Raw genomic sequence first — 72,089 nt, forward strand, 5'->3', positions numbered from 1 at the left:
AAACATGGTGTAGAAAAATAATATAAAACCAAATGTTTATAACTCCTCCACATATCCAGAGGTAACAATTTTCAGTTTTGGCATTTAACATTACAGATGGCGAGTGAGTGTGTGTGTAGACATTTTACATATATATATAATATATATGATATTTATATATTTTAAATCTGATTTATTTTACTTAGCATTATATAGTAATTACTTCTAATTATATTTTCTTGCCAAAAATATTCTTATATAATTTTTTAAATAGTTACATAGAATTCTATCATAAAATATATCAAAATTCTGTCTGTAAACATCAGATTTTGGCTATTAATATTTGCATCATGATGACAATTTTATGGAATGCTCTTAATTGTATACTTGTTGCCTATGCCTGCAAAAATATCTAGCAAATGCTGCAGCTCTGTCTAACCAAAACTGTTTAATCCAGACTCATGGATTAAAACTCACTGTAAAACTCTCTGTGAATCAAAACATGTTTTTTCTAGTACAATCACGTGATCGTATGTGAGCTTTTAAATTCTTTGCTCAAGTAAGATCTCTATCCACACAGAGCCATGGCAACTCGGGAGTAACAGTGTCATATATTCACCAGTCAATAAGCGTTCAGTACATTTCTGCTTACTTGCTCTGTCACAACCCGGATATCATGTGTCTTTGGGAAAATATTTCCCACTTAAATTTCTTCTAAAACTCCCGTTAAAGGACAGATAAAGGTACACATTACCATAAGGCTAGGGATTTTTGACGATGGGTCATGGCAGGGACTTGTCAGACACAACTCATTTAGCAATACTTCTGGCACGTGGTGTTTATTCAGCCAGATGATTTTATACTCAGGAGGAATGAGAATTTTTCTGTACTTATAATTTGATTTTTTTTTCTTTATCTCATTTAACTCTTGGTAAAATCCTTTTATTTCTCTACAAACAAAACGTTATTTATTTATAGCAAATTTCTTCCAACACAAAACAATATTCCCACCCTCACACCTTCTTTGATACCCACCAAAGAGACAGGGATCCTCTGTTATCCGGCCCAGTCTCACTATAACAGAACAAACGTCTGCTGATCCTTGTCCATCAGAACCTGGAACTGCCTTGAGAACCAACCTGAGAGCATCAGGCTTCATCTGCCACCTCGATTCCCATCTGGGGTCTGTGAAAAACACACCTTGAACAGAGCCTGGTATATAGTAGATGCACAAGCAATATTTGTTAAATGAATGAATTCTTTAACACTAGTAAAATTTAACAGAAGTTTTACATTTTACCAGAAATTAACTTCATATCATTTCTAAAAATGTATAACCTATTAGTAACTAGATTTAAAAGGTGCTTGCAATCCTGTCATAGGCCTGTTATTCCCAAAATACCTCTGTTTTCTAAACTTACCACTAATGAACCATATGAACAAACATTTCATCTGTGTTTATCTTAATGACCCCCTCCCTCATATTGATACATTACATTGGAAGGTTCTTGCAAAACTCCTCTAGCCACTGAGAGTCTCTCTAGGATCTATCTTCTACCTTCTATACAGAAATCTTTCCAACTTTTCTTGACTCTCCAGTTTGTGTCTTAATATCACACACCTGGGTGCTATTTTTTATGGCCATGTCTGTTAGACTGATGCCTTCATTGGGATGTTGGCCTAGTTCTGGGTTTCAAGTCCATCCTGAATGTTGTGTGTCATTATCCACGTCAGCCCCCACTCTGAAGGTGATGAGCCATTTTTTGCCCAAAGAATTTTAGTCTGTGTCTTTCACCCCAGGCTCTCACCCACCTCAGACAGGACAACCTTAACTTTCAATTAACATTAGGTCTGCTTGATTTTCCTGGGATTGTTTATTTATATAGATAATTTCCTTCCAAAAGGAATTTGAGGTATTATATATAAAATACCTATATAAATCCATTAAACAGTAAAGGCATAATGGTGGACCAAAAAGTATGTTATATTCCTCTTAAATTAATCTAATATTAAAAATAAACTTAATTTCTGTCTTCCACATGCAAAATCCATAATGAATGGTAGATGTTGGTAGTTAGAAAAGAGACTTTTAGACTTTTAGTTGGAAAAGTTGTCTTTAAATAAAAAACATCTTCTAGTGATAATTATAACACACTTGAAATGTAAGTCACTGTGTACTTATGTTTAATATTTTATTAGCATTTATAGAATTAAAATTGTGAACAATTTAGACATATTGATATTTGTGGGTTTAAAATATTAATAATCCTTCTATCATAAAATATGTACTGTTCTTGGCATGGGGCATAAAAATATTGCCTAGTTACATGAAGTTATACCATTTTGAAAGAGTCATATTCATTTCAGCATGCCAATCTTAAATGCAGGGATTAAGATGTTTTTCATTTTCAGAATAATAAATTTATAATTCAGTTGGCTTGCATCCATATTTTTCCCCCAATAAATGAAAAAGAGTTCAAATATCGACTCTGAAAAAAACCTGACTTCCTATTTAAATTTTGGTGAGTTAATAATGGCAGGAGATTAAGAAGGAGCAAATACATTGGCCAAATGCCTCTGGTCTACTGGATCTTTGTTTTAATGGAAGTTTGTTTTTTTCTGTGGGAAGACTATGTGAGATTTAGAGTTTAAATCTGAGACCTGCAATTTATGAGTTACCTCGTGAAGAAATTTGCATTAATTTTGAGTCTCAGTTGTATATTTCTAAATGCACAGAAAACATTTGCCTACTTACTGGAATGTTGTGAAGATTAAATGAAATGTTACATAAAACGATTTTTCTAAATGTAGAAAATATTAGTTATAATAGCATTTTTTCAAAAGTTTATTTTATTATCTGGTCTGATATTTTCAAAGATGGAAATGGTACTATTTCTAAAAATATTTACAAATAAGCAGAGAGAAAATTAATGCTAAAATCTTGAAGAGGCAGAACAGCACGGAATTTTTGAGGAGCACGTATCAATTGGTGAAGATAGAGAAGAGACCATGAGAGAAAGTAGCCTGAAACACAGCTAAAAGTTAGATACCTTCCCCTCACACCCGTTGCTGAGTAACTGTTTCCCACACAGACACTGCATTTACTGACCCCAGAAACTGCCTATTTTCCCCCTCCACTGCAACTGGGCCATCTCTCTGCCTCTGAACCTAGCATTGGCTGAGCCCAAATCCATTCATTACCTACCTTTTCACTGAATCTCCACAGACAGAATTAGTGTCTCTTTTATCTGTGTAGCTGCTACATTTTAGTTATAACTTCATATCGTTTAACACATTCTATATGTTTTACTTTTAGAGCTTCATCTCTATGAACACCTCTTAAATGTAAATTTTTCTGGTACAAAACTTAACTCCTAATCATCTTAATATTCTCAAAGCATGGAACAGATCACCTTGCATGTAGTAGGTACAAGAGATGTTTCTTAAACTGACTTCTAATATTTACAAAGTACATTACTGTTTTTATTATATTTATTTAGCAAATGTTATTATTGCCATGTCATCCAGAGGCATGCACAATTACTACTTATACTTAGAATCAGTGGAAGTGTAGGGGGATTTTGCAAGGCATTTTTGCTAATGTTTAGTATATATAGAATTTTCACAAACTAAGTTAGATATATGTAAATTATGAATATTCACATTAGTTATAAAGCATGAGATTTAACTTGTGGAGAGGGACTACAATATTGTGAGAGGAACATTAGCAAGCTTGCAGAAAAATATCACATCACTAACCTAACTTTTATCAGGAATAAAGCTGACATTTAGTCTTAATGTTTTTGACTTTATCTTTCAATGGGTTTTGACGTCATCAAGGGTTTAGTACGTGCTGTGTGTTGACTCCTTTATACTACAACAAGGATAACGTAGGTCAATGTAATGGCAAAAACCCCATCCAATTTCTAATTAGTGACTTGGACTCTAAGTCCACAACAGAGAATAGAGAAAACAATACTCATAATTGGATATTTTGAGAAATATGGGGATCCTTCATATATGTCATGTGATGGTATATTTATTAGTGGAACTAAGGGTTTCTTATAGGGTTTATTCATACTGATACCCAGCAAGGGCTCTTTCCACCCACGTGCACAGAAGCTGATACTGTGTACGGGTCTTTGAGGGAAGAAAGTTTGTTACGCAATCAATTGGCAAGAAGCCAGGAAAAGGCTCTCAAAATTGTCTCCTTGATCCAGGGTATGGGGTAAGGTATAAGGGATCAGGGAGGGCAAGCTGGTATGTGGAAGTGCTAGCAAGATGTGTTTCTATTGGCAGATCACAATTTTCTCTTCTGTGCATACTCCTGGCTGGCTCACCGCCCATAATAAATAGCCTTAACATTCTGTTGTTAAGATGAGGTCAGCACGGTAAACAAGGGTGAAGTTGTTATGTAGATTTAAGGCATTCCCTTCTCTACTGATAAGAGTTTCTAGAGATTTAGTCGTCCTCTCCTTCCTGGCTCAGAGGGGGAGGCACCCTTACAAATGGAGATTTCTCTTATAAATTTCCCTTACAAGTGGAGAACTTCTACAAGGTTTTCAGAGCTTTTCCTGTGTCTGCCATTTCTTGAAAATAATCAGCCTAAAATAATTCTTATGCCAAAGATGCATATTTTGGGGTGACAAATTCTGTTCCTGGTTCTGTGGTTACAATACTCCTAGAGAGATGTTAGACAAAACAGTACGTTTATTAGCTCCTAATAATATTTTGTTATTGACGAGAGAGATATATGATTTTTTAATGAGCATATTTTCTGTGAGCATAGTGAATCCATTCTCTGACTTACATTTTAATACTGGGAGAAAAATTAGATATTTATAATTATGTGGAGTCTACTCTGAGTCCCAACAGATCTAGGTTCAAAATCCATTTTAGGCACTGACTGTCTAATAATGGGCAAATTAAGTCAATCTCTTAGTTTTCTTGTATGTAAATTATGGACAAAGGACTATTCATTATGTCTAACTCAGAATAAATAAAATAAGTAATTTATGGAAGGCATATAAAGGCACTGTCTGGCACATAATTGCTTCATAAAATATTGTTGTTATGCTTGGAATTGTGGAAATTACAAAAAATATGAATGTTAGAATAATACAGGTAAGTAGAAAAAAGAAATAACTACCAGAAGATTACATATGGCGTGTTACCTTCCCCTGTAATATCCAAAACAAATAATGCTAAAAACCTATTGTGTAGAAAATAAAGAATCTGATTCAACTACAAAAATTAAAGCAAGTGAATAAAGAATAGAATCAATTTGAAATTGTGTTTGTACATGGAGAGATGAGGGACAGAATAAAAAAAAAGCACATAGAATACGTAAATCATTGCCAATGTATTAGTCCTCGGAGGAGAAGGCTAGTCTGTTGTCAGTAATTGTGGTTCATCCTGTTCTGTTTACCTGAAATCTATGAAAACTACAAAAGAAATATGATTAAATTGCTATGAGAGGAAAGGATATGGAAAGTGATTGGAAGGGAAATGCATAAACATATTTTTTTAAGTCTAATGTTTCATAAAGGGATAATTCAATATTATATCTAAGTTATAGGTCCTGACAAACTCTTTTCAAATGTCCATAACAAGAGAATTGCAGGTGATTGTGCATGAATGAGAAAATTGTAGATCAGTTACCTAGATGTTCAGGATCTGACCTGCTGCAGGTTAATGATATTTTTGGAATTTAGATGCCTAAGTCTAAAAAGCTTCAAAAGAGCACATGTTCAACTGAAGATACCTTAGGATGAAATGAATATATTTGAGCAACTGTAATTCATTGCTTTAAAATAGTTCATATCTAACAAATTATATGAATGACTCTGAACCAAAATAGGATTCCTTCTAAGAACAACATGATTTTACCAAACTTCTCTATTACAATCTGTTCTATTCTTTCCAATAGTCAAAAATATTTGACTTAGAAGACTGTAGCATTATGGATAGATAATTTTTAGCTCAATGAATTTTTCATTAATTATTAAATGGCATATATTTTAAAAATGAATGATCATTAAAATTATTTTTGAAGGTTTCCATTTTTTAGATGCTTTATTGTACGGAGTTTTTCAACCTTGGCACTACTGACATTTGGGCCACAAATTCTTTGTTGTGGAAGGCCATCTCATGTACTGAAAGATGTCTAGCAGCATCCCTGACCTCAACTCACTAAATGACAAGGGCACATACCAGATGTGAAACCAAAAATGTCTCCAGATATTGCCAAATGTCCCCTTCGGAGCAAAATTGTTTCTGTCCCTGTTGAGAACTGCTGCTATAGTGCTTAGAGTCTCAGGTAAACATTTTCAGCTCTGTGGGAGAAGAAGAGCCAAATGTAGATAGAATTTCAAATTGCAGAAAAACAGGTAGCATTGAGTGAAGAAATGATGTTATAGATACTTTCTTAACTTTGGTAACGTAAACTTCTTATATAAACTATTTTAAGCCATAAATGGCCCAAAAATGAGGTATGATGGTATAGGGGAAGAAAAACTATTCCTCGGTCCTTCTGGCTGGTCTAAGCATCAAAATGACATGGGACAGAATAACAAGAGAAAATAAAACAAATTTAATAACATGTATACCTAGGAGAAACTCAGGAAAAAAAATTGAGTAACTTGCTAAAATGGCCGAAACCCTCACCTTAAATACTATCTTTAGCTAAAGACAAAGGAGGATATTGGCGGTAGTGGTTTGGGACTTTGAAGAGGAAGAAGGTTGGGGCCGGCCCCGTGGCGTAGCAGTTAAGTGCGTGCGCTCCGCTGCTGGTGGCCCGGTTTTGGATCCCGGGCGCACACTGATGCGCCGCTTGTCAGGCCATGCTGTGGTGACGTCCCACATAAAGTGGAGGAAGATGGGCATGGATGTTAGTTCAGGGCCAGTCTTCCTCAGCAAAAAGAGGTGGATTGGCATAGATGTTAGCTCAGGGCTGATCTTCCTCACAAAAAAAAAAAAAAAGAAGAAGAAGAAAGCAATTTACATGGAGATGGAAAAGCACGTGTTTGGCAAACAAATATTTGCCATATCTCGGGAAGGCAATGAGACACGGAGAGGACTTTGAGCAAATGGGCCTTGCTAGGTTCCTCTCTATCTATCACATCTAGTTTATATTATACTATAGTTATCTTATGGTATTAACTCCTTCCTGGAACAGGCCTTCTATCTTAAATTCTTTTAGGTAGTTAGTGGGAAGGTCCAAGTTTCTATCTGAGTCTTTTGTTCTTACAAATAATCAAGCCAAATAGAAAAATTTGGGGGTGGCAAATTTTGATTCCCCACATTATAGGAAGGAGTTGAATTGGCAACTGATTGTAGAATTTGAACCATTCAAAACTCATTCTGGGGGCTGGCCCTGTGGCTTAGTGGTTGAGTGTGCACGCTCTGTGGCTGGTGGCCTGGGTTCGGATCCCGGGCGTGCAATGATGCACCGCTTATCAGGCCATGCTGTGGCGGCATCCCATATAAAGTGGAGGAAGACGGACATGGATGTTAGCCTGGGGCCAGTCTTCCTCAGCAAAAAGAAAAAAAAAAGAGGGGGGTGGATTGGCTTGGATGTTAGCTCAGGGCTGATCTTCCTCACTAAAAAAAAAAACAACAAAAAAAACCTCATTCTGCTTGGTCTACTCACCTGAAAGGAGTAATTGCTGAAAACTGAGATGAGATGCGTCCCCTGGGAAGACAGCAACGTTCATTCACTCCCACTGCTGGCTGTTTGGTCACACCTCCTCTGCCCCACCCAGGGTATATTCAACATTTAATAACTATTCATGAATAGTTATGGAAAAGTTTTTAAAAGTAATAAGCAAAACTCAGATTACATCAAATGAAACAATTACTCCAAAAAGTAAAACAAAAATAAACCCTTTAAAATTTTCAAATAGAAGAAAAACAGATGTAAGACTTTTCAAATAATAGAATATTTACTTATTACAAAAAGAAATATTGAGCACCTACAATATGCCAGGGACTGAACTTTATGTTGACATACATCAAAGAACAAATAAAAACAATCTATAACACATACATTTTCAATAGAGACAGACCAAAAAAATAACTAAATACATCAGAACGTGATAATTGCTACTTAGAGAAATAAAGTAAGGATAAGGAGTGCTAGAGTAAGGGTGCACAATTTTAAACAGAGCTTTTATAAAGTCATTTACTAAAGAGCTGGTATCTACACAAAGACTAGAAGGAAATGAGGAGAAAATCATGGTCTGATGGAAGGAACAGCAAGGTCAGAAGTCCTATGTGGAAATGTGCATGGGGTATCCAGAGAACCACAAGGAAGGTAGAATTGCTGGACTGGACAGGCTGTGAGTGAGCATAGTAGATGATTAGGTCAGAGAGGTAACCCTCTGATGCTGTGACAGTCATTGTAAGGATAGTGGGTTGTACTCTGAGTGAATTGGAGAAAAATAGAAAGTTTTGAAAAAAGGGTAGGCATGATCTGATTTATATTTTATAAGTTCATCCTGGCTGCTACTCTGCTGATAACAGATGGAAGATGGATCAAGGTCAGAAATAGGATAACTACTTAAGAGCTCTAGCAATAATGAGGTAAAGCATTAAAGAGGCTTACATGTGAGTTGTAGCAGTGAAGGTGATGAGAAATTTTTGAATCCTGGATATATTTAGAAAGCAAAACCATTTTATTTGCTGATGGATTGGATGGGGGAGATGAGAGAAAGAATTGACAGGGATACTCTGAAATTTTTAGCCTTAGTGACTAGTAGGTGGAGTTGACATTGTGGCAGTGGGGAAGATCACTGGTGGAGCATACTGTGGGAGGAAAAGGTAGTGTCCAGCTTTGAATAGATATTAGAGATTCTTACTAAACTTTCAAATGGAGATTTCAAGAAGATTGTTCAACATGAGTCTGGATGTCAGCATATAAACTTTATATAAAGCCAGGGTCTAGATGGTATAACCAAGAAAGAGAGTGTAGATGGAGAATATGCTCAAGTATTGAGCCCTAGGACACTCCACCATTGAAGGGAGGACAGCAAAAGGGAGGCAGCCAGAGCACGTGGTTTCTTAGAAATCGAGTGAAGGAAGTGCTTCAATGTCAAAGGAGTGATACACTGTTTTAAATTCTGGAAATAGTTCAAATAAGATAAGGAATGAGAATTCATCTTTAGATTTAGCATTTAAAAGTCTTTGGTGAGCACAACAGCAACAGATTCTATGTTTTGGTGCAAGTGAAAGCCTGATAAAAGTAGGTTTATGAGAGAATGAGAAGAAAGAATTTGAATACAGCAAGTATATGTAGTTACTTGGAGGATTTTGCTGTAAAGCAGAGCGGAGAAACGGAGCAGTTGCTGTAGGAGAAGTAGAATAATGGGAGTGCTTTTTCAAGACAGAAGAAAGAAAAGGGTATGATTGAATATTGATGGATGTACTCTAATGGACAGAGAAAAATCGATTATGCATGAGTTAGAGAGGAGAATTCTGGAATAACGTCCTTAAATAAGTAGGTAGAGTGAATGGGATCTGGTTCATAAGTACCGGGTTTCATGTAGCCGAGAGCAATATCCCTACATTCTTATTTACTGAAGGAAACACAGAGTAAGAGTAAAAGTGCTCAAAAGCAGATATAAGTTTATAGGTAGATGTGGTGTGAAAGAGTAAGGAAGTTCTCTTCTGATCATTTCTATTTTATTGGTAAAAAATAAATAAATAAAGCAAGATTATTAGTGCAGAATGAGGTGCTGAATGCCTGAGGAGAGAGAAGGTAACACATAGTCATCTAGAAGAGGAAGAAAGTCACTCTCTAGAGAAATGTAGTAAGATTACCAGGCAGCATTAATAGTCTCACGGATATAGTAGTCACAATTCTGCATTTTTCTCCAGCCACATTCAGCTCCATAGAAACAGGTTTTGGAGTAACTGACAATTTGCATTAAAACAAAGCAAAACAAAAAAAATGGCATAGTTTTCTTAACAAAGCCAGAAGGAAGTTAAGGGAATGTGCAAGGGATGATTATAATGATTGACTATGAACTTTAAAATGAGGAAGCAAGAAAGTGAGAATATGAGGCTATCTATTGTCTACTAAGTTCAACTTTGGAGCCATATCATGAACATAATATTCTATTCGCTACTTATGTTTAAATGACTATGGATCAGATTTTCTTTCTTTGTATACATATTTATTTTTATTAAACACTGGCCGTTGTAGTAAGTCTAGATTCTATTATTGATGCCAGCCCTGATATCACTTCCCCTGCGTTAAAACCAGCATATATGGGGTTAAAACAAAAAGCACTCGTCCCCTTTCCCTGCTTCTCTAAGTTACATTCATATGTAAATATCATTTTTTTTAAACTTTTGTATCCCTGATCTTCACAAGACAAATAGAAATTACAAATTGTTAAATCCCAGGTGGCCTCATGCTGACAGTTTGGCTAGTTACAGGTCCTTTGACCTTTGATTACAGGGAAACTGATGTCCAGAGAATATCAAGAAGCTAAAGCTCCCCAGACCCCAACTCCTCGGCGTCCTGGCACCAGAATCCACCCTCCACCGTGGAGACAGACAACCAAGGGCACCCACCTGTGGATTCCCTTATCTGCCATCCTCCTGCCTGCAAGCAGCCTCACAAGGCCAAACGCAGGCTGGTGGGAAAGCGCAGACCTGCAAGGCTACAGCTCCCCCTCCCCTACCTAAAAGCTCAGATAAAAACTCCTACCTTTTTTCCTGCAAGGAGGTGGATCTGAGTTCTAACTCCCATCTTGTCTGGCTGCCTTTAGATAAAACTCTTTCCTTGCCATAAGCCTGGGGTTCCCATTTTTATTTTGGTCTCTCTCTAGTGTGGCAGGTAAAGGAAACTATTTGTGGCTGGTAACACTATCTTCTTTTGAGCATCTTGATTATTATTCAAGTGGCTGTTCATCTCCTGGCTAATCACTTTGAATTTGTGTAAGCATGGATTTACACTTTTTTAGTGTGAATCTGTGCAAAGCTCAAGGTATTCCACAAGATACTCAGGACTCATTCTTTATTTCTTTATTTCTTTATTTATTTTCCCCCTAAAGCCCCAGTAGATAGTTGTATGTCATAGCTGTACATCCTTCTAGTTGCTATATGTGGGACGCGGCCTCAGCATGGCCGGAGAAGCAGTGCGTCGAGTGTGCGCCTGGGATCCGAACTCGGGCCGCCAGCAACGGAGGGCGCGCACTTGACTGCTAAGCCATGGGCCGGCCCAGGACTCATTCTTAAAGTCTGTCTTCCATAGACACCTTGATGAAGCTTTATTTCAAGCTCTGTTATGGTGGATCTCGTGTAGCATGTTTTAGGAAATTCTTACTTCTATAGCAAGGATTTTCTGTTGTCTTAGTTGGTTTCCAGGGGTATAAAGGAAGTTATAATGAGATCGAGCCAATCTGGCAGAACCACAATTTAAGTGTCCCCAAGACTCCTGTTCCCTCTAGTGTCTGGTTCTGCCCTCAACCCACAGCAACTGCTATCAGGAAAGCCTTAGGAAGTTTCTCCCTGTGCATTTATAACCCAGCCCTGAGCTGCAACTGTGACCCTGTTACAAATATTAACGATTAGAATTTAATTCTTATCACTTGAATGGGAGTAAAATTGTATTTCATGGTGGTTATAATAAAAAATTCATTGATTAATCTATTTTTATTTGTGACTTTTTCTTTTTTCTTACTGATTTTTGGGCCATAAGTATTTTATATTTTTTGATAATTGGTTGATTATCAATTTTTTTCATTGTCTGCTTATACTCAAACACATGAACAAAATCATGTTAGAGTTAATGTTCATTGATAAAACAGAGCAATACCTTTATAAAAATAATTTTTGGTCAAACAATAACCATCTGCTAGTATTAAGCTTCATTTTGATTTAAGTAAACATAATCTTTTAATTAAAAATAGTAATCCACAATTTAGAGTTTAACCACTTGTGTGTTAGTTCCAGTTATTTCCAAAAACTTTTAGCATTAAATCAGAAGAACAAAGAAAGTAAAAGTCTAAAAATGCATTCACGGATTTTAAAGTTTTATATTTAAATACTACGAAAATGCCAATTAAAATCAACTCACCCATTCTATAGTTTTAACCCTTGAAAAAATATGAGTACGCTTTGTTCTAAGAGTGTAAATTTTTTAAAACATGGTCCCAATCAAATATTTATCTGCCTCTATAATGTGTCAATCTCTCTATGTCAAATAAAAAATAAGATCGAGTATTGTCCTAAAATAGATCTTAATAAATCTGAATGATTTGTCATTTTTTTCCTTCACTAGATAATTGTGCAATTACTCATCTCCTTATACTATATTAAAAATATCTTAGAAAGTATGAATTTGCCCCCAAATTAATGGAAGTTAAAATGTAATTTTATTGTAAGCATGCGTGTTAATATTACCAATAATAACCAAATATTTCTATAACATAGTGACCAGTAACTAATTTCCCATCAAATCAATCACAAAAATTTGAAATATAATCTCTAGACTTAGAAAAATAAAGGAAACATAATTCCTCCTGATTTTGTTTCTCTCTGACTATAACTTGTATTCATCCACCAAGCTTTTGGGTATCACAAAGCAGCCTCTTGACAGTCTGTGATTCCTGAATCACTGCATCATGAGCATAAGTCTTTAGGCTTCCTTGTCAATTCTATACTGTTAGAATTAGGTTTTCATAATCTTCACTTTTATGACTAGTTAAAGCATGATCTAGCAAGTCAAGCGCAAGATATTTGTCTCCATTTATTTCCCTTCTTTCCTTCGTTGTTATCCCATCTCCTACAAGGAAGCTGATTTTCACTTTTTAGGGAGGTAAAGCTTTCCCGGATTCATTAGTGTTCCTGTAAAAAGTCCAAGTTTCCTAAGGCTCTCGACATACCAGGAGAATTAGATATGTAGCCATTTGTCTAGCTAATTAATCAGAAAGGATAATAGAATTTATCTCCTCCCAAGATGGGCAAATAGTTACAGCCCAGGAATAGGTTTTTTAGTGAAGCCTCCAAGGTTCCAGGAAAACTGGTGGGGGCTATTCTCCTAGGTATTTACATTTCAGGGAAGAATGAGGTCTCAGATTTTGAAGTCCTCAATAGGTCCCAAAAGACAAGACTCTTGGGGCTATCTGGCTTCTAAAATGATTTTATTTTAATAGCAAAGGTCTGGATTAAGGAGGAGATATTTTCAGGAAGGGAAAGGCATGAGTACCCCTTTATACGCAGAAAAGAAATCATAATTTCCTCATCTCTCACTTACATGGTATCCTGCTACTCCAAGACAATTAACTTGGCTCCAGATTCCGTAGGTTAATATTTTTTTCCCCAATTCTATGATATTGAAAGTCAGAGTTAACAACCATAAATCTTTTTCATTAAGATTAGAGATATATTGCAAAGTTCCAAAGATTTGAAGGTAGCCAAATGTAATCCATTATTAAATCTAAACAGAGCAATCTCAACTTCTGTCATCTTAGCTATAGAACCACTCCACTCTTTTTTTCTGTCAATGTTGAGAAATCATCCTAGATTTTGGATTTGGGTAGGGAAGAGAATCAGGGACTATGGCTCTGCTGATCATTTGACAAGCAGAAGTGACTCCTAAACCTGGATACTCCAACAGCTTTGCTTTAGTTGAGCTGTAAAGATTGTGGAAGCCTAAACAGCTGCAAATCAAAATGTCCACTAACCACAGATCAATCATTAACAGATCATCCCATGCGATTCAATTCTTCTCCCATCACTAGTAAATGAACATTGGAATATTGAAGTCACTTATTGGCAGAACTTTAAGCTGTATAGGAAAGCTGCTACCAACTATAGCAGCACCAAACTATGTATAGGGTTGATAATGTATGTCAAAATAAAATAAAAGTTATGACAACAATCCCATGACAGATGGGGCAGGCAAGTGAAGGGTATGATACTATCAAGTGTGAAACATCAGGTTGAAAGTGTAAAGAGGTACTATATTAAATGTAATTATATTTTGATAAGTAAAGAATGCACATTGTTAACCCAGGATTAGTCACTAAAAACAATTTTTAAAAAACATAGCTAGGAAGACAATAGAGGAAATAAAAATGGTACTCTAAAAGCTAATAGTTCACTCCTTACATAGCAGATTAGTCAATTCACTTTTTGTTTAAAGAATCAATAATCTAACTAGAACAAGCTGCAGCCAAAAGGTAAATTTATTGATAGGATACTGAGGAATCTCAAATTATCCACAAAAGGATTGAATTATCAAACAGTAAGAAGGGCAGGGATACAGCTGGGACTCAGGAAAAGTTAGGGGTTGATCAGGTCTAGCAAATACTTTGTCTTTTGTCCCTGTTCTTCATAAATGTCAACTTTACTTTCTGTCATCATTGACAGGCCTCATGGTGGGAAAAGTGGCTGAAGAAAATTCCTATTCTCACATCACAAAGCACTATTCGTGAATCGGAAGTCACCTTTTTCCAGCTGCAGTGTGATAAATCATGAGGAAGGACTCGGATTCACTCAGTTTGGTTAATGCTCACCTATGGACAAATTGATAGTGCCCAGTAAGATAGTGCTGTGTGAAAATGTGGAATTTATAATGAGAACTGAAAAGTGGAAGTAGCAATAGGAACAGTTCACCAAAAAAGGTAGGAGAATTATCATAGAAGAAAAATTGAGAGTGAGTGAATTGTCAGACAAAACAATAGTTATGCAGTACATGTAGTAAAATGGAAAGAATCACCACCAAGACCCCTATTCAAGATCAGACCCTGCTACTTACTAGATGGGAGATTTTAATTTAGTCAAATAACCACTATGTGCCTCACTTTAATAATCTGTAAAAGGATATATTAGTACTTTTCCCCTACAAATCTTGTTTAGTTATTATGAAGATGAAATGAGAGAATGTAAGTGTAAGTTCTTCATCTATAAAATACCATAAATTTGAGCTATTTTGGTGTCATATTTTTATTATTTACATTAATATTATTACTGCTAGTATGCTGCATGATTATTTATTGGCACGTTATCTCCTAAACACTAAAGTATGATGAGGCAGGGGAATTACGTTTCCCTTTAATTAAGAATTTGCTACAGTCCTCTTTAGTAAAAAAGAGTGGAAAATTAATCATGAAGTATTCAGTTAAGCCATCAGAGAGACTTGGCCTACAATTAAAAATACTTGGACAATTGCAGTCATTGGAAGCAGAAGGAGGAGGAGGAGTAGGGGAGAAGGAGAAGAAATTTACCCACAAATAAGAGTCATCAAGCTAAGATAGAACTCTACAATTGAGTCAAAGATCCTACAGGCTTGAGCACAATGATGAACTTGCAGTTGAGGTTAAAAGATGACATATGGGCACCAGTCCAGTGGCCTAGTGGTTAAGTTTGGCGTGCTCCACTTTGGCAGCCCAGGTTCCATTCCTGGGTGCGGACCTACACCACTCGTCAGCGGCCATGCTGTGGTGGTGACCCACATACTAAATAGAAGAAGATTGGCAACAGATGTTAGCTCAGGACAAATCAAGCAAAAAGAAAAAAAGAGAGAAATTGGTGACAGATGTTAGCTCAGGGTGAATCTTCCTCAGCAAAAAAAGAGGGTGATATATGAATAATCATCTTCAACCTTATAAGTAAACTGTATTTTCAAATGAAGAAAAAAGATTGATTAAATCAGCCTCAGTCGTAGAACATTTTGAAATGTATTAAAGCCTTTCATATGTATAGGATCCATTCATGACAATCCTGAAGCAAATTAACATTTTGAGATGGAAATATGTTATGACTTTGTTAAATTAACATTTATTAAGTGAAGCACAGAGTGCCAGATGGTAAGCCATGATTCAACAAAAGACCACAAGAGATATTGAAATAGAGAAATTTATTACTCACGGATCCTGGAGAAAGTACATAGCACACCTCAGGGGGCAACACAGGAGGTCAATGCAGGGAAGGGAGCAGGCAGAGCGAGTGACAGGACCTGGGGTACATGCCTTTATTAGGTCTGTGAGGAGTGCTTTTGGTTCCTGGCTAAGACAGGATTGGTCAATTCAAACCAAAAAGAGTGAGGTTTTGGTAGGCTCCATGCGGGTCTTATCTAAGGGGAAGGCCTTGGGAGGTGGGAGAGACTTTATCACAACGTCTGTTGGGAAAGTCATTTCAGGAACTTACATTTGCTTTTGAGTCTGCAGGCTGTTATCTAGGGCATGCACTTGCATGAGGAGGCTAATGTCAGTTTAAGGTCCCCCCAGGCTGCTTTGCCAAAGAAAATGGATGCCCAAGCAGCAATACCATGGAGTAGTGTAGCTGAACTCCAGACAAAACAAAACTCAGGTTCAAACTTGGTGACATTAGCAGTTCTAGCTAAGTGATTAACAAAAGGATTTCATAAAACAAAAGAATTTCATAAAATATTTTATGTTGTCACCAACTAACTTCCCCAAGTAACTCAAAGAAGGTTTTGGAAGCACTTAACTCTTTGTCTTTTAGTTAGGTTAAGAGAAGCAATTACTGACTGCCCTGAACCAGTCCAAAACCCACAGCAAGAGCCACGCCCGTGCTGCTGGGCTGAGAAGTACCCAAGACTCACTTGTGCTTCATTTTAATGTTAAGATCTCTGCCCCAGGAGGAACTTAGGCCTTATTACCATAATATGCACTGTATGTGGAAGCATGTTTTCAAACTGCGCCTCTGCGAGTGAATACCCACCTCTACACGTGATGACGAAACTTCCCTTTCAAATATTCATTCCCCACGCAAAATAAAAGGTACATATTTTCCCTTGCTTGGGGGCCAGGGCTTTAGAACAATTCTCTGAGGTCTTGTTATTTACTGCAAATAAGTCTTACCTTGTGTGACAACTACTTCTGGTGAAGGCTTGATTTCAATTCACCAAGAAGCAAACCCACTTTGGTTCAGTAACAATATTAGAGTCACATATACTTTCTGATGAGGGAAAATTAAAAACTGGCTATGTAACTTTCTTGCAGATATGAATTTAACAATGGTGCTGGATACCTCTTGAGAGAGGCAGGGTAACAATAGTGAGGTAGGACAGCTGTTGGAAAACATTGTGATCCAAAAATACAACTGGCATATTTTTTCATTAGACACCACTTAGCCTGCCAAGAGAGCATGTTAACACAAAGTCCAGAAGACACATTTATGATCCAAGCTAACATTGCATTTAGAGGGCAACCTGATAATTTCTTGACCCTTGTGAACCTACAAAATGCTTCCAGAAAGCAATGAGTGTCTATGGTTTTGGATGGCAAATATGTGAACTAAAATGGTGTCCTGGTGGAGCATTGAAGTTACAGTGCAGAAGCAAATAAATATGAATCAGTAACAGTGATAATCAAACAGATTATCCAGATGGATATTATGGCAAGTACAGTGATGATTAGCTGTATGATTACCAAAATAGAGGTGAAAGCATTATCCTTAGATTGACACAAAAGAACTTGGTTTTAGTCTAAATATATTTCTTTTAATAAATTTTAAGCTAGACCTGTGCAATTTTTTCTTTTCCTAAAAGCTATTTTCTGTGGTTGGTAAAGGATATATTTTTTGCACACTTTTTTTTCCTACTTCTGCCTCTTTCCTAAATTTTTGCACAAAAAGTGCTGTAAGAGTTAATCCTACAATACATTTACTTATTATATAGGAAATAAAAAGGGATACGGAGAATATTTTTTATTAAAGATATATACTGTTTTACAATCTTCTAATCAAAGCTGTATTTTCAAAATTGTAGATTTTTATTTTAAATTTATGTTTAGTTTCTGATTCCTGTTCAGGAGATTAAAATTTTATGGTTATTATTAAACTTAGTATTTGGCAACCAAGTATAAGATGCTAGGCTTTTGAGATTTTAATATCATAGTTGTACCTGCTAATTTTAAACATAAATATGATCAATGTGAAAAATATACAAGGAGTTATAACATATTATTTAGGAAAATATACATATTTACAGAAAGTAAAAGCATATGAGGATAAAAGGATTCAGGCAATTCATAGTGATAGGAGGGCAACATGATTAGATAAAAATGTATAAATCTAGATATGTATAAAAAATATCTATTTCTGGAGTACTCTACAACTAAAACTTAAAAAAAAATTGCTAAACACTTTCATCTTCCAAGTCCATTTTAAAAAAAAGAATGTTTTTTATTGAAGCCTTCTCTACCTAGCCATCTAATTTAAAATCAGAATCTCCACGTAAGACATGCACGCGCACGCACGCGCGCCCCCCCACACACACACCATAGACACCCTTTTTTTGCCATATTTTCTTCATAGCTTTCAATCACCTTCTGACAGACTAGCAGGTCTATTCATTTTGTTTTGTTTTTTTCAATTAACCATCACTAGACGGTGAGTTCCTGTTGTATGAAATGTCTCATTTTTCTCCTGATTCCTTTTTAAATTCTTGGCATTTCCTGAGTGATAGGTGTACCTTTGTTATTCATGAGCCCATTGGATTACACATGAGTTTATGCTAACAAGGTGACTGAGGATGGGAGATGGATATCAGAAAGACCAACCACATAATTAGGAGATTAGGTCTTTGAGTTAGCCTGACCTCTGGGGAGGGAGTAGGGGCTGGAGATTGAGTTGAATTATGTAGCCAATGATTCAATCAGTCATACCTACAAATGAAACCCCAATAAAAATTCTGGAAGCCAAAGTTTGGTGGAGCACATTGATGTGCTGGAAGGGTGACCTACTTGCTTCAAATGGGCCATGAGCCATCATAATGTATAACATTGTAAAGCAGACTCTGTATATTCAATGACATGTTTACATGTACAAAAAGTGTGATGCTTTAGTATTAGAAGGATTTCTTTGAGTCCCTAAACTAAGTTAATTACCAATCTTGTGCTTTCCTAGTGACTCATGCCATTCCCCTTTTACTAGCTTTCATCATAATTGTAATTATTTGTGTAATTTTTTAACCTTCCAAAATGATAAACTCTAAGAGGGCAAACACCATATCTACTGTGTGTATCATTCACCCCATATCACCTATGACAGTGTTTATTCAATAAATATTTATTTAAATAACCCAGTAAAACAATATCCAATTAGTGAAATTGCAAACAGGAAATCAATAGAGAAAATCAATAAAACCAAAACCTGGTTCTTTGAAAAAAATCAATAAAATTGATAAACCTCCAGCTAGGCCAACCAAGAAAAAAAGAGACTATACACAAATTAATAATATCAAAAACAAAAGAGGGTGCATCATTACAGATCCCATGGATATTAAAAGAATAATACAGGAGTACTATGAACAACTCTAGGTCCACAAATTTGATAACCAAGAATAAATAGACCAATTCCTTGAAAGATACAATTTGCCAAAACTCACACAAGAAGAAATAGACTATCTTAATAGACCTACATCTATTAAAGAAATTGAATCAATCCTGAATGACCTTTCACGACAAAAAGCACCAGGCCCAAATGGGTTCACTGGTGAGATCTACCAAGCATTTAAGTAAGAAATTATCCCAAGTCTCTACAATCTCTTTCAGAGGATGGGAGTAGAGGGAATACTTCCTAAATCATTGATGAGGCCAGCATTATCCTAATTCCAAAAACAGGCAAAGATATTACAAGAAAAGATAACTACAGATCAATATCTCTCATGACCATAGAAGCAAAAATCCTCAAGAAAATATTAGCAAATAGAATCCAACAATGCATAAAAAGAATTACATACCATGACCAAGTAGAATTTATCCCAGGTATGCAAGCCTGGTTCAACATTTGAAAATCCATTAATGTAATCCATCACATCAACAGGCTCCAAGAAAAAATTATATGGTCCTATCAGTAGATGCAGAAAAAGTATTTGACAAAATCCAACAGCATTCATGATAAGAACTCTCAGTAAATGAGGAATAAAGGGAAACTCCCTCAACTTGATAAAGACTATCTACAAAAATCCTACAGCTAACATGATACTTATGTGTATTGTGTGTGTATGTGAGAAACAAAGCTTTTCTGCTAAGATCAGGTATAAGGCAAAGATGTCCCCCTCTACAACTCCTTTTCAACATCACACTGGAAGTTCTAGCTAGTGCAACAAGAAAAAGAAATAAAAAGTATACAAGATTGGAAAAGAAGAAATAAAACTGTCTTTGTTCCCAGATTACATGATTGTCTATGTAGAAAATCCAAAAGAATTGACAAAAAAACCCTCCTGAAACTAACATGTGATTATAGCAAGGTTGCAGGATACAAGGTTAATATACTATAGCCAATCAGTTTTCTGTATATCGGCAATGAACACGTGAAATTTGAAATAAAAAACACAGTAGCATTTACATTAGCACCCCCCAAAATAAAATCTTAGGTATAAATCCAACAAAATATGTACAATATCTATATGAGGAAAACTACAAAACTCTGATGAATGAAATCAAAGAAGAACTAAAGAAATGGAGAGAGATTTCATGTTCATGGATAGGAAGACTCAATATTGTCAAGATGTCAGTTTTTCCCAACTTGATTTATAGATGCAAAGCAATCCAAATCGAAATCCCAGCAAGTTATTCTGTGGATATTGACAAACTGATTCTAACGTTTATATGGAGCAGCAAAATACCCACTCACCTCACCAAAGAAGACATACAGATGGCAAGTAAGCATGTGAAAAGATGCTCCACGTCATATGTCATCAGAGAAACGTAATGAAAACAACAATGAGATACCACTACACACTTATTAGAGTGGCCAAAATCCAGAACACTCACAACACCAAATGCTGGCAAGGATGTGGAGCAACAGCTGTTATTCATTGGTGATGGGAATGCAAAATGGTACAGCCACTTTGGAAGAGAATTTGGCACTTTCTTATAAAACTAAACGTACTCTTATCAAGATCCAGCAATTGCACTCCTGGTATTTACCCAAAAGAGCTGAAAACTTATGTCTACACAAAAACTTGCACCTGAATATTTATGGCATCTTTTTCATAATTGTCAACACTTGGAAGCAACCAAGATGTTCTTTGGTAGGTGAATGGATAAATAAACTGTGGAATATTATTCCAGACAATGGAATATTATTCAGCACTAAGACGAAATGTACTATCAAGTCATGAAAAGACATAGAAGAACCTTAGATGCGTATTATTCAGTGAAAGAAGTCAATCTGAAAAGGTAAATACTGTATGATTCCAACTATATGACATTCCGGGGAAGGAAAACTATGGAGACAGGGAAGAGTTCAGTGGTTGCCAGGAGTTGAGGGAAGGGATGAATAGGCAGAGCACAGAGGATTTTTAGGGCAGTGAAAATACTCTATATGATACCATAACGATGGAGACATATTATTATATTTTTGTCCAAAGCCATAGGATGTACAACGAGAGTGAACTGTAACGTAAACAGTGGACTTTGGGATTATGATATGTCAGTAAAGGTTTCCCTTGGTAACAAATGTACCACTCTAGTGAGGAATGTTGAAAATAGGGGAGGCTATGCATGTGTGGGGCAGGGAGTATATAGGAAATCTCTGCACCTTCCCCTCAAATTTGCTGTGAACCTAAAACTGCTCTAAAAAAATAAAGTCTAAATTTAAAAAAATAGATATTCAGTTTGCTTCTCCCTGCGCTTGACTCAGGGTCCGGTGTAGAATATGTGTGATACAAAATGCTCCCTAGGCACTTCAAACAATTTTTCCTTAAATATGATTCATCTCATCTGAGCTTGTTATCGATATTGTTTCTCAGTATTTACATGTGTCCTTTTCTAACAAATATCTGGCGAGCTGGTTAAATACAAACTGGATGACTGAGCAACCACTTCGACACCAACCATTCTGCATATACTGCAGATGGTGTCCGGGCTAACCCAATACTTTAATAACTTGTAATAAGTAAATTGCCTGAAATGTATGTAAATATAGAAGTATCACACATTTCTGAGATCCAAATATTAAGACTAAGTGCTCAGTAAAATTATTTGCTAAAGCTTTTAATATTTATATCCATGTTGTCAAAGCTCCAGGTTCAGAAAAAATGTAGAAAAACCAAAGTGGTAGCATAACATACTTTGGCAACAGCCACAATTAATATTCAGGTTAGTTTTTTATTGTCTACTCCTTTAAAAATGTCAGATTTTATAGAATGTAATCAACTAGAATGCAAATGTCATCCAAACAGCATCTCAAATAATGAGAAGGTCAAAGAAGCATAATCCTCAATCTTTAATATTTCAAATATGCAGCATTTGAGGAATTTGACACATTAGACTTCAGATGTTGTCTGGTCATGACAACAATATCAATGCGAGAGGAGAGTGGAAACACAGTCATATATTATCCTGACAAAGATTGGAACTACAGTGGAAAAGGGAACATTTCCTATTCCAATTTATTCTGGATCTTTTAAAAATGTTGTTCAGAAAAGGCAGAGCACAAATGAAAAGTAGAATCCAAAGTATTTTATTCTAATTAAATTATAGTTAATATATCAGACAAAACCACATACATTCCTGTGCATGAACAGCACTTTTAAACTTTTATTTTGATTTAATTTTAGATTTATAGAAGTTACAAAAAAGTGTAGCGATTTCTTGCATACTCTTCATCCCCTTCCCCTTATGTTAGCATTTTACATAACAACAGAATATTTATCATAATCAAAGAATTAAGTTGGTACAATAATATTAACTGAAGTATAGAAGTTATTTGGATTTTACCAGTTTGTCCACTAAGGTCATTTTCTGGGATCCAATCTGGGATACCACATTATATTTTGTTGTCATTTCCTCTTAGCTAACTCCAACCCATAACTGTCTTTTACTAGTTTTTCATTGTCTTGACTATTTTGAAGATAGCTGCTGAGATATTTTATAGAATGTATCTTAATTCGTGTTTAAATTTTTTTTTTTTACAATTAGATTGAGGTTCTGCATTATTGGGAAGGATATCAGAAAGGTGAAATGCCCTTCGCAGTGTTTCACGGTAGGGTGTATAATGATGTCAACATTCTTTACTAGTAATATTAACCAAGACCACTTGGATAATGTGGCATCTTCCAGGTTCTCCAATTGTCAAGTTACTATTTTTCCCTTTGTAGTTATTAAATGTTTTGAGGGAGATACTTTGAGACTACGCAAATATCCTGTTTCTGCTTAAAATTTCACCCACTAGTTTAGCATCCATAGGTAATCTTCTAATGGCAATTTTCTATATTCCTCTTCCCTCTACATTTAATCTTAGGAATCCATTTTTATAAAAGAAGTTATTACTTATGTCCCATTTATTTTTTCCTTCAGTGTTTATTTAAATCGGTATGGATTCGTGGATATTTATTTTATTTTTGGATTAGAATCCAATACTATTGTTACTTATTTTGTTGCTCAAGCTGTTTCAAATTTGAGCACTGAGAGCTCTTTTATTACCCCCAGTTTTATTGGGATACAGTTGACATATAATGCCTGTGGTCTTTCAACATGTCTTCACCAACCAATCCCTCCTCTCTTTTATTAGCACTTTCTCATTTTCTAGCACCACAAGAGAGTCCAGGCTCTTCTTGTACTTTCCTTGCTTTATTTCCAGAGCCCTTTTATTGTGGTACAGTATTTAGAAACTGAGATTTGAGAACCAGTGTGCTCATTGCTACTGCACTGTCATTGCTTCTTACCTTTCTTAGTGGATAGAACTAGGAAATATATGTATATATACCAGCTCATATATATGTGTGCACACATTTATTTCTCCATCGGTACATATATTTTAATAATATATGCATTAGTCTGTTTGGCACCTTTACCTCAAATTCAGCACCGCAGTGTTCACTCTAGGCTTCTCCCTTTTCTTCATATGTAACTTTTTCCTACAGTGAGAAACCTATCTATCCTTGTCTTACTGTATTCACTTATGTTTTCCACCCTATTTTACAAATAAAGCAGTTTCAAAATTCCTAAACCATACCCCTATTTGAAGCAAATTTACCCACTAGAGTACAATGTTTTCATGCAGTTCTTTCTGTCGTTAGCTTTACAGTATTCAGTCAAAATATTCTTTTCCCAAGTTACAAAGATCAGCTTCTTTTACTCCCATACTCATCAGTTTAGTTTTTGATTCATTGGAAAACAGATTCATTTGTCATAGTCTACATTCCGTCTTTCCCCCCACCTCCTAGTTGATTTTTAAAAAATTAACATAAGTATAACTTGTTTTTTGTGGTGTGTTATTCAGTTTTGACAAATGTGTAGAGTCATGTAGCCATGAGCACAGTTTTGTGTAGGACAATGTGTTCTCCCTAAAATCCCCTCCTCTACTTTTGTGTTGATGACTCTCATCTTGACAATCACTGATGTGTTTTTCTCTCTGGCGTTACCTTTCCTAGAGTGTCATATAAATGGAATCATGAAGCATGAATCTCTGGATATTCTTTCACCTAGGAAAATGTGCTTGGATTCATCCATGTTGTTGCATGGATCAAGAGTTTGTCCCCCCTTTCAGTTGTTCAAGTGGCATTCCCTTGTAAAGGGTGACATACTTTGTTTACGTTCACTAGTTGAGGGACACAGGAGTTGTTCCCAGTTTGGAGAAATTGTAAATAAAGTTGCTATTAATTTAGTCATATTTCAATCTTCACATTCCTTAAATATTTGTGTTGCGTTAGTAAAACTGTATTCTTAAAGTATTTTAAAAATGAAAGAGAAAACTTCTAGTGAGTTCCTTTCACTTATTTTATTAATATGTGATTGTGAACTAACTTCAGAGCTTCTCTGATCAAGGTTTAGGGACAAACTTTCTGTGTCATTTTACATTTTTTATGATAAGATAATTTAAGGACCAACTAAAGTTTAACTGTTTGTGGTAGAATATATTTTAATTTTCTCAAGGAATATTGAACATGCTTTAAAAGATTATTGAAAATAATATTTATAATGATTTTATTATCTCTGACACTACTTAGTTTTTAATTATGTGGCTACTGTATAGAACTCTGAATTATTTATAAAATTTTGAATTGGTATTAAAAGTAGTTCAGATTCCTTGTGTGTACTTTGAACTAAATATCTCAAATAGTTAAATTACTTTATAAAACCTATTTTATTGCAATTCCCCAAACTATTTGGGGAACAGAAAAGATAAGCTTTGTCTTCAAAAACTTAGTCACTATCTTTTTTCTTCTAAAACTGCATTTCAGAAAGAAAAAGGATTTTTAAAAGCTGGTTACTGTTTGACAATGAAGCTGTTTAATAACTTTAAAAATTGCACTGATTGAATGGTTATAACCAAGAACTAAGGAAAGATAATTTTAATAATCCTTCCTTTATCTAAACATGCTGTTGCTTTTTATTTCATAAATGAAAGTTTTAATTCATTACCATTATAACAAGTAAAACAAATGCCTTTGTCAGAGGCTAGCATTTCTCAACTTCAATTAAACTTCAGCATGACTTTTGTGTTAAGGACATACACAGAAAAGATAAATCAATCTTTTTTTTTTAACCAACTTCACAGTTCTTCATATTGCTGTCATTGATTTTTTTCATGTGGTAAAAAATGTTATTAAATTTATGTGTTTTTTGGCATTTTCACTTTTAAAATGAGTGAATCTATTCTGTTTCATTTTGAGTTAATATTATTTAAAAATATTAATCATAGTGTGTCAATTTTTTTAGATATAAACTCAAAAATAAGTAATCAGTTGTCAGATTATACAAATGACCCATGGATGCTTTTAATTTGGTCTAAAGTAAAACAGCACATTATCTAATAGAGACTTATTGAGCACTGGAGAATTTTTAATTTATGTAATTTCAAAGTTGTATTTTTGTATGTACGTTGGTGGGTAACATTATATAAATTCTGTAAGTGTCACAAAGATTTATGATACAATCGTCTAACTCTTGTGATAAAGTTAGATCACAATTAGCACAATATAAAACACAATTTAGCCTAGGAAGTTCCCCTTAAGGGTATGTATTTCATTTCAGTTAAAATTAAACAATTCACAAAACCCTTAAAATCTGAAAATTACAGTATATGTATATCTGTTTTTGCATAACTGACACCAAATAGTAGTGAGAAAAATAATTGGTTATTGACAAGAGATTAGAATAATCAAATTTACTCTAAAATACTATTAAATCATCATGAACCTGATAATAAAAAACTCATTTGAAATTCCAGCCTGGCTGTCTCTCAGTGTTCTTTTTCTCTTTTTAAATAGTATTTTCAATATTTAAACCAAACACTGATAATATTATTGGTATTCTTAAGGTATTTACAGTCAGTAATAATCTCCTAACATAATTTATTATTGTCCACGAGTTCCAGAAGTTATAATCAGCAACTACACACTGACACAACCTGGGAGGTGTGTTTAATTTTATTGGATGCTTAATGTGAAAAACAAAGGTAACTGTGTAAGTTCTTCTTGATTGGAAGTTCCATCAAATTTTGTAGTGTTGACATTACTGTCTTCCTTACCTAATAATTGAGAAAAATGAAGATAGGAGTTAAATTCTGCCACCAAAAAATGGTTTTTTAAATATTAAATTAAATGACTCAAACTGTCATAAGATAAGCTAGTACAAACGGTCCCCGACTTACAATTTTCCGACTTTACGGTGGTGTGAAAGCAATATGCATTCAGTAGAAACCACACTTCCTAATTTGGAATTTTGATCTTTCCTGGGCTAGCAATATGTAATATGATGCTCTCTCCTGATGCTGGATAGCGGCAGCGAGCTCAGCTCCCAGTCATCCATGCGATCACAAGGGTAAACGACCGATACACTTCCAACCGTTCTGTACCCATAGAACCATTTCACTTTCAGTACAGTATTCAATAAATTACATGAGATATTCAACACTTTATTATAAAATAGGCCTTTGCGTTAGATGACTTTGCCTACTGTTGGCTAATGTAAGTGTTCTGAGCACATTTGAGGTGGGCTAGGCTAAGCTATGGTGTTCGGTAGGTTAGGTGTATTAAATGCATTTTCTACTTATGATGGGTGTATTGGAATGTAACACCATTGTAAGTCAAGGAAGATCTGTATAGACAGACTGATTTCTCAAATACTTATAAAGTCTCTTAATATTCTTTCTTTTTTTTTTCTTTTGAGGAACATGGACCCTGTGCTAAAATCTGTTGCCAATCTTCCTCCTTTTTTCTTTTTTCTCCCCAAAGCTCCAGTACATAGTTGTGTGTCATAGTTGTAGAGTTGTAGCTCTTCTATATGGGACGCCACCTCAGCATGGCTTGACAAGTAGTGAGTACATCTGCACCCAGGATCCGAACCGGCGAACTCTGGGCAGCCCAAGTGGAGCGTAGGAACTTAACCACTACGCCACCACCACGCCAGCCCCTTAGTATTCTTTTTTAAATGGCATGTAATGAGAACAAATAATGTAAAAGGAAATGTGTAACAATTTTCTTTTCACTTTGTTTTATCTAGCCTCGGAGTTTTGTTTTTCGATATTCTTTTCTGCCTCTTTAATTGCACTGTTTGACAATCACTGTCATTTCAAGTGCTTTCATATAAATAATGCCAAATCACAGTTGTCAAATTGTTGTTATGATTATGGACGTTTTTGGAAAGGTCCTTGTCAGCAGCATCTTCGATCTTCTGTTCTCAGCCCAAATGATTTATAACTTACAGTGTTCTCATTCCCATCTTAAAAATGTTTTGCCAAATCTCTTAATGACTGACTGAAATGTTCTCAAAATTATGTGTTCTTTCTCTGATGTTCTCTTTTAGCTTCATTATTCTGAATGCAAAAACTATCTTTTCTTATTTTTAAGAATGTTAAAAACATCTTGAGAATATTGAAAAAATCTGATTGTAGTTTCTTATAGTAGGTAACAAAGACACACATTTTGGGATGAAGATGATAGTTTTAAGTTTTTTTTTTAATTTTCTGAGTTTCACAGAATGAGCAAATACGACTTTTCTTACACTATCATATGTTCTCCAAATTCAATGATTATATGTTCCTCTATTGGAAATCTTTATTGTAATGGCTAGTGTCTTTCCTAAATAAGGACGTAGCATGACATGCTTAACCTTAAAATATCAACAAAAAACTTTACTCCTCAAGCCATTGAATCATTTGCTTTTATTTCTGATTTACAAGTCTTTGTCATTTGACTTTCAATCTTAGGTCTGTGGTATTCTGATGAAATTCCAGTATTCCTGCCTTTTCTGTATATTCTATTGTCAACATACTGAAATTCATGGACATCTCCCTTCCCTCTTGGAGCAGTAGACGAACATAGTTATTTCCCTTCTCTAAGAAGTTGTTCTTCAGTAGAGAGGTGCCCGTATTGGCAGCCTTAGATCAGTCATCCAGAATACATGAAGAGTTCCTTTTGGACCAGAATAAAACTTAGTCAGGATACAAATGATATACATTTAAATATCTGAAATTATATACTGTTACTCCCCTTTTTATTTTATTTAATTTTTTCACATTGAAGGAGAAAACTTTTATTGGCATAATCATCCCTTTTTTGTTAAACTAACAGGGTGAAGCAATGATTTTTAAACAGTAAAAGCTGGTTTTTCCCAAACTAGTTTCACCATAGTGTTAGAGGTATGTGGTATCAGAAGTATGTGGTATCAGATTAGAGAGTTTTTTGGGGGGGAGGTGAGTGGGGCAGGCAGCACTGAACAAAACTTAGTCTATCTCTAGCTTAGAATATAAATCTCTTTTTGTGGCTGACAAAATACGCACCTTTTACTAGCTCACTTTTCTTCTACCTTAAATTATGCAAGCTTGCTTCAGTCCCAACGTCTATTGAAGAAGCAGTATCTATGTCACAGTTTCAAGGCATATCTCAAAGCTGGAAACTTTCTGAATCTCAAATCAAACTCATCATCTAGGTATGCAGAATTCCTCCAACTTGGTCTGTTTTCCTTTATCCCTTTGCTTTATTTTCTCTCATATCTTTCTCACTGAGTTGCTTGATGGCAAGTTTGTATTCCATCTATAATACATATTTCTTAAGAGCAAAAGAACACAACACTCAGTGATGAGTGTATGCAAATATGGATAGTTTTCCCATTTGGAAGGTGATGTATGATATTCATAACTATAGGCCATATTAAGAAACAAGTGTGCAAGAATGTAATTTTTTCATTTTCTTATATTAAAAAAAATGAACCTTTAGCCCATAAAGGTAGCAAAGACTTAGTCTCAGTCAACTAAGTGATTTGATCTTTTTCTCTGAGGTTACATCTATATTTTCAGATTTTTAAAAAATAAATGAAAGGTTTTGGGGAAATGAACACTAAGATCACTCAGATCATCTCCTCTTTGATCTGAGTCCAGTCAGGTCATTGCAGAGTCTTCCCTCCTTATTCCAAGTCTTCTTTACATCCCTTGTCTTCCTCTTCTCTCTCTCTCTCCCTGTCTCCTTATTTTTCTCTCTCTCTTTCTCTCTCTTCCTTTGCATGCCACATACCACTTTAAGCTCAAAGCAATGAAAATGATTGAAGCAAAACTACAGTAAACAACTTGAATGTACTTGACAAACAATATTGAATGAAGGAAGCCAGGCACAAAAGACTGTATACTGTATGATTCCATTTATACAATTTTCAAAAATAGGGAACAGTAACCTGTGGTGTCAGAAGTCAAAATGGCAGTTAACTTGAGGAGAGGGTATTAACCGGAGAGAAAATGATGGGTGCTTTTGAGACAATGATCCCCACTTGATTTGGATTCTCGTCACCTTGGGTTTTGTTTAACTTTTTGAAATTCACGTAAATGTCTAGATGCATGTTTAAAATTCATACACCCATATATATACAAGTTAAACTATGTCAAAATTATTTGTATTTTGTAACTAGCAGTTAGTGATCTTAATCAGAGGACGAAGTCATCAACATTTTCTACAAAGGATTTAAATCCAGAGGAGAAATAGAGAGGAGTCCTACCCTATATTCCAGTCATCAGTGTAGGGCTTGTTCCCTACATAAACAATTCACTCTTCTACGTTTAGATAAGTATACTAATATGTGAAACCTTGTATCTGATGTTCTCACTATCCCTAATCTTCATCTCTAATAGCTATCTTTTTCTTAATTTTCCCATATCTTCTGTTGCTTAACACTAAACACATGAACTGAAAATGAACTAATTCCATCACACATCACACACTGTTAGCTATCTGCCATTTTACATTCTCTATTCCAAATCTTTTTACTTTTTGTTTCAGTGTTCCAAGTGACATTACATAGTCGTAATATGGACTCTTACACGATTCCAAACTTTAAAAATATGCAGTGACAACAGTATACCTAATCTAGCATTCATTATTTTTCCTGATACCTGACAAATCTCGATTTGTTAGGTCTTGGTGGTAATGATGGAAGGAAACTTGTCAGTAACAAATCAAGAAGAAACAGAATAATCAATTCTCAATTTATTTCATGGATAGTTGGGGCTAGGTTTGGGCTATATATGATTTGCAGGTGAAATTGAAGAAGACGTGCTCTTATAGGGCATTGTTAACAAGGCCATCCGATTCTTTAATCTAGGAATCAGATTGTTCTTTTCATGTTGGTTTCCTCATAAAAGGAACTGAAAGCACTTCTTTTAATTACAAGGGAAATATATGTCAAATCATCTATTTCCTCGTTAAATTTTGGAAGAATTCATCAGTGAGACACCTGAGGCTGGGGTTTTCTTTGGCAAAATTTTTAATAATGGATTCAATTTCTTCAAAAGATATTGGACTAGACAGATTTTTTTATTCCTTCTTCTGCTTAGCTCTAGTAAGGTGTATTTGTTATCCAAATGTTCAAATTTATAAGGAAATTTTTTGCTGGTATTTTCTCATATATTCTGCCACTGGTCTGGCTCACTTTTCTGACTAATCACCCCATCTCCACACTACTTTCTGTTGTATTTCACCCTGCAACATCTCTGTGCTTCTATGCACTGAGATTAGCTGCTTTGGGCAACTTGTATATGTTTGTTTGTTTGTTTAATCTCTGAATATTTTTTCTCTTAGATTAAATGAAAATGGATTTTGCCACATTCTGTTCATAATAGAAGTCTCCCTGTATGTTTTGAGAATAAAATTAAGAAATGTTTCCTTACCCAAATCTTTTCAATGTTTTCCTCTATATAGTGCCCACAATTACCACAAATTCAAGTTATTTTTGAAAGTACAATTTCCCAGATTCAAGAATTTGCTTTATACAAAGAAAGAAATAAGTGTAAGAGGTAGTATTAAATTTGAGGAGAGTAAGATCAGAGTAGGAAATAGCAGTAATGAAACAATGAACTTGAGAGCATTGAAAGTATGAGTTGGAGTATGTTTTGAAAGAGAAGAAACAGAAATTTTATGTGGCAAAGCTTTTGCTCAGAATGGCTGTGGCAGTGAGTTTATGCTTTATAAGATGTTTCTTCAGTCAACCCAGAAATTTAAGATGACCCTACAGACCCATTTCCCAAGATTGTGACAAATAATTAAGGAGATAAATTTTCATAACCTATAAGTAAGAAAATAGAGTAGTTTAATCCCTTTACAAGAAAATTTGTATTCTTTTGATAGACACCAATTGTCCTAAGTATAATAATATCTGATTACTTGCAGTTAGTATGCCTTTAGCTTCTTTTTTCCCCCATTCTTTCTGTGCCATATTTGTTAATTCTCCCTTTGCTTCCTTGTTGTGTGTACTTCTTTCCAATTCCCAGGACAGAAACTCTCATTTATACTTGAGGGTTTATTTAAAATTATATGTCATTGTATTATTTATATTTTTGCTATATTTCTAAGAAAAAATCATGAAAAGCTTTGTATTCTCTGAATAAATTACAAATATCACTAGCAGGCAATTGATTTATTTTGGGCTTTGAGCCCTGATTTGGTATTTTTAGAACGTAATACCCAGAAGACTGTCATTTATGTGAATGCTGGCACTGCTTTTACCTATGAGGTAGAACGCTCACCAAGTAGAACTGATTCTTTCGGGGCAGCAAAAATATGCCTCTGAAAAGATATATCAGCAGAGTACAGTTACAGTGCCAGCAGTTTTCACTCTCCATGCTAAGTACTGCAGTGCTTTTTTAATGCTGTATTTCCCTCCCAATATTGTGGACATTGATGAGATAGAGCTTATTGTTTTAAAACACTACGCATAAAAAGTGTAGGTAACTTTTTCTAAATGAGATTAAACATGAACTCTACTACACTCCTTAGCAAGATTACTATATTTTCTGAATAAAGTTAGATTTACTGTATGTACTGATTCATCATCAAAAGAGAAACATTGAACTCTTTTCAAATAGGAATATTTCTGTTGCAATTATTCAATTAAACTCTCATTCTCTTTTTTTTTTTCCCCTCTGTTTGGAGAAAGAACAAGCCGAGAGGCATAAAGGAAGAAGCTGTGATTTAAACGCCTAAAATAGAATTCAAAATGCAAATTCTCAACCTGATATTCACATCACAAAATGTGATTTCCCTGAAGTGTGCTGTCAAAATGCATGTGTCAGAATCTAGATATTTCTTATATCCACTTTGGATGTTATTTCAGGACATCCAAAATAATTCCTTGTTGTTTTTGGAACTCAAATAGTACTCCTACATTTTTTCTTTTCTACACAAAGAAATGTTAAGGAAAGATTATATTTTGGATACATTTTAAATAAAAATATTTTTTGAAAGATAAACTAATGAAATTCAACCATTCATGTATATAACTGTCATCACAATGAAAAGACAGTAGTTAATTTTAACCTTCTGCTTCTGCAAACGTGTCTCCCGATCAATATCCTTTTTTAAGAAAACTTGCGTGTATGGGGCCTATCTTTGTCTTTTATAATTATTTCTACCTACTAATAATTAGGCAGATTATTTAAGATTCCTCATAGTTCCAAAAAGGAGTTTCACATAAAAGTTACTACTGGTAATTAACCTGATGTCTGGCAATAGCTCCTGTGATTACCATCTCATCTACTCCCTAAAATACTCTAATGGTAAAAAACAATGGGACAACTTAAAATAGCATTATACTAACTAGGACTTAAAGAAAATGATATACTACTACCAGAAGAGATTTCCTAATTTCAATGCCAAGAAAATGTATTAAATAAATGGAAGAGGCTTTATCTCTCTGAAAATTGCAGTTTATACTAAGCAGAAAAATTGTTTCTCTTTCCTCTGCCTTGTAGTTGGTACTGAAATGACTGACCGCTGTTTTGTGAATCAAAGTTGGTTATCCCTCCCATTAGAACGTCTCATCCTCCATTTCTTTTTCCTTTAAAGCATTTTTAAAGAGAAGTTTTAGGTTTGCAATAATATTGAGAGGAAAGTACAGAGACTTCTTATATACTCCTTGCCCCCATATATGCATAGCCTCCCCCATTATCAACGTCACTCACCAGAATGGTATATTTTCTACCAAGGATAGACCTACATTGACATATCATAATGATTTAAAGTCTATAGTTTACCTTTGGGTTCACTCTTGGTGTCATACATTCTATGGAGTTGGACAAATGTATAATCACATATATCAATCCTTATAATATCATACAAAGTATTTTCTCTGCCCTAAAAATCTTCTGTGCTCTGCCTGTTCATCTCTCCCTCCCCTCTCCCCAACAACCACTGGTCTTTTTGTTGTCTCCATGGTTTTACCTTTTCCAAAACGTTGTACGTTGAAATTGTGTCGTGTGTAGCCTTTTCAGATTAGCTTCTTTCACTTAGTAATATGCATTTAAGGTTCCTCTATGTCTTTTCATGGTTGCTGGCTCATCTGTATTGTCTGGGTGTGCCACAGTTTATTTCTCCATTCACCTATTGAAGCACATCTTGGTTGCTTCCAAGTTTTGGTAATTATGAATAAAGCCACTATAAACATCTGTGTGCAGGTTTTTGTGTAGACATAAGTTTTCAATTCTTTTGGGTAAATACCAAGGAGCATGATTTCTGGATCATAGGGTAAAAGTATGTTTAGTTTTGTAAGAAACCATTAAAATTTCTTCCAAGGTGGCTGTACCATTTTGCATTCCTACCACCAATGTATGAGAGTTCCAGTTGCTCCACATCCTTGCCAGCATTTGATTCTGTGAATATTCTAGATTTTGGCCATTCTAATAGGTGTGTAGTGGTATCTCATTGTTGCCTTCATTTCTTCAAAGACTAAAATTATTAGAAAATAACAGAGTAGAAGATTAGGTATTTGGGCTGATAGTGATCCATTTTTGAATCTTGATAGATGAAATGCTCACAAAGAAGTATTACCAGAGGTAGGGGAAAGATGGAGAAATCTGGTAATTGAGGATTCTAGGAACAACACATATTCAGTGAACTACAAATGAATAGCATAATATTTAAGAATGTTCATCTAGTCAGAAATCAGAAGGGCCTGGATTTCAATCTTTGATTTTCAAACCGCTGTGTATTTGGTCAAGTTATATAATCTTTATATGCTTCAGCTCCCTCATTTTTAAATTACAATAATAAAATCCTTCCTCATATGGTTGTTGATTAGGAGATGTCCAATATCGGGTAGGTGGTAAACATTCTCTATATAGTAGCTTTGTTTCTTTTTTTTTTTAGTGTTGTTATGTTGTTTCAATCCAGGTGACCAATAGCACTTGAAAGCTTACCAGTCACTGAGACCTGGGTTGTGAGCTGGGCACGTTGGATTGTTACCCAGTTGAACAATCCAAGAAAGGAGTTCTACAAGGACCCATATAGACAGAAACAGACTAAAGAATATCCAACTCATGCCTATAGGAAATCCTGGATATGAGGAGGTACCCCTATATTGAGGAAACTCTTTTCTGATGAAACCTACATAAAAATACTACCAAGTAAGTTACAAGAAAATTCATACTCTGATAATTTATTGAAAGAACAAGGTGAAAAGTAAAAGGATGGCAATATCCTCAATAAGATATGAGTGCATTACCTCTCAAACAGCAGCCAAAAACCATCAGAAGTAAACAGGAAAAATGAAAAGATAGAAAGATGAAACATAAAAACTGAATTAGATGAAAAGTTTCAATGACAAGATAAGGGAATATAAAAATGAAATAGCAAAATATAAATCCGCAAAATATAAATCCACATAATAAAGTTGTTACTAAGGAAAATTAAAAATTTGATGTGAACGAAAAATCATAGAAATTCCTCTGAAAGCAAGAACATGAAAAGATAAAAGTAGTAAGGGAAGAGATGACAAATTCTATTAATTCATGCTTTCTTTAAATATATATGGAGTGTCTATTTCAGGAATGAAAGCACATCTATAAACAAATCTATTACAAATAATCTTTGCCTTTGAAATACTTTTATTAAGATAGGGAGAGACAAAAAATAAATGATATATAATAAATACCTCATATGGCAAATGAAAAGATTCTTAGAAGGTAGCATTTGAGCAAATTCCATTAAATCTAATAAGAGAGTTTGCATGCGACTATCCGAGTGAAGAACTTTCCAAACAGGGAACAACCAATACAAAGGCGTTGAGATAGGAGTATTCCTGACGTTTAAAGAAAAGCATGAGGCCTGTATCTAGTTGGAGAGAAGGAAGGAAAGAATAAAAGAGCTATGGTTTTTGTAAGACCTTGAAGTTCATTGCAAGAACTTTAGCTTTCACTCTGTGTGACTGGAGTTCACTGGAAAGTTTTAAAAAGAGGAATGCAATGAAAGACATCTGGCAGCTGTGTTGAAAATAGGCTAGAGAGGTAAGATGACAACAGGCAAGGGTGAAAGCCATATTACAGGCAAGAGAGGCTGGTGCTTGAATCAGCGCAGTAGCAATGGGAGGGAGATAAGTGGTCAGAATCCAGAAAGAGTCTCAAGTTAAAGTCAACATGATTTCTTGACAAATTGGGAACTGAGAGAGAGGAATAGGAGTTGCCGTTAACTGAGATGGAGAAGGTTGTGGATGAAGCAATTTGAAGGGGAAGATTAGAAGTTCAGTTTGGCCCTATTGAGTTTGAGGTAACTTTTAGACGTCCTAGTAGGGGTGAGGAGTAGGATATACAAGACTATAGTTCCTATCTCAGCTTTACACATACATTTGTTCATCATGGGTAAATAGATGATGTTAAAATAAAGAAGATGGATGACATCATCTAGGAATGAGTGTAGATAGAAATTAATCTCAATGTAAAGAAGTTGGGTAGCAAAGGTGACTGGTAAAGAGTGATGAATTTTGGGTTGACAGTTTTATTTTTTTCCCCAGCACTTTAAAAATACTGTTCTGGGGCAGGCCCGGTGGCGTAGTGGTTAAGTTCGCCTCCTCCACTTTGGTGGCCCAGGGTTCGCAGGTTCAGATCCCAGGCATGGACCTATGCATCACTCAGCAAGCCATGTTGTGGCGGTGTCCCATATACACAATTAAGGAAGATTGGCATACGTGTTAGCTCAGGGACAATCTTCCTCACCAAAAAAAAAAAAAAAATACTGTTCTACTGTCTCCTGGTCTCCGTTGTGTCTAAGGCGATGTCAATGATTCATTAGGTCATTTGAATCATTGCTCACTGCGTGCAACATGTTATTTTTCTCTTGTTCTTTTCAGTATTTTCAGTTAATTTTAGTTTTTAGCAGTTGATTATGATGCACTTAGATGTGGTTCCTTTTTATTAATCTTCTTTGGTATTCCCTGAATTTTTGAATTTATAGTTTTATGTCTTTCACTAAATTTTGGAAATTTGGCCATTAGGTTGCCAAATATTTTGTTACCTCTCCTCTCAATTCTGGGATTCTGGTTATATATGTGTTAGGATGCTTGTTATTATCGCTAATATCCCAGAGTCTATCATCATTTTTTCCATTTTTTTAAATCTCTGTTCTTCAGATTAAGTGATTTCTGTTTATTTACCTTTAAGTTCACTAACGTTTTCCTTTGTCATCTCCGTTCTGCAGTTAAGCCCATTTATTGAATTTTTGTTTCAAATAGTGTGCTTTTCACTTTTAGAATTTTTATTTGGTTCTTGTTTAAGAGTTTAAATTTCCCTGCTGAAATTTTCTATCTTTTTTGTTTACTTGAGCATATTTTTGTTAATGTCATTGAACACAGTTATAATAGTTTAAATTCTTGTCTACTAATTCTGATGTGTTTGTCATCTTGGATTAATGTATTTTGATTATTTTTTTCTTAGAAAAGGTCTTATTTTATTCTATTTTTGTATGTTAAATAATTTTGGAATGTATTCCCTGACATATTTTTATGATATGCTGTATAAAGTCTGGATTCTGTAATGTTTCCTTAAAAATTATCTCTTAAAATTAGCACGCAGTTAATCTGGCTAAAATCAGACTGTTAAAATTCTGTCTTCAGTGTCTGGTAAGCCAAATTTCAAATCAGTGATTTTTCACCTTAGCCAGACCGCTTGGAATCTGCCCTATTCATCCCTGGTTCAGGAGTTAGCCAGACATTTAGGCAGAGTTCCTTCTTGAAAATTTTCACCTTATTCTCCAGCTTCTGTGGTTGGCCCTGTTTTTTCAAGCAAAAGACCTAGGTTTAAACCATGTCACATAGGCACACTAAGGCCTGCCCTCAGGATCAAACATACACAAACAAGAAACTCACATAATGCTGTCTGCTGCTTCCAAGTATTGACTCCTTTCCAGTATCTGTTTGCTTTCATTCACTTTCCATGGACTCCACCTAACTATTTTGTTGTTGTTGATGTTGTCTTTTGTTGTTATTTTTCAACATTTAGGTTTGTTGTTTGTGAGAAGTTTGGTTTGATCGGAGTTATTTGGCCGTAGTGTAAGCAAATGTTCAAATATTTACCTCTGTCAAAATTGACTTTAGTTATAAGAGGAAGTTATAGAAAAGTTAGAAGTGGAGCCAGTTTAAATGGAGTCAGAACTGCCTTTCCAGAGAAACTGCCTTGCCATCTTGAACCTTGGACTGGCCCAAACCTTTGGACTGAGCCAAAACGGCAATTGTTTTACAAGCAATTGTTTGAGAAGTCAGCAGGAGAATGGACAACCTGATCACAAAGACAGATGATTGTGGACTTTCTGAAGATAGAATCAATAGTCAATCAATGTTTAGCCAAGACTAGCTATCTGCCTCCAACTCCAATTAAAATTCTTTGTAATACAACCTTCCTTCTTTGCCTCTAAAAGACCCTGACTTTTACTGCCTTGTGGGGACACTATGTAGGTTTCTACCTGACTCTGTGCTCCTCAAATTGCAATTCTTTGATCCCAAATAAATGCTTTGCCTCTTAAGCTAGTTTCTATTTGTGTAGTGATAAATAAATGAAAAGCAATAGGATATATTGGAGTATAAAAGGAAGCCATTTGGGTTAAAACTAATTCGGCCTGACCTTGTTTTTCCAAAAGAGTCTGATGTGGCCTATTGAACATGCATTATACATCTTTTTAAATATTTACTATGTCCCAAAGACAAGAATGATGCCCTTAAAGATAGGAATGTAACTTTTCCCATATCAGCATTTCTTGAAGGATAAGCATCTCTTCCTGGGCACTAAGCATTAATTACCAACTTGCTGTGCTCACCTTGTGACCATTGACCTGATGACAACTGATCTGCTGTGCCAGCTAAGCATCCTGTGACAATTGTAAATGGGACATTCCTATCATATGTGATGTATGCTCTTTGTTCCAAGATGATATATAACCACTCTATACACCCCACTCCTTTGGTGCTCTTCTTTCCTTGGGGAAGGAAGGCCCCAGACTAGTCTTCAGATCTGGCTCATAACAAACTCACCTCAATTTTGATTTATAGATTGATTATGGATTATTTGTGTTGACAGTTCGTTGACACCTTCCAAATCTAACTTTTAACTATAAAATGAAAGCCTTGTGCCTCTAATAAAGGCATTAGGGCCTAACCAGGAATCTTGTCAATGACGCAATATACACTGCAGTTTTTAATAATAACACTTGGCGATGAAAGAGAAAAAGATTTGGCCTTACAGAAGACCATGCCCCCTTTATCCATTTCTTCATTGACTTATCTATAAACATACATTTACGAGCCACACATTCATCTATGCACTTGGGATACAGCTGCTAAGAAATGAGAACAACTATTCTTATAGAGCATATATCATAAGAGAATGAGAGAAATATTAAACTATAGGCAAGTAAGTAAGAAATTTGTCTAATATGATAGAAGGTGATAAATACCATGTAAATTAGGGGACATAGAAACAAAAGTATGAGAGGTAGTGGTGCTTGAGGGTTTATAGTTCTAAATACGGTGTTACTTCATTGAGAAGCAGGGTATTGAGCAAAATCATAAAGGAGGCAAAGTGAGTTAACCAAGTGGATATCTGGCATCCAAGAAGGGGCCATGTTCTTAGCAGGAAAGGCCTCTAGAAACTGTAAGGTGATCAGTATGTCTACAACAGAGTAATCTATGAAGTGAGTAGTGGGGACTGAAGACAGAGAAGTAACTGGAAGAAATTATATAGGGTCTTTCTGCACATTGTATGGAAATCAGCTTTTACAGTGACTATAAAGTGGAGCCATTGGAAGAGTTCGAGCATTGGTGTGACATTATCTGACTTTGACAAAGGATCAAACTGGCTGCTGAATTGAAAGTAGACTATAGCAAAGAAACAGCCAGAGATTGCTTTGTGCCAGTCTCAGCTTATCAATAACCAATATTCGTGGCTGGACTGGCCCTTGTGGTTCTTATGATTGCAAGACTCCCTCAGCAATAACCATCAAGAAACTTTGAAAAAAAAGAAAAAGGTTTATTACTCACGAGTCCTGGAAAGCACACAGCATACCTTGGGCCACACAGCAAGGTTGTGGGTAAAGAGATGCTCAGGCCTGGGGTTCTGCTTTTGTTGGGGTTGAGGGTGGGAGCCTAGGGTTTCTTGGGCTCACTCTTTATTGGTGAATTTAAAGCATAAGGGTAGGAATTTAAAGCATGGGGAGAGAAAAAACAATCAGCCCAAATGATCAGTTATGAAAACCCACAACGGTCTGCGAAACAAAGGAGACTGCGCGTGGGGCGTGCAAACGCAGGTGATGCCTGGCTCTCTAACTAGTGTGTGGCTGGCAATGTGTTTATTTGAGATAGGCATCTTTGAAGTGAATGCCTCTTTGAGGTGGATGCCTTGGCAATCAAAGCTTAAGTTAATCACTTGCATTACAAAAAAGAGAAAACCCAGCTCTCAGGGTTTAGTCTATAAAGGCTATCAAAGCAATCCGAGTTGTCCACAATGGGGATTCATACCAGTCTATTATATAGTAGAAGTGGGAAGTAAGTTCAAGTGATAGTATATTTTAAAAGTAGACACAAAAGAATTTCATGATGCATTATGGGTGGGGTGTAAGAAAAGTAGAGGGCTCAAGATAACTCCAAAATTCTTGGCCTGAACAACTGAAAATACTGAAATAATGAAGCTTATTAAGAAATGTTAAAATGGAGCAGGTGTGAGGGGGGAAGATCAAGAGTTCAGTTTTGGACATTCTGAATTTGAGAGACCTTATTAAGCATCAAAGCAGAAAGGTTGAATAGGCAGCTAGATATGTGAATATGAAGTACAAATCCAGTTATATGAATCACACAAAGGTGTGAGCTAGATATACATGTGAGAGGTAGGTACAAATATATGGTGTTCAAAATCATGAGAGTGGATGCCAAGGGAATGAGTGTAGTCACAGACCAGAGGATGACTGGTGGGCCCTCTCCAACATTAAATCATGACAGTCCTAGGGTTATCTCTGCATAAATCAGACAAAACATGAAAACCACTGATTTGTATAAGATTCTCATTCTATTTATGAACAAACTAAAAGATAGAAGGGTAAGATTATCAAATGATTTATCCAATATCAAAAAAAAAAAATTGATGGTAGAGCTAAGACTAAATGTCCCAAGTAGCTGACTAATAATTAAAAGACTACGTATAAAACAAGAGGGAAGAAGGTAGCAAGTATTTCTCATGAGAGACCCAAAGGGTAGATGTCTATGTTATCAAATAATTAATAATAGAGTCTTTCCTGTGCTTAAATTAAGTACAGACTTTGAAAGACTTTGCTGAAAGAGGCTTACATATAACTAATATTTTTAAGGAAATTCAAAACTATCAAATTGAGAGAGTATGAAGAAAGTATCATATGTGAATCCAACATCTTTCATCACACTTCCTTTATCATGTTTTGTCAGTAGCAGAATAAAAGAGAAAAGGAAGTTATATTGTAATTTTAGAGAAAATAATATGCACCAAGGCATAGCCAATGATGGTCTATTTGAATGTTATAGGAACTGTAGGGGAGCAAGACAAATCTTCTACCCTCTGGGTCCTTCTGGCTGGGGTACGAATTAAATTGACATGAGGCAGAATAACAGGAGAAAATCAAAGAAAGCTTTATAACATGTATACATGGGAGAGACTCAGGAAAACTGAGCAACTCACGCAAATCGTGGAGGCTCTTATCTTAAATACCATCTTCAGCTAAAGACAAAGGAGGATGTTGGGGGTGGGGAGGGTCAGTTATGAGAGATTACCAGAAAAGCACAGTAAACAAGAGTAAGGTTATTAGGTCGGCCCCGTGGCTTAGCAGTTAAGTGCGCACGCTCCGCTACTGGCGGCCCGGGTTCAGATCCCAGGGGCGCACCGACACACCACTTCTCTGGCCATGCTGAGGCCGCATCCCACATACAGCAACTAGAAAGATGTGCAACTATGACATACAACTATCTACTGGGGCTTTGGGGAAAAAAAAAAGAGGAGGATTGGCAATAGATGTTAGCTCAGAGCCGGTCTTCCTCAGCAAAAAGAGGAGGATTAGCACGGATGTTAGCTCAGGGCTGATCTTCCTCACAAAAAAAAAAAAGAGTAAGATTATTATGCAGATTTTAGTCTTTGCCTTCCTCATTGATAAGAGTTTCTAGAGATAAAGTCATCCCCCGTTCTTCCTGGTACAGAAAGGGAGCTATCTTTACAAATGGAGATTTCCCTTACAAATGTAAATGTCTCTTACAAAGGATAACTTCTACTTTTACTTAGTTTTCAGAGCCTTTCCCATGTCTGCAGTTTTTAAAAGAAACTAGCCCAAAATAATACTTATACCAAAGAGACACATTTGAGAGTGGCCAATTCTGATCCCCCACAGAACATTTCCTGAAGTTTGGGTAGACTCTCATGCTTGAACTCCTAAATTTCCCCTTTTGTGTACTAGATTAAAACATTCTTCTTTAAAATATTTTGTCTTTGAACACAGACAGAATTCTTCAGGTAAAATAATATTTTACATTTATACAGAAGATTTTATATTGAAGAATTCCAAGAATATTTTACCAACTTTATAAATAACATTATTTCACACACTGTTGGATTTCAGCTGCCATTCAGACACTAGACATCACTTACAGGCAGTAAATCTCAGACCATAAAAAAAGTGATACCATATCGTATTTAGTGAATTGAGACTCTAACTATATGAAGCATGTTTACTATTGTGCCTCAAGCAATATGTACCCAATAAATTGTGAGCAATAATCTTATTTTCAGGAGTAGATATTTGCCTCTAGAAGAATGAGTTTGAAAGTAGAAACTAGGTATTTTTCACTCTCTATTGGATAATTGTGTCATACTCCCTAAATGCAATGCATGTTTCCTCTGTCCTCCCTACTCATACAACATGATTCTGTTTACATGTAGGGTTTCCAGATCGACTTTAAACCACTAAGGAAAGCATGCAGCAATTGATGAGTAAAGAGCCATGGTGAATAGTTGCATGGAACCATCCCCACTCACTTTACCAGGATTCTGTTGGGAAGTGATTTCCCTAGTAATATGACTACCTGGTTCTGCCAATAATTTCCATAATTTCAGAAATGAGCTCTTTAGTATTGATTGATTTTGTTACAGTAGATATGTCAGTTGGTGGGAACAAAGACAGGTTTAAATCCAAGATAGAAGAGATAGAAAAGGAGAAATTTTATATCCAAGATAGAAAAGGAGAAATTTTACTTATTGTCTCCCATTTGCCTTCTTGATGTTTACAGATTCTTGTACCCAGAGCCCAGACCTGTGGTTGGGAATGCAATGTCACTACTTGTAGTCTCTCTCCCACTATTCAACCCAAGTATTAAAGGTTATTGTGTCCTTACTTACTTTGATCTGTAATACATTTATCCTTCCTGAGGACCCATTCTCACAGCATGTTCTCATTGTTTCACTCCACTTTCCCTAAAGCACCATTTCTACTCTGATTTTTTAATATGGTTTATTACTTAAATAATAGTCACAGTAGGTATAGATATAAAAAATAGTAGGTATAAAAAATAGCACCTATATTTTTTATACAGCTGGCCCCTTTGTGGTTATAAAGTTTCACAACGAATTCTAAACAAAGGGGATGGAGGAAAAAGACATTGTTTTGTTTTTGTGTGTGTGTGTGTGAGGAAGATCAGCTCTGAGCTAACATCCATGTCAATGCTTCTCTTTTTGCTGAGGAAGACTGGCCCTGGGCTAACGTCTATGTCCATCTTCCTCTTTTTTATATGGGACGCCACCACAGCGTGGCCTGATAAGTGGTGCATGCGTATTAGCCCAGGATCTGAACCTGGCGGCCAGCAGCAGAGCGCACGCACTTAACCACTCCGCCACAGTGCCGGCCCCAAGGCATTGGTTTTTAATACTAGTGTTCTGGGGTCTCTGAAGCATTAGCTAATTTTTAGCAATTTAATCATTTTTGTTTCACATAGCACTTAGTACTCAATTTACAAAAATCAAAAATAATGTTTTTCTTTCATGCTTCCAAACAGTGCTCTACAGAAGATAGGTGTCATTAACCAGAGTGGAGTTGAAGCACATGATATGACTAACCTTCTTACTTGAATAGTTCTCACAGTTGTTTTTCTAGGATAATAATATTATTTTCCTTATTTTACAGATGAAATAACTGAGGATGATAAAATGTAAATATTTTGCTTAATTTATAAAAATTATATAATATAGGTAAGATAAAAAAATGATCGAGTCTGGGTCTTTAATTCATATTTTGCTCTTTGCCCTCATCCCCCTTGTTTTTCTTTAATAATGTTATCACTTGTGAATTTTGCCACATATTATTTTATGTCAGTTTAATTCTTAGACCAACCAGAAGAACCTAGAGGGTAGAAGAATATTTCTTCCTCCCCTACACCTCCATACTCATAGTTCTATAGTACTGTATTTCATTGTATGAGTTTACTTCAATTTAGTTATTATGTCTTAATGGACATTTGTGAAATATGTATATATATATATATGTATAAAACACAATTTGTAGTATGGACATTCTTATATATTCCCCAATGTTCATGGGCAAGAGTTTAACTAGGTCATATACCTAGAAGTTGGATTTCTGGGTTATGGGATATACACAACTTCAATTTTATGAGATAATGCTAAATTGTTTTCCAAAATAGTTAAACCAATTTTCATTCCTACTAATGGAATGTGAGTGAACACATTGTTCTTCATCTTTCCAATACTTGATACTGTCTCTAATAATTGGTAAATTTTACCAATCTGGTGGGTGTGGAAATTATCCTCTCTGCTTTAAGTATACAATTCTATGATTACTAATGAAGTGCAACATTTAAAAAAATTATGTATATTGATTATTTTGATTTCACCCTGTGTGAAGAGCCTGTCTGTGATTTTCTTTTATCTTTTATTTTTATGTTGATGTTCTTTATATAATCTAGATTCTTAGCCTTTGTCAATTTTAAATGTTGTAAATATATTTTTCCAATTTATATTTTGTTCACTCATTCTCTTTATGGTACATTTCATGAATAATTGTCTTCATTTCAATGTGGTCCAGTGCTTAGCAATTGTTTTCTACTATCAAGTTATCTATCCCTTGTCAAATGACACTCTGTATTAATTTCTACAGCTATATAATGATTTGATATTTTTAAAGGCAAATAATCCCCACTTTTTCCATGTCATGTATGACTTGACTATAGATATAGCCTATAAATAGCTTTTTGCTCACTCACTCATATTAATTTTAGATTCAGAATTTTAGGTTATACAACATTCACACACACAGAAAATAAGTTCAAATTTTAGGATTGTTTAAAATTGCACTGAATCAATAGATCAATAGAGAGAGAATTGAAATCTTTGCAAAATTATATATTTGAATCCATGGACATTGAATATCCTTTCTTTCATTTAGGTCTTTAAAAACATCTTTCCAAGCACTTTTATATATTTTTGTAGAAGTCTTGAACTTTTTTTATATATTTCCTAGGAACATAATGCATTTTAGCATTACTTTAAGGGAAATATACTTAAATTTCAATTTCTAGCTTCTTTTCTGTTAATGTATAGAAATACAATTGATTTATGGATTGATCTATGTTTAATAAACTTGTTAAACTTATTAAATTCAAATAATTTATCTGTATATTATTTTATATTGTATATATAATCATATTTTCTGTGATCAATGTTTGTTTTCTCTTTAGAAACCCAGTACGTTCTACAAATTACTCTTGTTTTCTAGAGTGTCTAAGACCACTAATACAATGTTAAGTAGAAGTGTAGATAGCTTTATATCTCATTCCTGATCTCAGAAAAGAAGCTTCAACATTTCATCATTAGGATAATTTTTTGCTATAGGTGTTTTGTAAATATCCCTTATTAGACAAAGGGAAATCCCTTTTATCTCTGGATTACAAATAGTTTGTTTTTTTCTAAGCCTTTTTTAGAGAAGTTTTAAGTTCACAAAAAAATTGAAAGGAAGTTACTGAGATTTCCTGTTCTTCCTCCAAAGAGTTTTTATCATAAATTTGTGTGGAATTTTACTATGGGCTTTTCTAAGCCATTTAATGATCACAAAATTTTCTTTTTTTCTTAATTAAAATGATTCCTTTTCCACTTGGATTTCTGTTATTAGCCTCCTTTAGGTTTCTTAGATTCCTAAAATTAAATACCATGAACATGACATATTTTCCATTTTGTTTGCTGACATTTTGTTCCAGAGTTTTTCATCTATTTTTATCAATGTGATTGGACAGTAGTCTTTGTTATCAAGGTTATGCTAGCTTCATAAAATGGGTTTCTCTCTATATATTTTTCCTATTATCTGGAAGAAATAGGGGGAGATAGGTGTTTACTTATTTCTTAAATATTTAGAAGAATTCACCAGGGAAATGATCTGAGGCAAGTGTTTTCTTGGTAGGAAAGTCTTTTTTTTTTAATTATAGGTTTCAGTTTCTTTATGTTTGTAACTGGTTTTGGATTCTTTTTATTTATTTTGTGTAAGTTTGAGTACATTTTATTTTGCTATACATTTATAAATTTTATCTATATGTTCAAATTAGATGACATACAATTATTCAAAATAGACTCATAAAATTTTTAATGTCCAAGATCAATAACAATATCTAATTTTTTAATTCCTTATATGGTTTATTCTTTCCTTTTCATTCATCAGGCCTAATAACAGCTATTGATTTTATTAATCTATTCAAAGCATCATCTTGCGGCTCTATTGATCCTGTCTGTTGTACCTTTGTTTTCTATTTTCTTAATTTCTACTCTTATCTGTGTTATTTCTTTCCTTCTACTTTCTTTATCTTTAATTTGTTGTTGCTGTTTCCTAATTTCATGAGAAGTCCGCTTAGCTCATTGATTTCTAACCTTTTTTCTTTTATGATATGTAGATTTTAGGCTACATTACCAGAAACAAGTGTTTTCTTGCATGAAAGTTTGTTTTTGTTTTCATTTTTCAATTATAGGTTTTAGTTCCTATATGATACAACATCTTTTTTTTTTTTTTTTTTGTGAGGAAGATCAGCCCTGAGCTAACATCCGATGCCAATCCTCCTCTTTTTCGCTGAGGAAGTTTGGCCCTGCGCTAACATCTGTGCTCATCTTCCTCTACTTTATACGGGATGCCGCCACAGCATGGCTTGACAAGCGGTGCATCAGTGGTCGCCCAGGATCCGAACCTGCAAATCCTGGGCCACCGAAGCGGAGATGCACACTTAACCAGTGTGCCACCAGGCTGGCCCCCATGATAAAACATCTTTTAGGTTACGCATTCCCATCTATGTATAATTTTGGCTACATCCATCATGCTTTGAAATATTTTACTTTTATATCATTTTAAATTTCAAATTATTTTCTAATTTCCAATGTGACTTCTTCTGTGATATATGGGTTGTTTAGAAAGTTAATACTTACTTTCCTCAAATTTGGAGATTCTATAATTATCTTTCCATTGCTGATTTCTACCTTACTCATAGAATGTGCAGAGGATATACTATGTATTACATTTGAAATTTGGTGAGATTTATTTTATCTCGCATCTCGCAGCATGTTCTTTTATAGTAAATTGTCTAGTATCACCTCAACAAGAAGTCTACTCTGCTGTTGTTAGATGTGGTATTTTCTATATGGTTATTAGGTCAAGTTTTTAATTTTATTTTTCAAGTCTTCTATAACTTGTTGATTATTGTTGACTTATTCTATTAGTTACTGAGTTCCATAAAAACACTTCCACTATGATAGTGTATTTTTTTTATTTCTCCTTTTAGTTATAGTAATTTTTCCTTTCTATATTTTGAATCTATATTAAGTATAAAATCTAGTATTATATCTTCTTGATAGTTTAACATTTAATCATTGTTAAATGTTCCACATTATCTCAGTGCTACTTTTAAAATTCTACTTTGACATTTATGTAGCTAAAACAACTTTATTTTTGATAGTATTTGGTTATATATCATCATTTTACTGTCAAACATTCTGGGTCCCTGTATTTAAGATGTGTCTCTTATAAGTAGGGTATTTTTTAAAACCAGTCTGGTAGTTCACAGATATGTTAAATAATCTTACATCTGGTTTAAATCTATCATTCTACTCTTTGTTTTCTAATTTTGTTACCTGTTTTATATTTTTTTCTCTATTTTCTTGTCTTCTCTTAAATTAATATTGTTTTATTTCTTTTACTTTTCCATTTTCCCATTTAACTCATTCATTATACATCCTTTTAGTCTTGTTTTGGTGGTTATCCTGGGGATTGCCACATTCACTATTGACCTATTAGATTATGAAATAAATTAATACTTTTAACCTTTCACAGTGTAAGGACTTTTTATAGTATTCTAACTTCAATTAACCTCTTCCACCATATTTTTAAATTGATACCATATATTTAATGATAGGTATAATTTAAAGCCCATAAGATATTTTTTATTGTTTTATAAAGTCAATATTCACATACTTATCAAGATATTTACACTTTTTGTTGATAATTGTTCCTTCTTGCATATCTTTGGTTTTACCTAATACCATTTTCTTTTTGCCTGAAGAATACTTTCTAGGATTGTTTTTAACATGTGTCTACTGCTAATGAATAATCTTATTTATTCTTCATCTAAAAATATATTTAGTTTGCATAGATTTATGAAGGATAATTTTAGTAACAATATAATTTTAGGTGTACTATTTCCTTTCAAATAATAGTTTCTTATCTTTCCCTTGTTTATTTTGAGAACACAAATATTAGTCTATTGCTGTTCCTTTGAGGGAGAAGTATTATATTCTGTTTTCCTCGTTGTTTCTTGTATTCTCTTCTTATCTTGGATCTTCAGCAAATTTATTATGGTGTATCAAGTATGGTATTATTTATATTTATCCTGATTGGCCTTCCCAGTACTTGTATATTTAGCTTTATGTCTTTTATCAATTTTGGAAATTCTAGTCTATTATCTCTTCAAATGTTTATTTTGTCCATTCTCTCTCTGCCTTTTCTTCAAGATCTCTAAGTACACATGTGGTAAAAGTTATCACTCTGTCCAATATATTTTTTATCTTTTTTTCTCTCTCCATGCTTCAGTTTGGATATTTTTGGGGGTCCTGTTATAGACAGAATGTTTGTATTCCCCGAAATTTACATGTTGAAGCCCTACTCTCCAAGATGATGGCAGTTGGAGGTAAAGCCTTTGGGAGATAATTGGATCATCAAGGTGGAGCCTCATGAATGGGATTAGTGCCTCTATAGAGAGAGATACAAGAGAGATAATCTCTCTCTCTGCCATGTGAAGACACAGCAAGAAGGTGGGCATCTGCAAACCAGGAAGAGGGCTCTCACCAGGAACTGAATCTGCCAGCACCTTGATCTTGGAATTCCCAGCCTCCATAACTGTGAGAAATAAAAGTTTGTTGTTTAAGCCTCTCAATCTATGATATTTTTGTTATACCTGATCAAACTGACTAAGATAGGATTAATGTTCCGGTTTATTAATTATTTCTTCAACCATGTCTAGTCAGCTATTAAACTGAGTTATCCATTTTAGTTATTGCATATGAAAATCATAAAGTAATTATTTGGGTTTTTTTTTCCTTTATCTTTTGTCTTTCTGCCTATCTTTCTTTTTTCCTTCCTTTCTTTCTTTTTACTGTTTTACATTTTACAGTTATCTACTAACATTTTCATCATGTATTTTGTTTTATGAATACTAATTATAGTTATTTTAAAGAATTTATCTGATAATTATAATATCTTTTTCTCTTGTTACTCTGTGTTTTTTGAGGTTATTCCTCATCTGTTTTTATCTGTTGATATCGAAGGCAATTTTTGTTGAATGTTAGACCCTTTAGATATAATTAAAGGTTTTCTTATTTCAAAGAATTCGTAGAGAATTTACTATTCATTTTGAGTTGCATTTGATATAGAAGCATGCCTTCTCCTCTAAGTGTAAGCAAAGGTTGAGATGATTTGAAGTTCAGCTTGAATCTTTGTGTAGGCACGGGTCTATTTCCAGCCTAAGCTTACTTTTATAGTGAGAACTGTCAGATATTCCAACCTAAGAGTTTTTCCAGGAACTCTCTCAAGTCCAATTTTTGAGGGGACTGTGAAGTCCAGTTTTTTGTTCTACACTTCCTCATGGGATTTCTGTTTCTTAATCCACAATCAGCTGCTTTGGAGCTGACAAATACCTCAATGGAAGAAGCTGTGCTAAATGTTGGGATCACCTCTTTGTAATTCCCTTCATCTCAAATCTTTCTGGTCCTGAAAGGTTTGTAACACCTCAACTAGTCAGTTTATTTATTGTTTAAATATTTTGGCCAGCTTTTTAAACATTACTCCTTATTTGTCTTAATGGGAGAATACTTCTGCAATAAGAAAGACATCCATATTTATCCTGGCTGTCTCCAATATTATTCTCCATCTTCTACTAAATAAGAACTTTGTCTCCTGGTACCCACACTCCACAAGTGCACAGCAATTATTATTATGTTTACCTGTTTCTGCAAATGCCATAAAATTGAAAATCACTTTAAGTAACAACCTATTATTCATATTTTTGCTTAATTTTTGGCTTAAAACGTGTTTCTTCTATCTTAGTTCATTAATGCATTTAACATTTTATGTTATATATTTTCACCAATGTTTTTGTTTTTTTCTCCCTCACGAGATTGTCAAGGTCTACTTGGCATACACTGGAAACGACAGAGCAATTTAAATAAATTAGTTATTGTATAAACAGTACATTTTAGGAATAAATAATGATTGCTTGAAATGTTAAGAATAATAGCTATAATAGAGAAAAAATTCTGAAATACATTATACAAAGAATTCATATTTATCGCAGATATTTCTGGGCTTAAATCTGGAGGTGACTTGCATAAAAGCATGGAATTATTAAAGTGGTAAAGTGATCTGTCAATTTCAGACCTATATGCCCAATCTACTGAGTATGTAATTTTAACTTTAATTTTAATATTTTATTTTCTTGATATTATATTTGGTTCTTTTTCAAATATGCTTTGGTCATTTTTCATAGTATTTTGCTACTTATTCATGTTTTCTTTCTTCAAATGCTTATTTTTATTTTGCCTCTTAGGATTCCAATATCTGAAGTTGGTGTAAATCTAATACTCCTCTTATTTTTGTTTCTACTGGGTTTCACTCTTGCTAAATTATTTTTCTTTCATTTTGCTTTATTCAATTGTGCTCTCAATCATTTGATTCTTTGTCTATTATAATGTTTTATGGTCTAGTTTGACTTATCTTTCTCCAGTGAGAATTTGAATTTGCTTCAGGCAGATAAGTCATGCGACTAACAGCCAGGAACAACTTAAATTAAATTTTTGCCCCAATTGTACTCAGTGTGATTTTGGGTATCTGAGTCCTTTGAAGGCTGGCTTTTAATTATGAGTTCTCTGGTAAGATTTTTACATCCTTACCAATGTATTAGGAAAAAGAAAAAAATTGAATTTTTATTTTTCATTGAGAATTTTCTGGTGTAAGTTAATGAAGTGACTGTTATAAAATAATGAAATGGTAAAAGTAGATAGAGACATGGAAAAATATGTGAAATAAAGTTAAGTGTCTTAAAGACAATATACTATTACACACTAGGAATTTTCTTTTTTTTTTTTTGGAGGAGGACTAGCCCTGAGCTAACATCCAATGCCAATCCTCCTCTTTTTTGCTGAGGAAGATTGGCCCTGGGCTAACATCCATGCCCATCTTCCTCACTTTATATGGGATGCCGCTACAGCACGGCTTAACAAGCAGTGTGTCGGTTCGCACCTGGGATCCGAAACTATAAACCCTGGGCTGCATGAGCACTTAACCACTTGCGCCACTGGGCCAGCCCATGGACTTTTCTATTTTTAATATCTTCCTGTGAAAGGGCTTATATGTACATGAGAAATATTTCGTCGTTTATAGAGCCAATATAAAAAGTGTGTTCAGATTTCTGACATAAGTTATACTGTGCCGTATAATGTCTATTCCTAACAATAAGATACAAGATACTGTAACCATGGGCCCTCTAGGACCTGTTCAACTAACCCCATCTTATCAACAGAGTAATTAAGAGTGATTTTTCAGGAACTAAGAAATGACTCCTTGTCCAATTCAGGCCAGTTGAGACCACCAACCCACCAACTAAGCCTGTGCAGATGCCCAGTAAGCGACCCTTTTGACATCAAGGGGCTGAAAACTCCACCCTCAGATCATACTAACACCACCATTTTGTCAACATGCATCCTATGAAGAGCCATGAAGCTTGCACAAAACATCAACTACCTCACTTCTCCTTACCTCCAATCATCTATCGCTACACTTCAGACTGCCCTGACCTTCATCTCCTAAATTTTGCTCCAAGCCCTGGATTGAGAAGACAGATTTGAGAGTGTTGCCTCCTGTCTCCTTGCAGATCAATCTCACAATAAAGCTTATTTCTTTCTCAAAAGCTGATGCCGTAATAATTGGCTCTTTATGTGTATTGAGTAAGAGAACTCCAATTTTGTGCAGTAACAATACTAGGAGATAGACACATGTTCCTACTTACTGTTCTTTGAAATTCTTTAAACAAAAACATTTTAGAAAGATGTACCTGTATCTATATTTATATATATGAAACAGGCAGAAATATGGGTAAATTTATTGTTGGAAAAAGAAAGTACTTGAGGAGGAAATGAAAAAATATTAAATTTACTTTAAATATGAAAATTCATAAATGGAACAAAAATAGATGAAACATTTAATTATGAAATCTTTCTAATTAGAATGTCACTTTATATTTTTTGTTGATGTTTGCATTAATGAGGCTGTGATGTCCTTAAGTTTAAATGTGTCTAATGGGATGAAGTGCCTCTGTATATAGGAAAAACAAATTTTATAAATAATAGCAAAGTCGTTTAATATGCATCAAATTCATTATAGAAGTATTGTTTTTATTTTTCTATTAGTTTTTTATTTCTTTAACTAGCAAGATATAATCATTCAATAGTATACAAATCTGTCAAGAAACTCAGCAGCTTGCTTCAAACTGAAAATCCTGGATATCAAAGATAGAATGATGCTTGGAATAAATGCACTGAAAATAAAGTTTTGTGTAACAAGGATTTTAATTCCCAGCCAGTTGTTACATAAGCTTGAGCCATTCACCGCCTGACTGATGCCTCTCCTTCCTTGTTTGGTAAAAAGAGATGTCAACAAAGACTTGAAGAACATCACTGAATAACGAAATACTACTACTACTTGCATGTAAAAAGGATTGAATTGCAAATAGATATCTCCCTACAATTGCTTGCCTGATAAATTGAAAAAAACAAAAAAAAGAAAGGAAACTAACCAACTTATTTACTTCTACATCTTTTTCAGAAAGGCTAGGATAAATTAAAATCTTTTGAACATATGCTTGCTGTTTTTTTTATTTTCACTAAGTGTTAATGTCAAGGATTCAAGGAAATATGTAGAATTTTATTTACTCCGAATAATCAGATTATAGATAGCTACAGACATTTATTACTTTCTCCCAGCCAGGACATGCTATTTTCATGATAAAAATCAAAGAAAAAATATATATTCCTCTTACCAGAGTAAAGGATGAATATTAAATGTAAAAACTTAGCTCAGCTCTTTAAAGGTAAATCAGCTGCTAAAAATAATATGCTTCTTTCCGTGCATAATATGTGAGAATGTAGAGAGAGTTTAAAAAAATAAATATAGAAACTGAACTTGCAACACGTTTTTATGCTAAATGTTTCCCAAAAATTTATGAGAAAAAGCAGATGATAGTTATGTTTAATTAAAGCACTATTAGAATTTTTTCTCTTATTGGAAGAGTTCAGTTTTTGAGATTTTAAATATATCCTAAAAAATATTTCCTTGTGCACCAATTATTTTTGGGCAATATTAAATCTAGAGTAAAATTAGAGCTGACTTTTCTGTGAAGAGCTGTGCCAGCGTAGAAAAACATTTTACTTATCGGTGCTAAAAACCAAAGAATTATGTACAATTTTACTCTCTACTGAAATGAAATTCTATTTTAAAAATTCATGATAATTTTCTATGATATAATTATAGTGTATCAAAGCAAACTGGACAATAGCAATTGTATCTTGAAGTTGTACAATAACATTGTTAATTAACACCCATTAATGGTACTTGTTGCTATAAGAAGTCATTGTTAGCATAGGTAATTGCAGCACTCTGTAAACACAGGCAGTGTAATTTATATAAATAAGCAAGAACATAAATTAGCAACGAATATAATTAACATCTAATTTTTTGAGATGGTGACTATAACCAGCAACTATAGTAGAATGCACATGAAGTTAGAATTTCAAAGGAATATACAAAAGCAGTATTTATTTATATAAACTATAAGAAAAACCAGAAGTTGAAAGTTAAAACATACTAGCAATTCAACAAGCCCCTGCGAAATTAACAACCAAGAATAAGAAGAAAACAATAATATGATAATATAAATTGAAATAAATACCTCAAAAAGCTTTTGGGGATAGGGAAACACTTTAAGAAACTCCGAAACTAATAATAGAAGTAGATAAAGGAATAAGAATAAATGTAACCAGGTTGATCAAATTTAGGAAAGAAATTGAAGAGAAAGACAAACCATCTTAGAAAATAAGACTAAAATAGAGGGTACCCAAGGGAGAATAAAATTGATAATAATGCAGGAAAATAACCAAGGGAATGGATATAAAATAAAGAAAGACATAATAACAGTCAGAAGATGAGTGAAGTGAAAGACAGTCAAAGAAATTCCTAAATTTGGACTCTGAAGAAAAATTAAAAACTGAAACAAAATTTTATTTAAAATCATAATCAGTAAAAACTTTCTGTCTCTGGGAGTTTGGAGGCCAGGAAGTATGTTTCAGTATAATTTAAAAGGGTTAATTTCCTTGGGCAGAATTGTCATGGTTACCACCTAGTCGTCATCACCATGTATCAAACAGATTTATAGATACTTTAAATAGTAAATATGAAAAATGGTAAGAATTCCTCATTACTCTCTGGAAGTTTTTGTCAGTAGCCCAATAAATGAGTAATAACAAAAACTTGTGTAATTTGTCAAGCTAGAGCAAATTAAAAATAGCAGAGATTATGATTATGCTTTGGGGAGATATCACCAAAGCCAAGCATCTTCAGCAGTAAATGATCGGGCCACTACGGTAGTGCACTGCTTTAAGCATTGCATACTTAAAATATTTCTTGATTGCAGACTATTGGGGTATTTATTGATATCATACTCAATTTATGTATTAACATTAACAATTGGCATTTAAAAAAAAAAGTTGTCTTCCTATCTAAAAACAATGCGTATCTTTCTATTTTTCAACTCTACTTTTTTGACTCTCTGCAGTATTTATTTATTTATTTTATATACAAAGAAATGCACATATTTAATATATACAATTTGATGAGTCTGGACATATGCAAACACCTGTGATATCATCACTGCAATTAAGAAATAGACCTATCTAATACCTCCCAAAGTTTCTTTACATCTCTTTGTTTTTTGTTTTACTTTTCTTTTTGTTTTTTATTTACAGATCAGAAGATTTAACATTGATAAAATGTTCATACCACCCAGAGCAATCTACAAATTCAACGCTGTCTCCGTCAAAATCGCAATGGCATATTTCCAGAAATGGAAAAAACAATCCTAAAATTCATATGGAACCACAAAAGACCTAGAATAGCCAGAGATCTTGAGAAAGAACAAACCTGGAGGCATTATACTTCGTAATTTCAAAATATATTACAAAGTTACAGAATTAAAACAGCATGGTACTTGCATAAAGAGAGAAATATAGACCAAAGGAACAGAATAGAGTCCATAAATAAATCTACACATATACGGTCAACTGATCTTTGATAAGAGTGCCAAGAACACACAACGGAGAAAGGATAGTTTCTTTAACAAATGATGTTGGGAAACTGAAAATCCACATGCAAAAAAATGAAATTGCACCCCTACCTTACACCATACACAAATATCAACTCAAAATGGATTAAAGTCTTCAGCGTAAGACCTAAAACTGTAAAACTCCTAGAAGAAAACATGAAAGTTTCTTGCCAATGATTTCTTAGATATGACACCAAAAGCACAGGTGATAAAAGTGGAAATAGCCAAGTGGGATGACATCAAACTAAAAAGCTTCTGCACAGCAAAGTAAACAATTGACGGAATGACCTACAGGAGAAAATATTTGCAAACCATTTATCCGATAAGGAGTTAGTATCCAAAATATATAAAAAAACTCCTACAACTCAATAGCAAAAAAATAAAATAAAACAAGTAACCCAATTAAAACTTGGGCAAAGGAGGTGAACGACATTTTTCCAAAGAATGAGTTGTTGAATGAGTATAAAGTCTCAGTTATGGTAGATGAGAAAATTCTAGAGATCTGTTGTACAACAGAGTGTCTACAGTTAGCAATAATGCATTGTGTACTTCAAAACTTTTTAGGAGAGTAGATCTCATGTTAGGTGTTCTTACCACACACAAAAAAAACGGACACAAGAAAACTTTGGGAGGCTTTGGATCTCTGTAGTATTTAGAATTTTTGTTTTGCAGCGTTCTTGCCTTGATCTTGATTTATTAGAAATGCCTCTGGGTTTCTTCATAAAGTAAGAGAGTGGCTTTTGGGCTAAGTATTTATGAATATTTTAATTTTTAATTTAATTTAATTTGCTTTTGGACAAGGGCTGAGATGGTTCTCATGGATATAGCAAAGTCCTGGGGATAGAAACTGGGAGAGGCCAGCAGCAAAGACAAGGTAGGCCTGCGACCTACACTGACTGCTCACCTTAGTTGTAGCAGAAATCGGAGATGAGTTAGAGGAAATAATGTGAAGCACAAAAAACATCTGATGCTGTGCTTCCTCTCTCACTCTCAGAACTTCTGTTCCACATTAAATCCACTCTGCCACTGACTCTCCAAGGTGACGGTTGGTCCCGATCTCTTAAAAAACTTAATATCCAGGAGATTGTGAGGGACAAGCTATAGTCTTTTCCTTTACAGCTGATTCTGGGAATGTAATTGATATTCATCATCTCTCTCGTCTACCACCCATTGTGTTTCCTCCCTTTCAGCTAGCACTTCAGTTTTTCTGGTGAGGCTGAGTGTGTGTGTGTGTGTGTAGACACATGTAATTAAGTCTAACTTTTTTAATCTAATGATTTTTATCTGATGATTTTTGTGTTTTAACAGGTTTTCTTGGTCTATTACATTTATTGTAATTATAGATGTGGTTGGATTAAAATTTGCCATCTTGCTAGCTGTTTTCTATTTGCTCCATCAATTCATTGTTGGATTTTTCCCCTTTTTCTGCCAGCTTTTCCATTAACTACTTTTAACATTTAGTTTAACTCCCATAATCTTATTACTTATTATTCTTTTTAAAAGTTTTTAGGGGTTTCCCTAGTATTTACTTCTTTATTAATCATAGGCTACCTTAAAATAATATCATACTGCCACTGCATTATATTTTAAGCAATTTACAATATACATTCAATTCTTCCCTTACAACTTTTGTGCTATTCTTGTTATACATATTAATTATGCTTATGCTATAAATACACACTAAAGCATGACTATTTTACTTTAGAGAGTCAATTATCTTTACATGCAATGAAAATTAAGAAAAAAAGAAAATTTGCAGTTGCCTCTACTTATTCTTCTTCTAGCACTCTTTATTTCTTTGTGAAGATCCAGGTTTCTGACTGTTATCCAGTTTCTACTGCCTAAAGAACCTTCACTAATATTTCCTGTAGTCCAAGTCTATTGGTAACAAATTCCTTCAGTTATCATTTGTAAATGAAAAAATTGCTGTAATCATTCTCTTTATTCACCTGTAGGTAATGTGTTTTGTTTCTGTGACTACTGTATAGATTTTCTCTTTTACTTGAATTGTGAGCAGTTTATATACTATATGCCTAGATATGCCTAGGTGTTTTCTCTTGTTTTGTTTGTTTTCTCAATCCTGTTTGGAGTTATCTGAGCTTCTTAGTTATATGAGTTTCTGAGTTATTAATTTTATACAAGTTATAGTATACTATTTCTTCAAATATTTGTTTTGTCCTTTTCTCTCTTCTTCTGGAATTTCAATTATATTTATTAGATTGTTATGAGTCCATTGACATCATTCTTTTCTCTGTTGCTGTATTTTTTTTTTATTGTTAGCATTTCCATTTGATTATTTCTTAGCATTTTCATCTCTCTTAAAATTACCTGACTTTGAGAAGTCTACCTTTTCCACTAGAGCCCTTAACATATAAATCATAGTTACTTTAAAATCCTACAATGCAGCTGACCTTTCTACAAAATCATCTCTACATCTCTAATTCCCTTTTATATTGAGCAGGGTCATAGATACATATATATATAAAAATATACATTCTTATAGAAAAAATAAAATACATGCTCAAAATTGGGGTTGCTTATTAATTTCAACAAAATTAAAACAGTGTATTAATATTGTAATTTTGAAGCAGTTAGTATAAATCAAATCTCAATTAGTTCTAACACTGTTTGATTTATGTAAAGCAAAGAAAAATTATATGTAGAATTAATGAGATGGCCACTGTATATCTACTTAATCTGATTTTAAATTGACAGTGGTGTCATCTATTAACTTTGGGAGAATATAATAAAACATGCTGACAGAATTGGTCTGAAATTCATTAATATCATTTTTTCCCTATGGTTATGGATTATAAATAAGAAATTTAACTATAAAATATAAAAAATCAACTATGTTTTTATTTGATTGTGACCCTTGATTTAGACCAGTTTTTCAGTAATGGATTCCCCACACGTTTTACATTTTTCTGACTTGATTGGGGAAACTAAATTACTCCCAATATGGGAATCAAATTTCCTTCTGAAGGATATGACACTCATGGCAGTACTTCTCTATTGCCAGAAAAGTACTCTGGTTTGCAATTCCATTTTTATCACTCAAAATACTAATATTATCTTTGAAAATACTCCCTTAAGCTTGAAAGATTGTTTTGTTTTTTATATAAAACTGGTAAGATGAAACTTATTCTATAGCATATTTTCCATCTAGGATATATGACCAGTGAAATTTGAAAACAATTGTACATAGTAATGTTCTGCTTTGAATTTTAAAGTAAAATCTTCAAGTAGCTTTTCGATTTTTCTTAAAGGTCATCTAGCAATATCCAGGGAGCTTAATATGCCAGAACCAAATATTTGATTCTAATGTAGCACTTTGCAGTTGACCATAAGTATACCACTTATCATTTCTAGTTCTTAGCTTTTTCTCTGGGTGAAAGAAATGAATTTTATTATGGTAATTAAATCTTTGTTAAGCATCTCTGGAAAGTAAGGCTATATAAAACATGTACATCTTGACCTTTATATTAAATTGCTATAATGATCACTGATTTTTATTACTTTTCATTTTAATGGATTAAAATTCAATGTAGACAATAAAACACTAAAACTGTCATTTCAAAATATGAGTTGCCAAGTTACATGGAGTCTTCTTCTCTATTAAGTCACAATTCCTTCAAGGAACAGGGAAAATTCTATTTTTATTACTGATGAAGCTCTAAATATGAATGAGGACATTACATTTGCATACTATTAACAGCCTAAATATGAACAAAGGTGCTTGAATATTCTCTCAAACTTTATCATCTTGTCCAACTCAAGAGATTTAGAGTAAGGTTGATAAAATTAGAATATATGACAACTTGATCATCTATCTTAGTATAAATTCCTAACTATTCTTAGCAAAGATTCATTAAGAACATGATAGTTAGGAACTGAAAAAATTCCAAAGATGCTAAAAGATGTGGTAACTGTGATACTACTGTAGAGTAAAAAGAATTAAATGATTCAAGGGCAAATGTATGAGAGTTTTTCCTGCTACAAAAATTTTGCAGCATATTTCCTGTTTCTAAATACTAAATGCTGGCCCTTTCAGCCTAATCAATAATAACGATAGTAATGATAACCACAACACTAGATATAGCTAGCATTTATTATCTTATTTGGTGTACACATCTTACTAACATGATCCCTCATCCTCTCATCATCTCTGAAAGGCAGCAATTTTAATTTTAAAATTATTTTGTAGATAAGAAATAGAAGCCCAGAGGAGAAGTATCTTGCTCAAGATCACACAGTTAGGATCTAAACACTGCTTTTCTTCACGACATCTTGTTTTATCTTAAAATTGAATAGAGGTAATGGGAAAAAGTATATCCTCAAGCTTAAACAATTAAAATTTCACTTTCACTCCATATTAAGCTCATCATCATTTTCCCTGTCTTACTAACTAGCAATTGAAGGAATCATTGACGTTTTATTTACCTCGTTCCTCAAATTCAGTTATTAAACACTATTATGTCTTCCCCTGAAATATCTCTTAAATATGTCCTTTTCTATTTATTTCTGTCACACTAATTCATATCCCGATCTCAGAACACCATAATAGTCTCTCTTTGCCTCTAGTTTCAAATTTATACCCCTGCAAGCTGAATCCTTCTAAATATCGCATTCATCAGATGACTCCCGTTATCAACTATCAACAAAATCTCCATGCTTCCTGATATAGCTTGGACCTTCATTATTGTCTCTCACACGAACTAATGAAATCATTCTCATGACCTCCAATCTTGCTCCCTTGTAATATGCCAGCTACCCTGTTTCCATAGTAACCTTATTGAAAGACAATTTGACTGTGTTTTTTCTTTATACCAACGATTCAGTGACTTCCAAATATTAAAGGTTAAATCCACACTCCTCTGCATGGTGAAGAAGACCCTGACATTCTGTTGGCCTTTTCACAAGTGTTCCTTTTGCCCTAAGACTCATTTCCATCCTCTAACATTATATGTTGATTCTGACCTCTGTGCATTTTCTCATGGTGACCTCTTGACCAGAAATCTTTTACACTACCCTTTTCCCACTTGGACTTCCTATTCCCTTCCCTTTACCTTACTACACATCTCATTTTCAGGGCTCAGCTTAAAACATATCTACTAAATGAAGCGTTTTCTGCCGTATCCCCATGACCTAGATTGGATTGACTACTTTTTTTTGTATTGAGGTAAAATTCATTTAATATAAAATTAATCATTTTAATGTGTACAATTCAATGCCATTTCATACATTCACAATGTTAGGCGTTCATCACATATATCAACTTCAAGAATATTTTCATCATCCCCTAAAAAGCCTTGTACAAATTAAGCTTGAACAATTGATGTCATATTTAAGAATCTGTTGCCAAACCCAAGGTCTTGAAGATTTACCCCTATGTTTTCTTCTAAGAATTTTATGGTTCTGCCTGTTACATTTAGGTCTACGATCCATTTTGAGTTAATTTTGGTATACAGTATGAGATAGGGGTCCAACTTCATTTTTCTGTGTGTGGATATGCAGTTGTCCCAGCACCATTTGTGGAAGAGACTATTCTTTCCTCATTAAATGGTTTTGTCACCACTATTGAATTGGCCATAGATGTATGGGTTTATTTCTGGACTCTCAATTCTATTCCATTGATCTATGTGTTCTATGCCAGTATTGCCATGTATTCTATGCCAGTAATACATTCTTCTGATCACTGTAGCTTTCTAGTACATTTTGAAATCTGGAAATGTGAGTCCTCCTACTTCATCTTTTTCAAGATAGTTTTGTTCAAGGAGTCCCATGCAATTCCATACGAATTAGAGGATCTATTTTTCCATTTCTGAAAAAAAACATTGTTGAACTTTTAATAGGGATTTATATCATTGAATTTGTAGATATCTTTGGGTCTTATCACCATCTTAATAATATTAAATCTCCAATCCATGAACACAAATGGCTTTCATCTATTTAGGTCTTCTTTAATTTCTTTCAACAGTATTTTGTAAGTTTTTAGTGTATGAATCTTTCACTAGCCTGGTTAAATTTACTCGTAGGCATTTTATTCTTTTAGATGTCATTGTGAATAGAATTGTTTTATTAATTTCCTTTTGGGATTGTCCATTGCTAGTGTACAGAAATAAAACTGATATTTGTTTGTTGAGCATGCTTCTTGCATTTGCTGAATTTGCTTATTAGCTCTAATAGATTTTTTCTGTGTGTGTGGATTCCAAGGTTTTTATATATATCAGATTATATCATCTGTAAATAGTTTTACTTTGTACTTTCCAGTGGGATGCCTTTTATTTCTTTTTCTTGCCTAATTGATCTGGCTAGAACTACCAGTACAATGGTGAATAGAAGTGGTGTAAGTGGGCATCCTTATCTTTTTTCTGATCTTAGTGAGGTATTCATTTTTTCAATATTGAGTGATCTTAGATGTAAACTTTCCATCAATGCTCTTTATCAGGTTGAAGAAGTTCCCTTCTATTCCTACATTGTTTAGTATTTTTATTATGAATGCACGTTGGATTTTTTCAAATGATTTTTCTGCATTAATTGGGATATTCATTTTGATGGTTAATTTTTTTCTGTCAGCTTGACTGGACTAAGCAATGCACAGATGGTTGGTAAACATTATTTCTGGGTGTGTCTATCCGGTATCTCTGGAAGAGAGTAGCATTTGAATCAGTGGACTGAGGAAAGAATATCACCCTCACGAATGTGAGTGGGCATTATCTAATCTGTTGAAGTCCTGAATAGAACAAAAAGGCAGAGAAAGAACAAATTTGTTCTCTCTGCTTGAGCTGAGACATCCATCTTCTCCTACTCTCAGACATTGGCATTCTTGATTCTTTGGCATTTGGACTCAGACCAGGACTTAACACTGTTGGCTCTCCCAGGCCCCCAATTCTCAGGCCTTCAGATTCAGGCTGAATTATATCACTACCTTCCCTGGATTTCTAGCTTGCAGATGATAGATTGTCGGACTTCTCATCCTCCATAACCATGTGAGTCAATTGCTATAATAAATCCTCTTTTATATATGTCAGTATATATCCTATTGGTTCTGTTTCTCTGGAGAACACTATGACAATTATGTTTTGTTGTTTTTTTCCCTTTGTTCTATTAATGTGGTGTATTACATGGCTTGCATTTTCTATGTTGAACCACCCTTGCATTCCCAGGATAAATCTCTCTTGGTCATGATATATAATTCTTTTAATATGCTGCTAGATTTGGTTTCTTAGCATTTTGTTGAGGATTTTTATAACTATATTCACCAGTTACATTAGGTTACATTCATTGGTCTGTAGTTTTCTTGTGATGTCTTTGTCTGGCATTGATTTCTAGTTTTATTCCACTGTGGTCATAGAAAATACTTTGTATGACTTCTGTTTAAATTGACTGAGAATTGTTTTGTGGTCTGACGTATGGCCTCTCCTGGAGAATATTGAAGTCTCCAACTATTATTATAGAATTATTTCTCCCTTTAAGTCTATCAGTTTTTACTTAATATGTTTTGTGACTCTCTTGTTTGCTGTATATATGTTTATAATTATTATATCTTCTTGATGAATTGACCCTTTTAGCAGTATATAATATCCTTCTTTGTCTTTGTAACAGTTTTTGACTAAAAATCTATTTTGTCTGATATAAGTATGCCCACTCAACTCTCTTCTGCTTACTATTTGCATGGAATATCTATTCCGTCCTTTCATTTTCAACATATTTGTGTCTTTGGATTTAAGTCAGTCTCTTACAGATAGCATTTAGTTGGATCATTTTCTTTTTTTTAAAATCCATTCTGCTGAAATTTGCCTTTTAAAAAGAGTTTAATCCATTTATATTTTAAGTAATTACTAATAAAAAAGAACTCATGTCATTTTGCTATTTTTTTCCTGGATCCTTTTTGCTCTTATATCCCTCTGTTATGGCCTTCTTATGTGTTTAATTGACTTTTTGTAGTGTACCATTTTAATTACTTTCTTATTTTATTTTCTGTACATTTTTTGCTATTTTATTAGTGGTTACATTGGGGATTACATTTGACCTCTCAGATTTATTACAATCTGTTTTGAATTAATACCATCTTAGCTTCATAGTATACACGAAACTTGCTCCTATATAGCCCCTTCCCTCCCCCTTTAAGTGTCAAAAATTACACCTTGATGCACTGTGTGCTCATCAACATAGATTTGTAAATATTATTTTGTGCATTTGCCTTTTAAAATCATATAGGAAAAGAAAGAAGTTATAAACTAAAAATGCAGTCATTCTGGGTTTTGAATTTATACATGCAGTTACTTTTACTGGTATTCTTTATTTCTTCATTTGCCTTCAAGTTACTATCGCGTGTCCTTTTGCTCATTCCTGAAGGATTCCTTTCAGCATTTCTTGTAAAGCACATCTACTGGTAACAAACTTGCTCAGCTTTTGTTTACCAGAGAATGTCTTAATTTCTTCTTCAATTCTGAAAGGTAATTTTTCCAGATGTAGAATTCTTGTTGAAAATTTTTTTTCTCCCAGCACTTCAAATATGTCCCCTAACATATTCTTGCCTCCATAATTTCTGCTGAAAAATTAGCTGTTAATCTCTTTAAGGATTCATTTTATGGGATTAGTCACTCTCTTTTGCTAATTTTAAGATTGTCTTTTTCGGGTTTTTTTTTTAATAATGTCTATATTCTTTGTTGTGTGTAGTCTCTGTTTCTTTAGTTTGTGGTCAGTTAGTGTTTTGGCAGATTTTCTTTAACACCTGGAATCAAAATAAAACAGAAAACAAAAAAAAAAGAGAAAGAAAGCAAAAGAAAAGAAATGAGAATAAACTCTCTCATTATTTGCAAATTGGTTCTGAGATGGGGCACTCCTTTAATGCTTAGCCAGGCCATGTAAATCTTTGCTTTAGCTTCACTGCTTTCACTGAGCCTGAAGACCAGCCAGAGTCAAAAGATCACCCTGAGTTAAAAACCAGAGTTCTCGGGTCTCTCTGACTGTGCATCCTGCCCTGGGTATAGGCGTGGATTTTTAGATTCCCGGGTATACACGGAGCCTTCAATGTCCTAATTTGCCAAAGAAATGCAAGCTTGTCCTCTCAGACTTTTGGCATGTTTATTGTTTTCCTCAACCATAAATTTCTGCCCCAGGTTGCAGTGGTTTGTTCATTTGCCTTACAATGTTTTTCAGGAATGTCCTTTGTATAGCCATTTTTCCATCCTGAGAAAGTTCCAAGGTAGATGATACAATGTAGTCCCTAAACAAGTCAAAACAAACATTTTTTTTTTTCCTTTTTTGCTGAGGAAGTTTCACCCTGAGCTAACATCTGTCGCCGATCTTCCCCTATTTTGTGTGCGGGTTGCCGCCACAGCATGGCTGACGAGTGGTGTAGGTCCACACCAGGGAACAGAACCTGGGCTGCTGAAGTGGAGTGCTCTGAACTTAATCACTAGGCTACCAGGCTGGCCCCCAAACAATTTTTTGAGAATAAGATCTTCTCTGCTCTGTCTGGAACCGGGGACTAGGGGACTATACTGGGAACATGGGCTGCTGCTGTTTTAAAACTGCCATCAAACTAAGGTAGAGGGTGGGGCTAGGGCAAGTCAAAATTCTGTGAAGCTTTCCAACCATTTTTAAATAGCCTTTTTCTTGATTTAGCATTTGCTTTGTTGCTATGAACCTTTGACTACTTTTCGGATTTCTGACAAAGTTACTTCTGACAGTTTTTGCTTGATTTTTCAGTGTTTCTGTTGAGGGACATGCCCTTGGAGCTACGGATTCTGCAATTTTCATTGATATCCACCTGGATTGACCATTTTTTATTGTGTTCCAACTTTTCCCCCAAATCATTTATCATTTTATCTTTAACCTATCCCTAAATTTATTTCTTCACATGTCAGTATTCCACTACTGGACAATAACTTTCTTGAATGTAGAAACAATCCCAAATCTGACAAATTGTCTGACATATTGCAGGTGCTCATTGATTTTTAATAAATGAACTAACAAGTGTGGCATATAACTGACTACAGTAAACAAACAAAAAAGCTCTATACATTTTATTATATGTAAACTTGTTTAATCAGGTTATAATTATTGAAAGTATTTTCATGCTCAGAATTTGCAAAGATAAATTTGGTAGATAAAGGAATTTTATCATGTATTATGAAATCTGGTAAGATTTCGTTCATATATCAAATTGTTGATATAGGCAAAAACATGGTTCAAAATATGTAGTGTTGGATTAGAGCTCCAATCATTAAGCTACAATCTCTATGCAGGCTAGTATTTTTTACTCCTAAAATACCAGTAATAGGTTTTCAAAGATTCAAAGAATTAAAATTGAACGATATATTTTACAAATAAAATCTTGTAACTTGAGCAGTGTTTAGACTGTAGTTATTTTTTTTGAAAAAATTAATTTGTTTTAAATATTGAGATTTAACTTTCCCTAATGACAATGGATTTACTAGCAGCATCTGTTTTTACAATATAATTCTTTTTTCTTAAGTGAGATTTTAAAGAACTTATTTAAAGAACTATTTAAAAACTTATTAAGAAAGCAACTATATTGTAAAAACAGATGCTGCTAGAAAATGTTTTGTTTTTCAGAGTCCAAAACTTTTTATGCCTAGCAAAACTATTTTACAAAACTTGTCACATTTATTTTGCTCAGTCTTGAATCAAATCACTTATTTATGTGCAAGACATTATGGCAACAGTAACAAATAAAACGTTTTCTTTTCTTCAAGGTATATTTATTTCAGACAATTTCATATATTTACATTTGTATGATATTTATACATTTAATCATTCCTACAAGGTTTGTTTTGTTGCTTAATTTGGACTACAGATAAATAATACATTGTTTAACTTTAGATTCCATGTAGACCTTGCAAAATTACCCAAAAGCAATAACAAAGTAAATCTATCAAAATTTGGGATGATATGAGGTTGAACTTTAGTTATTGATGGCAGATCCAAATCTGATTCACAATTATTCCTAGATTATGTCTCTAACGATTCCAGCTAAGAGCCTGAAGTGTTAAATGGATCACTTTCTTGGTACAACTTAAATTCTTCCCTGCCCATTTCCCATCCCAGCATTATGAGATTGTTGAGCACTATGTAGATTCTCAGTCTCTTAGTGGCTGCTTTTGATTGGCTTATGACCTTGAGAGGGAGCTTAAATCTTTCTAAATCTGTTCTCTACATTTCCCTTTTTCTCTTAGATTGGTACTTCTAGCCCTAGTGACTTGATGTCCTGGAAATTCAACTTCTATCTCCTCAATCCTAAGAGATTGCTACATCTTGATTTAGCAGACACTCTCAGTCACTTAGCTTCTCAGTCACTCACTCTATGCTGCTCACAAATCATGACGTTGTTAAGTATGAGGCTCTCCTCTGTGAGTATATTCTTTCTTCCTAGAATCTTGGCCCTTTAAGCCTGGCAGCCTTGGTAGCTCTATAATGCTTTCAAACAGAATTGTTGTTTTGTTTTCTTCAGATTACCTACTTATTGTTGGAGGGAAGTGTTGTTTGTATAAGATATACCATCACATGCAAGGGAATTTTTGCTTTGTTTTATTGTATATCCTTCTTGAATATTTATGCTGAAACTCTTATAATCTTCCATTCAGAAAATCATTTTAAAAATTCTGGGGTAAAGAATTAGAGTAATGTGGATGTGTGCGTGTGTGTGTGTGCATGTTAATTCAGTGGTATAATAAACGTAGAATAAAAATGCTTCCTATGACAATACTGAGCAACAACAATAAATTTATTTTAATTAAAATATATTTATAAGTTTATAACTAATCACTGTTTCTAGCAGCTCGATAGTTGAGTTTCTTCCTGTTTGTTTATTTCTTTTATTATACCTATTGTTTTTTGTGGTCAATTTAGAACTCAAACAATTAAGATTTAAATTTGTTTGATTTTCTTTTAACAGAATTAAAATTACCTCCCTGTTACTAATTAGGCATGTAATTTTTAATATTTGAATGTAGCTTACTGGTAAGTTAGTGACCATACCTATCACATAGTTCATATGCCATAAAATTCTTGCTGTTCTTTCTAATGAACATATATCTCAAAGTAACCATCAGATGAAAAATGCAAATCACTGATTCTGTCAATATCAACTCTTCTAGTGTTCCTTATAATGTGAATGTTTCTGCTTTGCCATGTTGGGTGTACTTATAGAATTTAAAAAGCTGATGGGGGGTGCCCTGGCAGTTAAGCGTGCATGTTCCGCTTCAGTGGCCTGAGGGTTCGCAGGTTCCAATTCAGGCGCGCACCAGGCACCGCTTCTCAAGCCACGCTGTGGCGGCGTCCCATATCAACTAGAGGAAAATGGGGACCCATGTTAGCCCAGGGCTAATCTTCCTTGGCAAAAAGAGGAGGATTAGCATCAGATGTTAGCTCAGGGCTGATCTTCCTCACCAAAAAGAAAAAAAAATGATAATATTTATTACATATTGTGCATTAATGCATTCATTATATATAGTATATATTTATTGTATATATAATAATAGTGATTGAGCAAGACTTCATTATTTCAAACCCTAGCAACACCAACTGAAAGCTGTCGTACTTTAGACAAATTAATTGACTTCTACGGACCTTAACTTTCTCATCTTTAAAATTAGAATATAACAGTACTCAAGTACTAAGTTATGGTGATGATTAAATAAGTAAATTTGCATAAGTATATATAAAGTTCTTAGAAGAAAGTCTGGTATGTAGTAAGCACTGATATCTGTTAGTTGTTATCATCATTATCATTATCATATTACTATACACTGTTAATAACACAAATCAAGTAGACTTAATTGGAAGACTAGAAGATATTGAAAGGATAATCTTAACTGCACACAATTTTTAACCAATATGCCAAATGTAGAACCAATTCCCATGTAAGATGGGATTTCAAAATAGTAAAATTTTTGCCATTATTGTCACCATCATAATCATATCCTAGATTAAAGAAGCATTTTAAGTATACTTTGAAGTACATCTGTCAAATAAATGGATACTCATACTTATTGCAGGGTGAAGAAGACCAAAAAAGCATATTGTTTTACATATAGTATAAAGTTGACTAGATGGAATGTTTATCTCTCTGGGTAAAAATTAGACTTCGATAATTGTATAGAACAGACAATATGCAGTAGCAAATGGATAAAATTGTCAAATGATGTTCAATATTATAATCTAGCTCTTTATTATTGTACTTTGTAGGGTGATGTTACCAGCATGATCTTTGATGCTTTTTCCTTTATTTTTTTCTTCATCAAGTAACAAGAAACTAGCCAACATCCATAGCTGACCACCATTAACAAACATCTCTTCCTTTCCATCTTTACAGAACTCTTAAACATTAACCATAGCTGGAACTTAACAGAGTATAGAATAAGAAACTCTGAGGTTGTGTAGATTTTGTGATAATTCAAAAATTATTTGAAATATCAAGAGATACACCATAGTATAACTTTGTGGTATTGCTGCAACACATTTTTTATAAATATGGTACTGCTTTCTCCTTGACTGCGGTGCAGTCATGCTTTTTTAAGCTTACGATCAATATTATAGAATGAGTTAACCAACATTTTTATCCCCTGATTTTCTTCACTTTCTATTTTGCCATATTTGCCCTATGGCATTTTCTTAATGAGGGTATAGTCTCTATCAGATTAACATAAATTGCTTAATTAATTCCCCTCACATAATTAAAAGCAATGAACTCCATTAATGTCACTGAGACTGAAAACAAATACAACATTAGAAAATTGAAACACTCATGAATTTCACTGTAGCAATTGCTTTGAATAAAATAGTCCAGATAATTAATGTTGGCCTACTTAGTGTCAATTTTCAAGAACAAAACTCGGATAACTTGAGTTCTGATTCAAAGCTCAATACCTATAGCAGATATGGGTAAATTGTTAACTCGATACAGATTTCATTGTCTTTATCTATATAATAAAAATAATTGTAAAACTTTAAAGAATCATAGAGAAAGAGAAAATATCAAAAACTTATTTGATGTTTAAAATTGAGGAATTAGTGAACTCCAGAAATTAACAGTTTTAGGTAGAGTCAAAAGATTGATATATCATTGATAGATAGAACAATGATAGATCATTGTTGTACTGGTGAATCTGTATTTCAGCAAAGCATTTAGAAAAAAAAACTCTGTAGACAAAAATAGACATAAACTGGACCATAGATACATTTTGATGCCCTGCTCTATCCAATTAGTTTGGTTAGTGGTTTGTTAATTTGTCACTGTCACATTAACTGTTTTTCCTCAATAAATTTTCGGAAGAAGCAGAGGGCATGATTATCAAAATTATGGATGACACAAGGCTTATATGTCATTTTGGCCATTTCATCTCAGACTCCTTTGCTCACCTGCAGGAGTGAGGTGGCAATCATGGAGGTGGCAATGAGAAGGGAGAACTAAAAATAAATCAAGAGTTTGATACCTGAATCTCTTGTTCTTTACTCAAGCCAGCAGCAAAAAAGGCGTTTTTTTTTAATAGGTAATTTAAATAGTGAGGGATAAAAATTAAGGCTACTAAATTAGGTTGTAGTATCTGTGAATAAAGCTCTTTTTAATCCAGGATTTTGGAGCAGTAGGAAGCTCCACAGAGATATCCAGTGGCTTGGTTAACTATTTTGTTCAATGGGAGACCTGGTTAAAACAAATCAGATACGTACCAGCTCTCTAGAACTCTAATAAGCCTAAATGTTTATTTCATAAATATTTGCTAACCAAAGAAGATCACTTGTGAGAGAACAAAAACATGAAAATGGAATCTCAATAATACAATTACAGAATAATAGAAAATGAGAAATGGCAAAAGAGAAATATTTGGGAAGCAATTCTCCTTGAATTTCCCATGTTTCTTTATATCTAGACATTAACAGCCAATTTGTTCAGATTATTTACATTTCAGAATAATATACAGACATGCCTCTCTTCAGGATATTCCAGGGTCATTAAGATAGACACCTTCCTGCCATCCTCAGAGAGATTTGCTTGTATTCCAAGGTGATAAATACAATGTCTCTCTCCAGAGGGAACGATGGACAAGTTTACAACCAGCCTTTATACAGATTAGAGACTCTTAAATTGGAGTTCCTCTCCTGTAATGCAACCCCACTGTGTTTGCAGGAAATACATGGCCTTCATTATGTCAACATGTGAAAATTGGGACTCAGGCAACCAGTGGCAAAATGTTCCTGTTGTTGTAAGTAATAAAACCTTCTAAATCCATTTGGGCTCATTGTCTCCTTATTGGAAAGGTCTAAGGAAATGTGGCAAGCCTACCTAACAACTGCTACTATGCTGCTGCTTAGAATTGCTTGATCACTTGTCATAAATTGTATACTTAATATTTTTAATTTTTAAAATCAGGTTTATTGAGGTAAATTTATACATAATAAAATAATCCATTTTAAGTATGCAATTTGATGAGATTTGACATATATACTGAGTTATGTAACCACCATCACAGCCATGATGAAGAACATTTTCTTTACCCCCACAGTTCCCTGTGCCTCACTGCAGTCAACTGCTGAACCCCATGCCCAACCCTGGGCAAACACCTATCTGTTTCTGTCACTACAGTTTTTTGTTTTATGGAATTCTATACTAATGGAATAATATAGTACATATTATTCTGTTCTCGCTTATTTCACTTAGGATAAGTCACTTAAGAGTTACCCATGTTGTTGGGAGTATGAGTAATTTGATCCTTTTATACTGCTGGCTAGTATTCCACTGTACTGCTATATCACAATCTGTCCATCCTTTCACAGGTGATAGGCATTTGGGTTGTTTCAAGTTTTTAGCTGTTATGAATAAAGCTTCTCTAAGCATTGTAGTACAAACCATTGTGCAGACATACGATTTTATTTCTCTAGGGAAAATCCCTAGGAGTGAGATTGCTGGATCATATGGAAAGTGAATGTTTAAAGTGACATGACAAATTGTTTTACAAAGTAGCTAAGTTATTTTGCACCACCACCAAAAATGTATGAGAATTCCTGTTGGTGCATATTCTTTTCAACACTTGGCATTTTCAGACTTTTAAAATTTAGCCAATTTGTCATTCTAGTGTTCGTATAGTGGTATCTCTTCGTGGTTTTAATTTGTCTTTCCCCATTGAATAATTATGTTGAATGTGCATTTCATTTGTTCATTTCCCATCCATATTTCTTTCTTTGTGAAGTGTCTGTTCAAATCTACTGCTGGGGTTTGTTGAACTTCTTGGGTACATGGATTTATAATTCTCATCAAAATTGTAAGATGTTCACGCGTTATTCTTTAAGAATTTTTCTGTGTCCCCCCTTCCATGACTCCAATTATAGTATATTAGACCATTTCTAGTGCCCTAAAATTTACTTATGCTCTGTTCTTTATTTTAATACATTTTTCTCTTTTTCCTCATTTTGGATAGTTTCAAGTTCATTGGTCTT

This window comes from Diceros bicornis, chromosome 3 (assembly GCF_020826845.1).
Source record: "Diceros bicornis minor isolate mBicDic1 chromosome 3, mDicBic1.mat.cur, whole genome shotgun sequence".
In the NCBI taxonomy this organism is placed as follows: Eukaryota; Metazoa; Chordata; class Mammalia; order Perissodactyla; family Rhinocerotidae; genus Diceros; species Diceros bicornis.